Source organism: Talpa europaea (genome assembly GCF_964194135.1).
Source record: "Talpa europaea genome assembly, chromosome: 13".
Lineage (NCBI taxonomy): Eukaryota > Metazoa > Chordata > Mammalia > Eulipotyphla > Talpidae > Talpa > Talpa europaea.
The window spans coordinates 1,234,109-1,305,824 of NC_140080.1; the positions used below are offsets into that span (position 1 = coordinate 1,234,109).

Sequence of the window (71,716 nt, forward strand, 5' to 3'; positions counted from 1 at the left end):
CACCAAGAAAGGCGTTTACAGCTTACAAAGCCACGCTGTCAGCATGGCCTGAGCTCCTGCAGGCCCGCTTAGCCATCCCATCCTGGCTCTCGCTCCTCCTGGCCTCTTGGCGTCCTGCCACACCGCCTTGCTGCGTTTCCCACTCGTCCTCCCGTTCCGGGGTGGTAACTGGAGTAGCTGAGAGAGTGAGGGAGAGGCACTGAGGGATGAGACTCAGACCCTTGTGGGGACTCAGGCCCCCGCCTGCCACCGCCAGGAACGACTGGTCCTCCTTCACCTTCTCCATCATCACACATCAGAGCCACTGTCCTGAGACGAGCGCGCGCTGGAGTGGGTAAGAGACAGAAAGCATCCAGGCCCTTATATGGGCCTTGGTTTGAGAGAGAGAGACAGAGAGGGAGGAAGGGAGGAAGGGAGGAAGGCTGCCCGACCTCACCCCGGGCAGTGCACTCCCAGCTGTGCTAAACTGGAGCTGCGAGGTGTATTGGCCGCAGTCCCTCCTGGCTCCAGGAGGAAATGTATTTAATGGCTGTGTTCTTTAGAGACTTTTCATTGTAAGTAACAGAAACTCAGGTCCTCTAAGACCAAAAGGAAACAGGACTTTGGACATTTTGAATAGCCTGGGTAATTCCCAAGTGGAAGGAGCTCCAGAAAAATCAGCAGCATACTGACCCGATGCTGGCGCCTGGACGGCTGAGCCACCCCGAGTCCCACTGTGTGCCGTTCACGCCTCCTCCGGTTCAGCCTTTTCCTCCTGGACCCTGAGCCCATGGGCCAGATGGCTCTGTGGAAGGGTGAGTGTGGCAGGGCACTGGCGCACGCTATACGGGGCAGGGCTGGGCGGCTCTCTCAGAGGCCAACCTGCTCTCCCAAGGACAGGAGCACAAGCGAGGAGCAGGAGGAGGAAAGCCCTGGCCTAGTGGGCTGCACGGCCCCGACCTACTTCCTCCGGGCCCAAGGAGTGCCCTGCACATCTCAGCTGGGCACCCGGCTGCAGGGGGATGGCTCCTGTCAGTGCAGCCCCAGGCCACAGCGCGGGACGCTGCTCACGTGTACCTGCCCATGAGACACTCACACAGCTCAAGTTTAGCTTTTGCAAATTGAGAGATGTTTTCATCGAAAGACAAAAGGCAGAGGCGGAGAAAGGCATGGAAAGTACCTCCCCAACAGTTTCTAAGATTTCTAAAAATCAGTGTTCCTGGTTTGTTAACTCGTTCGTGACCACAGGCAGGCCAGAGTGCACGGAGTCTCAAGGGAGAGCCCGGCAGGCACCTCAGCCCATCGGAGGGCAGCTTGCTCACCCCTGCTCCCTATGCCAAATGCCATGAACTCACTCATCCTGGGCTCAGAAACCTTCCTGGAGACCAGCCCACAGTTCCTCACCACAGCCTCTAAGAGGAGGCAGTGCCTGGCACAGGTGGAGCTGGCCTGGTGCTTCCTGGGCTTCCTGAGGGAGACAAGAATTTCTGACTTGAAGTCTCCATTGGAGGCTTTCCCCTGGAGTTGGTAACTTTCCATCTTTGCTTCTCTCCCTTAATGTCCCTTTGGTGACCTCAGCGGGATCAGCCCTACCCAGGAGTTCCCTCACTGGGGATCTTAAAGTCTGCCCAGCTGTTTGCGTTGACACACACAATCGCCACCCTGGAAACTACACGTTTCTTTAAAGTTCAACACAAAGTCCTGGCCACCCGAAAGCGCTCACTGCCCGTGCCTATGCCTTGTGCCCTTGAGATCACTGGCGCCAGGAGCCGGCCTCATCAGCCGCAGAACTCAGACAGCAAATAGCACTTCTGACCCACCTTTTGCATGTGCTAAGTTGCTGTAGTAATAACCCAGGAGAGGGGGAGAAGTAAGTGATTATTTAAATTTATATTTGCAAAGTTCTTCTGATAGTACTTAGTCTCATGATTCTGGAGCCTAGTATGCATAATGAGCCTGGTAATCAGAAGAGTTTTAAACAGAAAGGTCACACACAGCCTCCAGAAAAGGAGTTTTGCTTTGGCTTCCTTAGAATTTAGATCTTCCTGTGAAAAACAGTACAACAGGCCGAGAGAGAGAAACTATAAAGATGGCTGTGTCTGAACACCCTGTAAGGTAAGGCTGCTGCATGATTAAAATGGTCAAGGTGACAGGAATTGGAAAGAAATGAAAAGATTCCCAAAAAGCAGCAGTTCAAACTGGCCTCAGAACCTTCTAGAATAATAATATTCCCAAGTGACCCCAATGCAAACCTGTCCTTGCCTGAGACGGCCGCAACTTACCCATCATCATGCTTTGCCTCTTCTTGGTAGCAGAACCCTCACACTTTGGGGGTAGGGAGTGTCCCAGCCCGTCTTACAAGCTGGTGTGGTCATGTCAGCAGTCCTGAGTGGGCACAGGTGGTGACGGCCCGTCACTTCTGAGAAAGATGAAGAGTGGGGTGTGCTTTTTGCTCTTGCACCCAGGCCTCCTTCCCACCACATGCGCTGTCGATGTCCTGCTGTGTCTCTAGCCACCACCTTAGAACATGATATCACAAGCATATTAGATGACATCACATATGATACTGCAAGGCAGCCGGTTCCCAAGGACCGCGGAGCCGCCTGGCCAGATAGGGGTTGCACTACCAGGCTTCTTTCAGCTGTACCTTCAGGTCCTGAGCCTGGCCAGCAGTGCCTGTGCGGAGGCGCAGCTTCACCACATCAGCAGGCACCCGGGGCCCCGCGCACAGCCTGTCCTTGGGAGGACACAGCCTGAGTGCCCTCAGCTTAGTGGAGAGGCATTTGGAGTTTTCCATGTCTCGGCTTCCTTGAGCACCCTGAGGCTGGGCCTCCAGGACAGCAAAGCAGGCGCCCACGTGAGCTAAGAAGCCCCTTCCGCAGACACAGCAGGAGCCTGTGGATGGGCCCAAAGTGAGAGAAGGCCAAGCAGGGCATGGAGGGCGGATGGGCAGCTGGTGACCTGCACAGTCACAGTGTGACTCTGCTCACACCCTGCGCTGAGCAGCTGCTCATTGCCGAGTGCCATGCAGTGCTTCTCAGGGGGCCATACCTTCATGGCATAGGCCCCGCTGAAGAAGCCCTGCAGGTGTGGCCGTGGGAAACCCCCTCCAGTGAGGCTGCCCTGGGTGCCCAGACGTCATCCTCAGCGCCGCTCACAGAACCCACACCGCACACACATCTGCCCGCTGGGGTGGGGGGCTGCAGAAGCCAGCACGGCCTCTGGACGCCCCAGCAGACACACATCCGTCCTGACCGAGGGTGCCGTCACACCACCCACTCCCCTACCCTGCGCTGTGCTGGGGGAACCATGTAAGCAGGAGAGTTAGACGCAGGCTGTTCTGGAAACATCTGATGAGCAATTATTGATATTAGACATTTGCTACTAGGTGAAGCAGCAGCCTGCAGAGACAGAGGGAGGGCGGCCCCTCCTGCTTCCCCTCCTCACCAGGATGCCACCAGAGCCCTGCTGCTGCTCTCAGAGCTGAGCCCAACCCTCAGGGGACCAGGGGTCTGCTCGGGCCTGCCTTTTGGGGTCCCCCAACAACAGATGTTGAGAGCCCTCATAACTGAACCGGTGCCTTTTGGAGGCCAGGGGGTCCCGCACACCTTCCACATGAGGACAGAGAAGGCACCATCTATGAACCAGAAAGTGGGTCCTCACTGGACACTGGCTCTGCTGACACCTCCATCCAGGCTCCGGGCAGTGCCTTTAAGCGACCCATGCCGAGATGTTTTGCTGCTGTCACGCAGCCTGAATGGATTGAGATGGGGTCTGATGGCGTGCACAAGACATGCCAGAGATTGGCAGGTGCTTTTTAAAGTTGAATAAAGCAAAAACAACAGTACGGAACGCATCATGTAGAGCACTGAGATCATCTCCGGTTTGTCACAGTAGCTTAATCGCTAAAGCCTGAAGGCGATGGACATTCAACTGGTCTCGCGGACGCCTCACTATAAACTACGATGCCCGGCAGCCTTATGCCTTCCTAACTGGTTACCCAGATAATCTGAATTTAGTCCTGGCTGTCCACATCCCACCTCCCGCCTGCAGCCAGAGCCTCTAGCACAGAGCAGCCTCCACCACACACACAGCAGCCTGCACCAAGTGGGAGTGTGTTAACCCGTCTTGTTTTAATACCACATCGTAAACAGCTTAACCCAGACATAGAATCTGTGCTTTAAATGGTAAACATTATTTCCTAAGATCAAATGCAATCCGATGAAAATTATAAAAATACATAGTTTTTACTTATTTTAATGAACAATGATTAATCTTTATAGTTTTTATTTGCTGGCTCTTAGAAATAAACATATCATCAATTTCCTGTTTCTCTCCCTCCCCCATAATGCCAGATACAAGAGTCACTCACACAGGTACATGCTAAGCGGACAGTGGACACCACCACCCATGGTTTTAAAGGTGTTTACTTTTTGGTTAAACAGTGATTGGTACTTTTGGCCAGCGAGTGAGCTACATTTGAACCCACCTGGTGAACAGCCCCAACCTGCATTGCTGCTGCAGACAGCACTTTACATTCTGCGGGAAAACGCCACTCCTGAGACCAGTGTTGGCTTCTCCCAGTCATTTTCCTGTCAAATCCTATTTCTTTAAGTGTTTTGGGAGTGTCAACTGGGTTAGGAAGCTCGATTTTAGGCCAACTTTCTCTACTTCCTAAATAAGTAAACAGGCCCTATCTTTAGGAAAGGTAGAAAAACAACACAGAGCACTAAATTGTTTTCAACATGTATCTGCCACGTAGAAAAAATGTAGGCTGCACACCCAGTCGTCCCTCAATGGCTCTCACTCCCATAAGGCATCGCGCCGCCTGCTCCTCACCCTGAACGTGGGCAGTCCGGCCTCTGCTCTCCATTTATTTAAAGCAGTCTTTGCTGAGTAATTGTTTCATCTTCGAAAGTACATGTCTTCACATTACGGTCCACCTCTGCCTAGGGGCCAAGCCGGGGGCCCCTTCTGCGAGCACACGGTGTCCCCAGCTGGCGGGGTACCCAGCACACACCTGCCCTCCACCGATGGGCCCCTGCCCCGCCAGCCACAGCAAAGCCAGCTGGCCCTTGGGGGGACCCGGTGGGGCGGACACGAAGGGACAGTGGCAGTAGGGTGGCACAACTTCCCGATTTCATGATTCCTGCTATTCTAGAATGGCTTTCAAATGAGCCTACAAGTCCCCACAGCTAAAGAGAAAAGCGGGACAGAGCCAGGACGGACGCCGAAAGCCTCCCGGTGCCCCCACACCTCCACACTTTGCTGTGCTTGCAAATTAACTGGGAGCAAATTAACTGGGCGCAAACCTCCGAAACCCTCCAGCCTCTGACCCCGCCACAGAGTGGCAGAACCTCATGGGACTGCCTGTGCCTTCCTCTGGGTCTTGGTGTCTAAGTCCCTACAGAGTGTGTGGCTCTGGCTTTGGGGTGGTTTTCTACTGTGGGGATCAGGGGAACATGGGAACTGACCAAATCTCCTTTAACCGGGCTCTTGGGACTGGAGCGGGAGACATTTTGAAGCATTTAAACAGCAAATAATGGCCTGTTGCACAGATATGAAACCAATCATCACCTTCCTTGACCTACAGCTGAACAAAATTACATTTTAACTACACGGGATCAGCTTAGAAGTCCCTCTGGAGATGTTTGATGCACCAGATGCTCCTGCCGCCCCGGCCCGTCACTCCAGCTCGATGTCGCCAGCATACAGGGTGATGAGCAGGATGGTGGCAAAGCCGGTCAGCATGCCCGCATTCTGGATCATGAAGAAGGTGAGGTCGGTCCTGCGGCCTGTCACCTTCTCCCTCAGCATGTCGTTCATCTCAGGAAACTGGGGGAGAGAGATTGTTGGGGGGCTGTTGCCACCTGGTGGTGGAACATAAAACTGCCGACCACAGATTGCTGCGGGGCTGTAGGCCACCGCACCCAGCTTGACCCGCCGGCCAGACACCAGCAGGAGTGGAGCACCAAAGCAGCGAGGACGGTGGGGGTACCCATTCCTGCTGCCCCCTCCCCATCCACCCCACCATCCTTTCTGGACCTCGGTGCTTCCAGACTCTCCATCCTCACAAGCTTCACCCTCTCCCCACCCCGCCCGCCCCAGGCCTCCAAGAGGGAATCTTCTCCCACCAGCCTTTCTTGAGCCAAATGCTTCAGTTTTCCTTTCAAGCTCCTCTTTCCCTAGAAAGATTTCCCTCAGCCTCCAAACACACTTCAGCCCATCATATATATTGTCTCTCCTCGAATTTGCTGTTACTTAGTCAGGTATGTGGCTCTCTGCAGGGTACCCCCTCTCGAGAGATAGCCAGAGGCCGGGCTGTCTCACTCACTCAGGGGTCTCAGGTGTGGGACAGAATACCCATCAGCCGTGGCTAATGAGATTAATTTGTAGAAATCAGTATGCATGTAATTCCTGTTCTCTTCAATTTGTTTCCTTTGGCTTGTTCTACCCCTCACAAAATTGTAAGATTTTTAAACGAATTAGAATTGAACACTACAACAATTTCATCACAGTGAAAGCAATTAAAACCCCAAGTTCTGGACTTCAAATCTACCCCTTCTCAGCAGATGAAAGATTCCATTAGGAGCCCTGCAAATGCCAGCTTTTCAAACTAGATGCCAAACGTTCTGCTGTGTGTGCAGTGGAGCGTTGTACCAGAGCAGGAAGCCTCGGGACCCACATCCACCCTGGGCCTGGCAGTGGAGGTGCTAACAGGATGAAAGGGTGAATGCTGCAGGGCCACCCCGAGAGAGCAAGGCTGCCTGGCACATCAGCACTGGCCCCTACACCGAGGAGCTCTAATAGGTCAGGGAAGCAGTGGTGGCCTGGAATAAATACTGTGAGGCATTACTTCTCGAGAAAAATATAAATGCAGTGATGATTCTAATTCATGACACCCTTGCTCTTACGCTGTCTGCACGGAACAGTGAACAAAGCTGGACAGTTACTTATAACTAAGGCCCAGGCAAGTGAAACTGAATGACTGGGCATGTATGCAACAGCTACTCAGTTCCAAATGCAAAGCAAACAGCCCTTGATTTACATACACTTGGCGCACTTTGGTTTTCTGAAAAGCTGGCCATTTCCCTTCCTTTAACAAGGTGCAGGACCACTGATGAGCGCACACACAGACATGGAGAATGAGAGGCAAACAGCAAACATAGCCCAGACAGACACGTGGATTGAAACAAATGCTGCCCCAAGCAGGAAATGCCCATTTTGAACTTAACCATTTTATCAGTTTTAGTTTAGTCCAAAACGCTCGCACTGTTTAGAACTTTGAAATAACAAAATGTCTTTACCCTGACACGTTATTCCACTTCCAGGTGTGACACCCTCGCGAGGGAGAGCGGGAAAAGCCCTGTGGGGACAGATGGCAGGATACGGGCCTCACCCAGGAAAGCCTCTACTCAGGCGAGACCATGCCATTGTCACCGTCTACAGGTAAGACCACACGATCACTGGGAACCATTTCCCACTTAGTGAAATGACTCAAGAAGAGGCATTTGTTCAGCCAGAAGTGTCTGAAGGGACAGCAGAAAGGCCTTGCACACTGGAAGGAGGCCACGCTTCATCATGCACAGCCCAGATGGGCCGCTGTAATGTTTAAGATAAACCAGATAAAACTGAAATGTCTTACCATGTCTGCCAGAGAAATATAAAGGAACATGCCTCCAGCGAGCGCAAATATAATGTTGGGAGCGAAATTGTTGCCCACCAGGATGCCGAAAGCCAGGCCGACGTAGCAGGAGCAGGCAGACAGGAAGTTGAAGAGCAGGGCCTGCCGGGTGCTCATGCCCGCATTGAGCAGGATCACGAAGTCCCCTGCAAGAAGAGTTGTGTCAAGTGAGCTGCTGGGCTCCCGGGGTGAGCTATGGCCTAGCCACTGTCCCTCCAGGTGCCCACGCAGGGGTTTTACAACCGTGTTGCCTGAGACATCTCTCCACTGAAGACATCTCTCCAGCCTCACTAGAGAGCAAGCCTCTCACCTAGCTCGTGAGGAAACTCCTCGCACAGGATGGCTATGGAGGTGCTGAGGCCCTGGAGGAGGGACAAGGTGCAGGAGGCCCCAATGGCCAGCCCATCGATGAAGTTGTGGAGGGCATCACTGAGCGTGATCATCCAGGCGATGGTGCCGATGTCTGACAGCTTGGGCCCATTCAGGCAGGTGCACGAGCTGGACTCCTTCTTCCCGTCCTGCAGGACAGCACAAACCAGGTGACAGGGTGACCACCATTTCCTGGAGGCTAAGACACGGGAGGGAGTGGGGAGTGCAGGAAAGGCACAGAGAGAGGACCTGCCCCTCGGGGGATGGGAGCGCGGTCTGGGAGCAGCCTGCAACCAGCAGTCTCTTGGGCACGCATCACAGAATATGAAACCATCAAAAGGGAAGCACGTCCCACAGTATTCCCAGCCGCACTGCCCACGATGGCTGGGCACAGTCGCGGCCCGTACGTGCAGCCACAGACCTGGCTGGGAGCGGAGGGCTGCACCTGCCGAGCATCTCGTGGCCGTGAGGAGGGTGACGTGCAGCGTTTTCAACACAACGAAGGGGTTTTGAGAGAAGCAGGTGCCGCAAAGGAAATCAGAATATCAGAATGATAAAAACAAATGCTAGACATTTACACAGCAGACAATTCATTGATGTGAAATACTTTCAAAAACCGGTGGACTTCAGTAAACCCCTGAGGCTGGGGGGCAGGGGCACGAAGGGATGGCAGCGGCATGGAAAGCAGTGAGTGAGCAGGGGAAAGAGCCGCTCGCAGGAAGACAAGCAGTGGGTCTGTCTGAGAGCCGGGCAGCCGCCAGAGAACAGAGAGCGGGTGAGGAACGCCTTGGGTTTCCCGGAGGAGGCGGCTGTCTACCTGGGGAGAGGAGGAGGAGGGAGGAAAGAAGAAACGGGGAGAGCAGGAGAGGGAGATCTAACAGTCTTTCCTAGTGGACAGGACCCCTAATAACACGGAAAACTCGAGGCAGGGACAGGGAAATGTACGGCTGATCCACCCTGAGGAGCACCTGAAAGACATTTCGCTTCACTTTCCCCTTAAAACAATCTGGTGATTTGTGCGAATAAATCCCCACTACAGCTTCCTGTAATGAACAGATACTAACATAAGATTTGGATTTATTCACATTCTTTAACACAAGGAGGTGTTTCAAACACTGAAGTCTTTTTTATACTGTAACTGTGAGTCCACCTTTAAAGGACTTTGAGGGGCATTTACTGTAACCCCTGCTGTACCAGGGTTGTGGTCGCAGCCCCAGTTTCCTGAGCAGGGAAATGGACTGCAGGATCCAGTAGTTTCTCTCAGCTGAAGAAACTGAGGCAGCGGCTTCCCCACAGGCCTGGGGGCGCCGGGCCCCGCTGTCTTGGATCCGGCCGGCCAGCTCTGCAGCTCTAGATTGCAGTTATGCGCCTAACGAACAGCATGAAGTATCGCTGGAACAGACCTTTCCACTAACAATTCTTTCCATTTTGAAATAATAAAAATAGAAAATCCTACAATGAATCCTTTGTAAGGAATTCATTTCCATAAAATGTACAAAGTTGTATAAAATCAAATGACAAATGCCAACCACAGCATTTCCAGAAACTGTAAAAAAGATAATAAAATGCAAATTCATTTTTAAGCAGGGAAGCAATGTGCAATTAACTGGAGAACATTTTATTCCTAATTCTCCTCCCTTCAACTCTTCCTTAGCAGCTAATCAACATATCACTTGAACATGTGCAATCCACACAGCAGCGGGCTGGGGGCTGTGCGAGAGGCATGGGGTGGGGAGCACAGCTTCTGCGGCACGAAGCACATTCAGCTTGGAGAACAGGGCGCAGCGTGACTGCTCTGTGCACGTGTGCGGGGTGTACCCGCCGAGAGGGGCTGTCCGCGGAGCAACATCCGAGAGGCTAGAGGTCTCCCCCCCATCCCTGTGCACATCGCCGCGCAAAACCCTTGCAGGACTGCTCTCTCAGAACTGACCATGGATGTCGCTGTCTCCTTAGTGGCAAAGCTACATCCTGAGCAGCTTTTGTTTGCAGACTCAGCCAGAAGTCAATTCTTAAATTCCTAAACCAGTAAATTCTTAAATTGGTATGGAAGAAGGGGGGATGTTAGCACTGGTGGAGGTGGTGGCTGTGGAGGTGGCGCTGGCGGTGGTGATGATGGGCAGTGGGGTGGCAGCAGCGGCAGTAGTCGTAACGGCAGTAGAGAGTGACCGCAGAGGCCCATAGTAATGATGATGTGTCAGGCGCTGCAGATAGTTAATTCATTTACAACAACTCGTGACTTAAGTAGTACGATTATGTTACAGTTGAGGAAACTAAAGTATAGAAACGTTGACGCACTTACCCAGAGACACAAAGGAAATAAGTGGACTTTCTTGGTAAGTGTTTCACTATTTTAAATTTATGGGGGTTGCTGGGACTTTGTCATAGGATCTGAAGGCAACTGGCAAGGAGAATCCACTCCTCTTAACGCATTCTTTTAAACGCTGAGAGCAATATTGGAATAAGTGTTTCCTCTCTCCTCATTTCAAAAGACATTCATCAGCATAAAAATAATCCCGAAACTACGGATGCGCTCGGTCCTGAAGCCGAGGCAGCTTTATGATTGGTTTCCATTTCACAAGCCTGAGGCACCTACAGGTTGAGACTGTGGGTTCTTACCAGCCCACCACAGCCTTGCAGCCCACCTGAAGTGCACAACACAGTAAACAGTAGTGACACTGCGTTTCGGACGGGTGGCAGGGTAAGGAAGGCCCTGAGAAGATGCAGGTGTGGCCAGAACCAGGTGGCCACGGGGACAGTCACGGAAGAGGTGACTTTGGCTTTGTGAGAACTCACTGCCAAGACACACTCAGACCAGCTGCTCTCGTCTCCAAAGCGGAACACTAGCCACATAGTGAGGAAGTTTCCAAGAGCGAGTCTTGACTATTAACTACAGAGTCTGGGCGCAAACTCCTTTAATTCTAAAAAAGAAATGAAATTAATACATCAAGCACGATTCTCTTACCTCTAAGTACAGACATTATTGGCTCTATTTATTATGTCTCACATTAGCTCTATAAGCTTAGGTCTCGAATGGTGCTGCTGGGGAGATTAGCAATTATGCATTTTTAATAGCTCTGGAACCAACAAAAGCAGGCAGTCATGAGGAGTTCTTTTTTAATTCACCTGGAGCTAAGTCACTGAACAGAGACCCCTAGACTCACGGCCTCTAGGTGTAAGTGCAAGCCCTGCTCCCTCTCTTCCCTTCCTTTACCCGAGGCTGCGGCCGCTCACTCTTGTGGGCACACTCCAGCATAGCTTCGTGAAGAGCAGCTCAGCACCAGCCCCCAGCTCCCGGCTGGGCTCCAGCCCTGACAGCAGCACCACGGCCTCCTCAGCAGGGCTGGTGCCACCGCTCACCTTAGTCACAACCAGGAACGTGAAAGTCAAACTACTGCGGCGTCCCCAGGGTGGGCTGGGAGGGGAGAGAGAACGGGTGGCGCAAGTTAGAAGAGGAGCAGGGAGGCCAAGCGAGAGGCCCCAGTACAGATGGTAAGTCGGGACGGGGAGGGGAAGGCGCTAGGACACCACAGTGAAGAAAGCAAGGGCTGATGAGAGAACAGTTTAAGTCCAAGCAAAGAGCAGGAAGATCCGAAGAGGAGAGACTGGGGGATGACGAGAGAGCAGGACGACACGCATGGGCGGAGGCGCGGGAAGAGCAGGCAGGCCTGGCTGCCGTTCCCTAGGGCAGGGACCCACAGAGAAACGCCGTCGGTGCAGCAGAGGCGATCGCGGGCTCTATTTTCCCACAGGTAAACATGTCCAGAACATAAAGCTGATGAAATTATGAAACATGTCTAGTGGACATCGTTTTGCAAAATACTAATTACTGTAATTCCATGATGGTCCAAGAGCAAATACATTTGGAAGGCTCCATACAAAATGCCATCATGGTTCTCCCTGAGTGACGATACTGTGCATAATCTTTGGATGTTTTTCTTTTATCTTTTATGGGTGGCAAGGACTTTTTTGGACTCAGCATGTATCAATTTTAATACCCAGGGACTGGAACACAGAAGCCATGGAGCGAGACACAGCGAGAGGAGGAGGGAACCTGTGAGGGCTCAGGGGCCTCCTCCAGTCACAAGGCCCATCGGGGGTCGGGCAGGCTCAGGGTGCACTGAGGGTGCGCTGTCCCCCTAAAGTGAACCTTTTCAGCAGGCTAGTAGCTACAAGGATGACCAGGAACACAGTCAGACCTCATCCTGCTTGGGGGAGGCAAGATGAGCCAGGATGAATAAACATGCTTTCATGGCGTGGGCCCAAATGTTTTATTGCTACAAAGGCCTAGAACCATCGCAGGGAAAGGGTAAATTCTAAATTCTAAAGAATTTTGCAGAGGGAGAGCTCTGGTGAAAAGAAAACGAAGACAAAAAGGAAAGCAGCAGCTCACCAAAAACACATGATGAAGATGGTAACTGAATATAGCCAGTGACAGAAACAGTATTGCAAAGACATACCCCTGGGACTAAGTCACTGGGCAGAGAGAACACTGAATTCAAGTGCACATAAAAGAGAAATTAATATTCTATACATAGGAATAAACTATCATTTAAAAAATTTGAGAGAGGGCCTCGTGGTGGTGCAAGGGGTTAGACACAACCTGTGAAGCAATCTACAGCCACTGCAGCATGAGTTCTATCCCCAGCTGGCCAGGGAGCAACCCACATGGAGCAGCTGACCTCGCCTGATTCACCTGCTGCTCCCCTCAGCAGTGTATTTCAGTCAATCTGCCTGTTCTGCTCCCTGCTCTGTCTCTGGTGAATCCTCTCAGCACCACTCCCCCCCACCTCTGGCCTATACCCCAGTTCTGGTATGCATAAATATTCAAAAAACAAAAAAAAAAGAAATTTGAGAGAAAGGGGGGTGAGGTGTAAGGGAAGCTGCGGTAAGTGCGACCTAGCTGGGGTCCCAGAGCCCCAGCTAGGCTCTGAGGGGCGGGGGTGTGAGGAGGTTACCCGGGTTGAGTTCATGCGATAAGACAAGAAAGGGAAATAAAAGGTATCTTCTATTGTTTGATTGCTGAGTAATACTCCATGGTGTAGATGTACCACATCTTCTTGATCCAGTCATCTATTTTTGGGCATTTGGGTTGCTTCCATAGCTTAGCTATTGTAAATAGTGCTGCTATAAACATAGGGGTGCAGGTGTTCTTTTAAATCAATGTTTTTGGGTCCCTTGGGTAGATCCCTAGGAGTGGAATTGCTGGGTCGTATGGTAGCTCCAATTATAGTAGACTGAGGAACCTTCAGAGGGCTTTCCACAGTGGTTGGACCAGTTTGCACTTCCACCAACAATGTAGTAGAGTTCCTTTTTCACCACCATGCCATTCACAGCAACGTGGATGGAGCCAGAAGGAATTATGCTCAGTGTAATAAGCCAGAAGGAAAAAGAGGAATATTGGATGGTTTCACTTATAGCAGGAAATAAGACATCAGTGTAAAAAAAACAGTAACAGTACAAACACAACAAAGCAAAAACAGTCAGTTATAAATCAGAGCCATCCTGCAGGGGAGGAGGTGGGAGAGGGGTCCGAGGGAGGGAGGGAGGAGCACAGGGGACCGAGGTGGTGGCGCACGGGTGCACTGGGGAAGGAAACTCTCTGGGGACTGCACCTGGGGGTGGGGGGAGCAAATATTGTTTAAAAATGAACAATGATGTAAAAAATTTTAAAAAAATTAATAAAAAAATAATTTAAAAAAAGATATCTTCTCACTGGGAAGGAAGAACTAAAATCATCTTTATTGGCAGAGGACAAGACTGTCTGTAGAAACCCCAACAGAATCAGTCATGAAGCTGGACTAAGAGGCAATCATCAAAGACTGCGGGACAAAGGGTTAGCACATAGAAGTCAACTGCTTTCCTCTGCACCAGCAGTGAAGGTGGCACTGAAAATTAAAATGATAATTTTATACCATTTACCATTGGCACCCCTAAAACTAAGTGCTCAGGGGAAATATAACAAAACATGTAAAAGAGCTACATAAGAAAAAGTACAAAACTGCTGAAATAAAACAAAAATCTAAACAAATGGAGAAATATTCCACGTTAGTGGACCAGAAGACTCAGTATTGTCGGATGGGGGTTCTTCACAGCTTACACTATAGATTCGGTGCATTTGACACCAAAATCCAGCAATTATTTTGTGGCTAATTTGTGATACTAAAGTTCATGCGGAGAGCAAAACAGAACTGCCAGCACATGAGTGGAAGAGAAGAGCAGGGCTGCGGACAGATGCTGTCCAACTTCAAGACCTAATGTAAAACCACAAAAATCGAGACCTGATGGGGGATCCTGACATCACCTCAATAACAGATAGATAAGTAGACAGACAGACAGACAGACACTAACCAAGACAGCATAGATATTAACTAAAGACCAGACAAATAAGTTAATGGAACGGAGTAGGGCCTTCTTCCCATAAGCAGCCTTAGGTGATCTCTGAAAATGGTTCCCTATTCCCTTGACCCAGAAAACCCTACAAAATCATGCGAATGAAGAGATTCAAATCTTCATGCTCATTTGAGGAATGCTCATCCACATGGCACTGCAGACTTTTAGGTCTATTTCAGTGGAAGTTACCAGAAGGACGGACTAGACAGGAAGGCCCCGGGAGCAGGCCCTGCACACGCTCTCCTGACCATCTGTTCATGACCTCCGTGAGCTCCACAGCGGGGCCTCCTCATTCCTTCTCGAGCTCTGAGTCCTTCCAGCTCACTGGCAGCTGCGTATGAGGAAGGGGAGACTAATTTTATCTTTAACGCACAGAAACAAATAATTCAAAGGCACTTAGTCTCTAATCATTTGGTTTCAGGAAAATCTCACGACTGTTTCCAAAATTCTCTCTGCTAATGAAAAAAGCCATTAACAGGAAAGCAATAATTTCCAGAAACCTTGAAAGCCATTTAATTTCCCTCTATCCCTTTTGTGGAATGTCAGTAAAATTGTTTGGGTCTTTGGTGAAATAACTGTCTCTTATTTTTGGTTTGGGAACAATGTCTTGGGGAAAAAATAATTTTCAGGAGAAATCTGAGGTATTTTTAAGACATGTGCTGCCATTTTGACAACAGGCTGTGAAGCCTGCACTGAGGAGGGGCTCACCGTGGCCCCAGTGGGGTTCACACCACTCCGCCGGGTGGCCCACCACCCCCCCAGGTGAGGACAGCGCCACAGCCCCATCCATCCCAGTGGCCCAATGTCATTTTTTACAGAAAACCTATTTTTTACAGAAAACCTCTGAAATGAGCAGCCTGCAAGTTTCATGTTACTCAGAAGATGCAGAGGAGAAAGGCACTAGGAAGTTGGCAAGTTTTAAAGCTGGAGAAACGCATTGCTGCATTCCTGAAAAGCGTCCCCCAAACATAGGCATCCCCACAATGCTGGGCCTCCAGGCCCCAAACAGCAGGGAGGCAGCCAGGGGCTGGGCTGTGGCAGAGGAGGAGCCCACCCTTCCACATGATAAGCTCAGCATGTGGAGGAGCCCCCAGGCCCTCAGCAATGAGCCAGCCCTGCCAAGGGATATGGTGTGGCCAGGCAGCCTGAGGACCAGACTATTCCCCGGGAGGGGATGCGAGGCAAGAGCGTAGGCAACAGGAGGAGGAAGTGCAGACCCAGGTGTCAGTGGCAGAACAGGCAGTGAGGACCTCGGGTGCTGGGAGGTAGGCAGCTGCCAGGGGAGACAAGTGATTTGGAAATAAGCCGGGTCTCCAGGAGGGGCCGTGTGCCAGCAGTTCTGAATGCAGAGCCACCTAACCGCACAGGACGCAAGGGACCCGGACCCCCTGGCGACCCTGAGGATTTGCTGGCCAGACAGAAAAATGGCTTCATGTGGGGAGCTAAGCATCAAAGACAGAGGTGCAGGCGCGGGGCCCAGATGAGCAGTGGGAAGCGCACGCCCTTGTGGAGTGCATTTCCCGAAACCATTTCATCCTTACGACCCACCCCATGGTTATCATCCCCACTCCACAGACGAGGAGACTGAGGACAGAGAGGCCATGACTATTTTACTATAAAAGTTGCATGACTGAAAATTTGATCAGTCACAAAAACTACCAAGAATCCAGGGAAAACTCAGCCAATTTCCGCAATAGGGAGACCTTTTCAGTAAAGGCTTTTGCAATATTACTTTCCAAATATAAAACAATCTCTAGATTCAGTTATTTGCTTTGCAGGCTAGAAAAGCATACGTGATGATCCCTTGCCCAGTTTTTCCAACATGTACTTAAGAGCCTAATAATAAAAGAATGAACTAGGACCTCCCTGGTGGCGCAAGGGGTTAAGATGCAACCTATGAAGCAATCCGCAGCACGAGTTCGATCCCAGCCCAGGGAGCTACCCACATGGCGCAGCAGACTTCTCCTGACTCGCCTGCTGCTCCCCTCAGCAGTGGATTTCGTCAGTCTGCCTGTTCTGCTCCCCACTCTGTCTCTGGTGAATCCTCTCACCCCCTCCTCACCACACCTCTGGCCTGTACCCCAGTTCTTGTATGCATAAATAAATAAATCTTTTAAAAAAAGAAATAATACCAGTAATATCCCAAGCTCTTTAAAAATCACTGAGCACACACACTGAGTGCTCTCCTTCCTACCAATAAGGACTCAAAACTTAGGGCACATCTGAGTAAACCGAGCCACTGAACACGGCGAACAGAGTGGAAAGGCAGAGAAAGTCGCCTCTTAACTGAGAGAAACAAGGAGTCGCTGACTTAACTGGAAGGAGACCCTCAGAAAGGGGCTCAGAAAGGGTTCCCTCCCTAAAAGCAGGCATGTGGTGAGACCCAATCTCACTCCCCTCACGCTAACCCAGGGGCACATTTACTAGCAGTGAACACTTCACTTAGTCTTCCAACACCAATGACTGTTTTATTCACTGGGATTATCTGTGAGGCACTAACAATTGTGAAAATGTTCTTTGTGGTTAGCCATTTGCCTCAGACATAAAACTGGATGGATAGGAACAGAGAGAAAGATGGCTGTGTGCAGGTGGGCGGGGGACAAGGGAGGGAGAGGTGGGGAGGAGGCAGGGCGGGCCAGGCTGCTAACACCCACCACACACCGCAGGTGTCAGACTAATAAAGCACTCTGGAAAGACCACACTTCGCTGTGTCTTTATCGGCTTCGAGATTCTGGATCCTTTTTTTGAAATATGCAGAATGAATATAACATGGAACAACAGAATGTGGAATAAATTTTGCAGCCCAAATGCTTCTCCCCGGACATGGATATCATTTGTTACCCCAGAATCGGCCCCATCATGCAACCCGCTCAGTGACAACTACTCACCGGGCCTTGATCCAGGACCCCCAAGCTGCAGGGCGGAGCATGTAAGGAACAAAGCACCACATAACGTGACCAAACGAGCAGGTACAGAGGCCAGACGACAAAAAGAGGCCCAACATCCCAACCCCCACGACAGGGACCCCGTCATCATGCAGCCTTGGAGAGTCACCATCACATAGAGAGCGAATGTGTATTGAACTGTTTGCTTTGCTTATCCTAGTTTGCAACTTGGGTTTCTACTCTACATAACAGATTTAAGCAACTCATTCTAATGCTCAGAATAATTTATTTGAAACTCTTGATCTTTTTTCCTCATTTTTCAAAAGAAAAATGTGTCGGCATTCTTTCTCATTTTTTTACCCGTCAGCGTGCGTGGTAGAGCAACACAGCAATTCTTCATTACTCTAATGGGGGAGAAACTAACTTGACATCAAGCCTAATTGAGTAAAACCTCCCTAACTCTTCTAGATAGGGATAAGTCCTGCTTGATTAGTGAAAGCAATTTAGTGTAGAACGTATTGAGATAAACACACTTCCCAGGCTCACGGCGCGTGCCGGTGTGGCAGAGCAGACGAACCTGCCACACTCAGGCTGAGAGTGATGCAGCGTCTCAGCTGCACATAGCGACCTGGGTGGGGTCTCTCTAGATAACGATGGAACAGTGGGTGCCATCTTGCCTACAAAGTTTCAAAGCCAGTCTTTGTATACAGACGCTGCCGAGACCCTCTCCAGCCCTCTCTAGAGGCAAAACGTCAGAGCGATGCATCAGCGATGACAGCCATGGTCACAACTAACAGATGCCACCTTGTGGGTGGCCCTCAACTCACGGCAGTTTATACCCAGACTTCACTTGTGCCAGCTGTCAGGATCCGGCCCAACTGGAGCCATGTTGTCCTGTGCGTGGCCTGGGAGAGGAGCTTGTCAAATTTGCTATCTGTGACCCCGCTGGTCACTGAACAGTCTCGGCTCATCCCTAAGTGACGTTTCTACATCTCACAGGAATCGAGCGTGGTGACAGCACCGGGCACCAGCCATCGTGCTTCCCACTGGGGCACCTGTTTTCTCTGAGGATCTCTATATAGCAGAGACAACTATTCATGAAATCTGGCAGGTCGGTAAGTTCTTCTGTTGCAGAAATTAATGGGCCTTATCAAACAAACAGCTTCCTGGGGGATAATTAAGAACTACTGCATCCTGGGACACTTCATTTTCCAGAATTAGAATGGACAACTGCTTAAAAAGAGTAATTAGAAGTACCCTCTGTTACTAGGTTAGTGTTTCGCCCAGTCTTATTAACCCAGTGAGCCCCCATGCGTCAGGGTGGGTTCCGTGCCATCTTCTCAGAAAGCCTGGCTGGCCTGTCACCTGCACACCCCAACCCTAGCCCCCGTTCGGGCCACGCCCTTCCCGGCCAGCGCCCCTGGCCTCTACCACACCCCATCTGCTTCTGCCGCATCTGTGCCTGCCCCAAAGGTGTCCCGTGTGCCCCCTGCACCGGGCAGGAGGGGTACACCCTACCTCCAGGCAAGGATGGAGGAACCCCAGCCACCCACTAGAAAGGACCAAGGCCATGCTGAGCACTGGCCGAGTGCCCCGCCAGAGCTCCAGGAGGGAAGGGAGAGCGGGTGCTGCGAGCACCTGGGAAGTGCCGTCTGTACATCACCCTGGGAACTGGGACCTGCCACCTGCCATCTTACAGCGTCTAACTTACCAGTTACTGACAAGTAGGTCTCACTAACATCACCACTTTGCAGGCGAACTGTACTTCACTGGGCCCGTTGAAACATGAAATTCACAATAGTGAACTTCTAAAATTGGCTGGGTGGAGCTTTTCTTTTGCAGGACGGCGAGTGGGGCGCATCCCCTAGGTCCCAAGGCACACAGGGGGCTCTAGCCACCGGGAGGCGCGGGGAGCGCCCGCGCGTCCTCTAGTGGCTGCGCGGGGCACAGCACGCAGAGCCCGGCGGTGCAAACAGCCAGGCGGGGCTGGGCGCTGCAGGGTAGTGGAAGGACGTCCCACGTGGCCCACCAGGCCAGAGAGAAGCCAGCCTGGCGCGTGCGAGGGAGGAGAGGACGGGACCTAGTGGCAGCAGCAGAACAGGTGCAGAAATGGAGCCTGTGCCTCCCTTGTCACTGCCTGCCTGTCCTCCCTCCATCACCCCACGGCCCCCCAGACACCTGGGGTGCCCTCACAGGACTGCAAAGCCTGACCTTTGCTGGTTCTGGGGCAAGGAGGTCTAAATTTTTAAAAGATCCAATATCAAGCTAACAAACTGTTAAATAAATTATCTTCACTCCTGTCATAAGTGTGCTTCCATGGCAACACAATTATTAGAAAATTTCGTAAAGCCATGGTCTCTATATGAGTGAGCACAGACAAAACACCACAAAGGCAACAGCACGTGAACATTACTGTACATCTAAGGGGTCTGTGATGAGCCACTGCTGCCAGGGGTGAAGACACCCCAAGGCTTGCTCTTTGTGCGAAGGCTGTTTCTTTTGCTCTTCCTGCATCCACTCCAGGGAAATCAAGAACCACACAGCTATGGCCTAGGTGGTGCCATGCCTGTGTCCTGCGGATAGTGATGGCCACCTAGACTGCTTTTCTTAACTGGCGCTTACGTATGTCCATTACTGTCCATGTGGGAAGACTTCACCATGTTGAAGCAGCACCAACAGGCAGCCTCAACGTTTTTAAGCCCATCCTTGGGACTCAGAAATGAACCAGAAATCTTACATGCCACGTTCAATCACTGTAGTGGGGTCACTGAGGTTAGGTTGCTTTTCATCACATCAAAATTAGAAAATATTTTAATGTTATCATTAAAATCACTATCACGTTCTACGTCCCTACTGTCTCTGAAAGCAGCATCTGGGCCTGTCTAGCAGTTGTTAAATTCTACTGTTTTCAATGTCTTGATAATATATAGAGAAGACAGAAAAAAATCAACCCATGTATTACTAAATTCATTCAAGTCTTTCTTCATTGGAGACAACATCTTCAACCAAAATCACCAGAAAATAATACCCATAAGAAATCAGCACTAGGGGGCCTCCCCTGGTGGCGCAGGCAGTTGAGCGCAGTGCTGTAAAGCTGTCCGCAGACTCTGCAGCACCGGTTCAATCCCGGCCGGCCAGCAAGGGTCCCACATGGCACAGAAGACCTCTCCTGTCTCGCCCACTGCTCCCCTCAGCAGTGTATTTCGTCAGTCTGCCTGTTCTGTTCCCCACTCCATCTCTGGTGAATCCTCTCACCCTCCCGCGCATCTGGCCTGTACCCCGGTTCTTCTATAATAAATCTTAAAAAAAAAATCAGCACTAGGCTTTCTCTATTGGATCCTTGCTTCCAAGATCACCAAGAAAAGAAGGAGTAATGGTCATGCCAAAAGGGAAGTGGCCACATGTATCCCACATCAACCACGTGTACCCCATAACTTGACATTAATAGCTGACAGCTCCTTCTTTCTTGTTGCAGTTTCAGGACTACTCAGTACATTTGGGTCTTGGAAGTGTTGCAAAATAAAAAAAATGCTTTCTTATTTGGCTCCAGATTATTGTGTAATCTAAGTGACTCATAGAGTTAAACAATCTCAGAGAAGAGTGAAGCCTCAGATCTAGTGGCCAGTTACCTGACTGGCTCCCTAGTTTGGAGCAGACACGAGGCAGCAGGTGGAAAGAGCCGAGACTTCTCTCCCACTCACTCCACACAGAAAAGAGGCTGACACCCTGAAATGCGCAGCCTGACTGGGTCCCCAGGCCTGGTGTGGAGCGCGCGGCGCGGCCTGTACCTGGAGAGACACCACGCTGATGTTATCAAAGTGGATGTGTCCGTTGGGCTCCGTGACAGCGGGGTTGGCGTAGCACGTCACTCCGTTGATGGCCGGCAATGCTTTGGGCTGATGAGGTTTTTCTTGGGGAGGACCAAAGTCATTGTTTCCAAAGTGGGAATGATCATTCTACATGGAAAACGATAGAAGGCAGAGGTGAGGAGGAGAACGAAGGCCTCCCACAGAGAGGTCAGTATTTCTCATTCATCAGATAAAAATGTTCTGTCCATCCTGCATACACTGTCCTCTTTTTACATTTGGAAAATGTCTCTCCATTTAAGTACATGCTCATCAGTTATAGTCCGTTAATTCTGTTTTTCTTTTGTTTTTCGTCTTGGGGTATGTAGACCCTCTCCTTTTGATGAGTATGAATGGAATGCAAATTTCCCACATCTGTTATTCAGCATTAAATTGTCAGTACTTACTCCCAATTCTGTAATATGAATCAATTTCTCATGTTTTTATCACTATGGCGAGTCCTTTCTTTCCCCACACTCACAAGTTTAATAACTTGGCTGCTCACAGAACCCAAAGTCCCCTCCTTTACTTTCCTGTGAAGAGAACATTCCAAACAAGACGTCAGACTTCCTAAATAAAGTCCACTTACCTGACCATAGGTCTTTAGCAACATCTTAAGAATTCTTTCAACAAAGAAAAGTACGTAAAATCCACCAAACACAGCCACGGCCTTCTCTACATAGTTGTCGACTTTGGGATTGAATCCAAATGCCTGAGGTGGGGGGGAGAGGGGAGAAAGCAATGCATGTAAAATAAAGTCCTTTAACTTGATTTCTAGAAAATAAGACCAAATTCTTCAGTATGTAATCTTCACCAAAGGTCAGTGCCAACCATCATATCCAGGTGATATTGAGAATTTACCTGCCAATATCACAAAACAAAAACCCTGAGATTTGAGTCACCCTGAGAGGTGGCATGAGAGGCCCTGTAGCCACAGGAAATAAAGTCCCCAAATGCCTTACAGCTTCTCCGCTTACAGCTGTCAGCCATACTGGCCTGAAGGGGTAAATTTTGGAAGCAGCCCTGACCCCCACAGGTAGAAGATCATATCAGATTCAGGCAACAAAGAGAAACGAGATATCCACTTCCTCTAAAAGTGAGCTGTTTGTCCATCACAGCCAGAGTCAAATTTTTAAAGCTGATATGCAGACCACCTGGACAACTGTGTTCATGAGTTGGGGCCTCTTGAGCCAGCAGCTCCCGATAAGGCCTGAGAAGATGAGCAAGCCGAGGGCTGGGCCCTGGACAAAGAAGACAAGACTTAAGATGTCAGACACGCACGGTGGTGAGCAGGAAACAAGAGCTGGAGCTTAAACTACAGAGAGTCAAGGTCTTCTTAGCAGACAGCAGGCACCAGCCTAAGGAGACGAGAGGAGTGAGGAGCCAGGGAGCCGTGTGCCCGCCGTGTGCGAGCCCTGTAGGAGGGTGCCGGGTTCTCGCATGAGGTCTCCCAGCCATGTGGTCACTCGTGCCTTCTCTGAGCCCACCTGTGCCAGAGCAAAGGGCACCCACACCTACTGCACGTGCCCGACAGCCTATGCAAACAATCCTCAGTAACTAAAGGGAAAGAGTTTTGAAAATGTCTATGGCAACTCGAGGTTCAATCACAAGACAGGTTCTTCAGCGCTCACGTAATCTTCTGACCACATCCATATCCTTTAATTATCACAGAAAGGTAAAGGAACATCCGAAACCCTACGGAGGACATTTCTTATTTCCCTGAGAGGTATTTGCTGTATATTACTACAGCTTCAAAAAAAAGTAGGAAGCTGCGAATTCATAAATGTGGGAACTCCAGTCTATACATAATACTATTTTTATTTCATTTGATCCATTAAGTCCAATGAGCTGATATACACATATAGAAGTATTTCATATTGATTGCTTATTACATGTTCAATATCACAAACGGGATTTTTAAACTGGCCCCTGACATCTGTGGTGCGAGGGGGAGGAAATATGGCCCGTGCATGGACAAGTTTCTCGGGCCCCCTCCGAGCCCCCCTCCTGCCTCCTGCCTCCTTGTCCCTCACCTTCCTTTCCCCTCACTATTCTCCTTCCTTCCGCAGCACAGACGTGAAACCAGCCACACACTGGCTAGTAGTACGCTGCAGTCAATGTCAGCTCAATTTTACATTTTATCAAAGGGAAGAACAAGCTGCTACTTATTGGCCCTCAATTGATTTTTTCCATGATGAAATAAAAAAATAATCAGTTTGTTGACCAAGCCCTCCTTTCTCCTCTTCTGTAACTGCTGCAAATAGACCAGGGACTTTAGAGTCTATCCTCAGTCGATTTGACACCTCATGCACTTGGTGGGAAAAAATGAATATATAAAAAGTGTGCAAAAAAATTAAAATGCCAAATGCAGGACTGAAGTTTTAAAGCCCACGGCATCAAAGGACTGATTTTCTTGATGTCGACAGCCCCCCCACCCCCCCGCAAGACAAGCTCAGCTTGCAGGGCTTCAGCGTCTTTATCAAAAACACTAGGTTGGGCTCCCTGGTGGCACAGTGGGTTGAGTGACGCACTGTGAAGCTGTCCGCAGCCTCTGCAGCACCGGTTCCATTCCCGGCCAGCCAGGGTGATTCCCACATGGCGCAGCAGACCTCTCCTGTCTCATCTGCTGCTCCCCTCAGCAGTGTATTTCAGTCAGTCTGCCTGTTCTGTTCCCTGCTCTGTCTCTGGTGAATCCTCTCACCGTCCCGCGCCTCTAGCCTGTACCCCAGTGCTTGTAAAAATAAATACATCTTAAAAAAAAAAAAAAAACACCACTAGGGACCTGACCATAAACTCTAGGACACGGTGGAGACTCCCAATGCACAGGTGCTAAGGCACTTCCAACAATTGTTTGCAGAAACAAGAAGCCAACATCCTTACCTCTGGAATCAGCTGGAAAATAGCATTTGAAAACAGCGTCCCGATAGCCAGCCCGACAAAATAGGTCAAAATCTTAGGGAAATAAGACTTCTTTATCAGCGGAGTCAAAAGCAAGCCGAGGAGAGACGCCAGATTAATAACTGTCACTGACAGGAATCCATATCCCCAAACTGTGGGTCAGAGAAGAGTGGAAATTAGTTAGCAAAAGGCGCCAAATGAAGCCTGTATGTTACACTGGAAACAAATTTATCTTTAAACTTAAATGCTTGAAACAGGCATCTATTAAAATCAACCAGTTCTTCTCAATGAAAATGATATGAAAAACTGAGACCAGAGATGGAGCACATTGACGGTGACACCACCCCCATTTCCAGCAGTCTTGAATCACCACCGGGCTGGGAGGGAGATTTCACTGCTTGCAGGGAGCTTGGAAACTTCTAGAATGGCGATAACAATCTGAGGCCAGAGGCTCCAAGCCATCTCTTTCCCTGACAGTGCATGGCGAGCTCAACAGCAGCCTTTCCAAGGAATCAGGGGGCGTGAGTTTCAAGGAAGAGGTATGGGCGCCGGGCTGGGGAGGGTGGAGTGGGTAGCCCCAAGGTGACCTCAGGGCCAGTCATAATCAGTCCACTGCAGGCGGCTCCAGGGCAGCACCTCGGCCCGCTCCCACCCTAGGGCCCCTGGGACAAGAGCTGGGCCCCTTGCAGCGAGCACTGAGTGGGTGATCCAAGGGGAGGAGCCCCACACAGCACAGCCCCGACCAGGGAGGCAGCCTCACAGTGGGGGCCCTGGGGCCAGAGGCCTGGGTGTCACCCACCTCTGTGCCCCAACAGGGGCTTCAGAGAAGGAATGAACACACATGTCCTGAGCACCGCAGCTAATGGCTTATCCCGGGGCCTGACTGTCCCAGAGGAACTGCTTTAAAAACAACAGAACGGGAGCCTCCCTGGTGGTGCAAGGGGTTAAGAACAGCACTATGAAGCAATCCCCAGCCTCTGGAGCAGGAGTTTGATCCCCGGCCGGCCAGGGAGCAATCTACATGACGCAGCAGACCTCCCCTGACTCGCCCACTGCTCCCCTCAGCAGTGTACCTCGGTTGATCTGCCTGTTCTGTTCCCCACTCTGTCTCTGGTAAATCCTCTTAGCCCCCTGCACCTCTGGCCTGTACCCCCCAGCTCTTGTATACATAAATAAATAAACCTTTAAAAAAAATTTAAAAATTTTAAATTTTTTTAAAAAATAAGGGGCCTCCCCGGTGGCGCAGTGGGTTGAGTGCAGTGCTGGGAAGCTGTCCACAGCCTCTGCAGGCCGGCCAGGGAGAATCCCACATGGGGCAGCAGACCTCTCCTGTCTCGCCCGCTGCGCCGTTCAGCAGTGCTTTGGGTCTGTCTGCCTGTTCTGCTCCCTGCTCTGTCTCAGGTGAATCCTCTCACCCTCTCTCAACCATGGCCTGTACCCCGGTTCTTGTATAAATAAAAATAAATCTTTTAAAAAATAAATAAAAACAACAGAACAGTGCAAGGGAAACACATGTGGGGTCAGGAAGGTCGGGTCCAGTGAGGGGAGATTGCAGACTGGCCTGGGTGGGTACCTGTGGCTGTGCCATGGGCCCTACACAGAGCCAGAAGGACAGAGTGGAGGAGGGGGCCTCTGACTGCCACTCCTCAAATGCCCAGAGGACACGTGCATATTGGTCACATTCCCAGGGGCACTGGCACCAAACACCTGACGCTGGTTGAGCGCCGCATGCCAGGCGCCCCTAAGAGACTGGCCTGATTCGCCCAACCCCAGTAGACCCTGCTTCACGTCACATGCAGGAGCACCTACGGGACTGCACGTGTGAGAACCGTGGGGTGTGTAATGGGCACTCGTGTGAGCACATCTAAGAGTGCATGCCACATGTGCATGCACTGAGTGCCTAGACACGCAGTGTGAGTGCAGGCCTGTGCACATGAGCAAGCAGTTGTGTGTGAGTGTTGCCACTGAAGGTGTGAGCACCCAGATGCACGTGTGCCTGGGGAGCGGGCACACATGTGAAGGCATGTGGCATGTGTGTGGGTGCATGTTTGGTGCCCTGGGGCACACGGCTGCAGGCCTGGGAGCACGCTGGGAGCATAGAGCGCACACGCTTTTCCGCCATGGCCTCCAGAACCGATGGGAACCGGAGCATGTGCAGCCCCAGGACCAGAGCAGGGTTCACCTCCCCCCCCCACAGTTTGGCTCAGGACCCACTTTTTCAGCCCCAGGCCGCACTGCTCCAGCAGAAGTGATGGAGGGCAGACCAAGGCTGGGCTCAGCACCCTCAAGGACACCAGCCCTCACCACACAGGTGCACACACCTCTCCAGCGCAAGACATGCAACCGACAAACCAACAACCCGGCGAGTGCTTACAGAGCCAGGTGAGGCTGAAACTGCAGCTGCAGCCATCAGGGGCCGGGAAGCCTGCTGGGCACCCACATGGGCAGGCAGGGAGGGCAGGAACAAGAGCTGCTGCTGACAGGAAATGGTCAGCTGCACTGACCACGGCCTTAACGTCTGCAGACCCCTGACCATTCCCACAAAGTCACCTCAGGGACCCGTTCCCACCTTATATCCAAAACACCCACCCCAGATGTCCACGGCACCCACGGGGCGTCTCCTGGCACGGCCTTTTAGCCTGCCCCGACCTGCGGGCATCCCCATGTCCACCACATGCTCACCCTCCGAGGGCCAGCAGCAGCAAAGTGGACGTGTGCAGAAGCATGCTGTGCTGTGTGGGCTGCATCACCAGACTCCACACTCATGTCAGCCCAGCTCACTCAGACCAGAAGCTTCACACGCCACCATGGGCCGGCAGATCCGGCCTGGGTCTTCGCCCTGGGTCTTGCCCTGTGCTCTGGATGTGTGTCTGCGGCTGCCTGAGGGGTAGTCCACGTCTACCTTTGTCCAAATCCCCATCATCATGAGCCCCAAGCCCTGGCAGGTAAGCCCCATCCAACCACAAATGGAAACAAATCCACAGACCCCTCCTGTGGTCCCACAGCGCCTGTCCTCACACTGGGACCTGCGCCGAGCACCTCCAGGCCTCTCCACCTCCGCCTCACAGCAGGCTCTGCTACTCCCCACAAATGCTCACTCCTTCCCAGACGCTGCTCTTCCTCCAGATGCTGCTCTTCCTCCACCGGTAAGATTCTGCCCAGATCTCAGCAGGCTCCCCTTCCCCACTGTTCAAAGGCCATCTCATCTGAAAGGCCGCTGGCCCCTCCCCCAAAATCACAGCACTTAACTTTCTTCACAGCGTGTCTCACCCTGAAGGCCTGCTCCTTGCTCGTGTGAGTGTTTGTTCTCTCCTCCCCACGATATCGATATATCGCAAGCCCAGAGAGGGCAGGGATCTTCCTGTTCTCACTGAATTCCCAGAGCACGGGACAGCGCTTGGTGTGTCACTCAAGAAACATACATTGAGTGAATAAACATATTAAAAGAGAGAATAAAAACACCCATGTGGACAGGTTAACGATGAGGGTTAGGCGAGGTCAGCCAAGGAAATGCACGTTGCTGGCCGGAGGACCCCAGCCAATCGGGTCATCTCTTGAAGAAAGTTTTCCACACGAGTAAGTGTACAAACTGCACAACAAACACGTTCTTGCTGTCTCATATTCAAGAATTTCTTTACAGTAAACTATTCCTTGAAAATGCAGTCTCTATGGCAGCACTTAAAACAGTCCCCAGCTCTTCCATGTACACAAACGGAAGCAGTGCTAACTCAGTCCCTTCAGATTTAATCTAGAAGCATATCAGTTCTCTCATCTTTCTACTGGCAATTACAGACAAACCTGTACCTTATTTTAAAATAGTTGATATTGTATTTATTAAATAAAATTTGTAACAACATGACAAGCACAAGGTAATGGAAATCAACAGACTAACTATGTGCCAAATAGTTCATGTGGAACGTATGAGGCACAGCCTGAAACAATATTGCTGAAAATCAAGAGCTGAGTTTTATAAAGTTTTGAAGCAGTAGCAAGAGTATTTTTGACTCCACAGATAGAAAAACTAAACTTAGGAGGCTTACCTGAATTCTAAGTATGCTTTTTCTAAATGCTTGCGGAATAGAACTATTTTTCCGAAAGGGATTAAATGTAGATCAAGGAGGAAAGCAGGCCAGCCTCCTTTTAGACGAGCCCACAGGTTTTTCAGACAAAGGGGAGGAAAAGCTCCCAGCATACCTTCTGAGACGCTTGGTTTTGTTTTGTATGTGGGTCGGTCCTGGCAAGGGTGGAAGTTCAGCTGCTGTAAGACGGCTGGACAGATGGCAGGGAAGTCAGAGCTGGTGATCTCGGTGTCGTTGGGGAAGCCGTGGAGGGAAAAGATCTCTTCAGCAGATAAACACTGGAATGGAAGAAGGCAAGTAATTGCATGTGTGTTTGCAGAGAACAGCAGGCCAGCAAAGAAACCATAAAGAAACACAGCACTTCATCTGGACACCAAGCACCAACTCTTTGTACAAGGCCACTTCAGAAATAGAGGAAGCCCCAGGACTGTGAAACAGTTCTCACACCTCTAATCCTGCAAAGCTGAAAAATCATAAAAAGTCTTTCTTCACCAGCAATCTGGCCACAGCAGCCAGAAAGCTGACCCGGTTTAGCAATTTTCCAAAGATTTTAATTACTGAAGGTAGACCGATAGCATCCAAACAGAAGGCTTTAAGATGATTCTACAATATAATCTCAAGTCCCTTTCTGTCTTTCTTTGGTTTGAATGACTATTTTGTGTGGACTATTTGAGTGGGTCTCTGTAGCATTTTTTGTAGATAAACACCTGTAAGGTTCCTTTACCCTTTCATGGTTAATGGGTTCATCCATCCTTCTAGAGAGGAATAATATTTCAACATATTGCAATAATACATAAGTGTTGTTTTAAGACCTGTCTTTAGCCCGAATGGTTATGTGCTAAAGTAAGTATTGTTTTCAATGAATTTTCCATATTATTTAAAGTTTCGTAAATAGTGCTGAGCTCTTTAGAAACTCATTAACTACTAATGAGGACTAGCGTCTACAAAAAAATCTTTTCAAAAATAACTTCAAAGGTAGCATTTTGTGGGCCTCCCTGGTGGCCCCCAAGGGGTTAAACACCGCACTATGAAGCAATCCTTAACCTCTGCCGCATGAGTTTGATCCCCAGCTGAGGCCAGGAAGCAAGCAACCCACAGGGCGCAGCAGACCTCTCCTGACTCACCCGCTGCTCCCCTCCGCGGTGTTTTCAGTCAATCTGCCTGTTCTGCTCCCCACTCAGTCCCTGGTGAATCCTCTCATACCCCACATCTCTCTGGCCTATACCCCAGCTCTTGTATGCATAAATAAATCTTTAAAAAAAAAAAAAAAGGTAGCATTTTGCTCTTGGGTACATTTTACCTGTAAACTACCTTCCACATCCTTGCAGTCTAAAGAAGAGTGTAAAGGAAATTAAATGGACTGCTAGTATTAACACATGTGGTAACAGTTGCAAAATGTGAACAGGACCCACCCACACAAACATTACCAGGAGGGCCTGTCTTGAAGAAGGACAAGAGAGAAGAGGCCTCGGCTACTTCTGTCAATGTTTAAACCTCACCAAGGTCTCAGCTCTGAGCTAAGGACTGAACTGTGTGATCTCTAAGTCAACGCCTGACCCCCAGTGTGATGGCATTTGGAGATGTGGCTTTGGGGGGATGGAGCTAGACTGGGTCAAGGAGGCGGGCCTGCTTGCTCCCCCTCTCCCAGCTCTATCCCCTCCCTGCTGTGGAGAGGGGGTGGTGCTAACTGCCCTCTGCAATTTCAGAAGAAAGCCCTCACCAGACACCACCAGCTGCCAATGGACCCGCCTCCTGCCTCCAGAGGAGTGAGCAGGCCCCAGCAGCCCTCTCTGGGTGGCCCCGACTTCCGATGCCTGTGAAGTGCGCTGAGGCCCTAAGGCTGACATTGGGATTGCCCACAGCTAGGGGCTGTGATTCCCTTCACAGAAACAGGGAAACCTGAAAGGGAAGATTCTGTTAGGAGGAGACCCCACAGATGGTAGAGATGAGACAGCATCATCCATGACCGTGCAGGTGTCAAGAACTAAGACAGGGATTCCCTTACAGCAGACGGATGTCTTGACCTGTTTTTTTCCCACAACTCCATGTGCCTAAAGCTGCTCCTCACTCGACCTGTGCTGTATTTGGGTTCCTGACCATCCCCTGCACCCCCTCCTCTCCAGAAGGGCGCAGCACTTGGTGCAGGCCAGTGGCCTGCCTGTGGCCCCCAAGAAGGGAAATGAACTCGTGGAGGGGGAAACAGCTTAAGAGGCGAGGGGGAAGGGGGTGTGGTGACCTTCTGGGGAGCAGGGCTGCCCCTGCTGGGCCACAGGGCTGACTGGGGGGGGGGGGGCAGCAGCAGGAACACAGGGAGCCATTTCCCTGCTGGGAAGTCTCCGCCCACTTGCACTTCACATTCCTCCACATACCAGACGGAGGAAAGGGGGAGCTGCTGAGAGATAACTTCCAAAGTCTTCCCAGAATTAGCATCCTGCAACCTGGTGATTATTAAGCAGTTCTTTGGGACTCAAGTTGCAGGCCACGGGGTCAGGAAACACACTGGCCATGCTGCGGTCAGCAGTCTGTGCGGAAGAGGGGACAGCGCGGTCCACGCATGAGGCCGGCACGTTGCAGGGTCAGGCCCGCCTGTGAAGCCTGCCTCGCCCCGCTGGTCCCCATGTCACACACCTCTGCTGGGTCACCGCCTAACACCCACTTTCACTGTGAACCGCACTCCAGGGCTGGGAAGTAGCTGCCCTTAAGGAGGCCCAAGCTGCGCTGCCCTCAATGTGCTGGACATCAGGGTCAGCGACAGAGCAGCGGGCGAGGGGCAGGGACTGCAGTGGCAGGAGGTGCGGGGCCTAGGGTGTGTGTGGCCCTGGGGTCGGAGCTCCAGGAGGCTCACGGCTGAGGACACTCTGCCAGGGCCAGTGCCGGTCTCCCAAAAGCATGAGGCGGAGGCCAGGGGGCAGAGCCCCAGCTGGCCTGCGACAGGAGGAAGCGGAGAGAAGGCTGGCGGCAGGACACAGCGGACCCGGCAGGCTCGGCCCACTGAGAGCTGCAAACAGTCGCACTGGGCAGCCCGGGCTGCTTTCCGCAGTTTCCATCTTATTACACTTTGAATTTTAAAAGCTGAGCCCGAAACAAAGAGCCGAGGTGGAGGGAGGTGGCGGGTATCCTGAGCAGAGCAAACAGGATGAGCTGCCGGCTGGACAGTGAGGGGAGAACAGGCCTGGAGGAAGGCCCCACGTCCTCCACACACCCCTCCGCCTCCAAAACAAACATCGCAGCCCTGGCCGCAGCGCTGGGTCCAGCAAGGGCCCCTCTGAAAACAGCGGGTGCTGAGATGAATGGAGCGTCCAGATAAAGGCCGGGGCGTTTCCGCCGGCAGCTGTGTGTTCTGACCGCCGGCCTTCCGCGCCGTCCTCAGGTTTGCTGTGGCCTCAAGTGGGGTGGGGGAGGCGACTTCCCAGCGGGGGTTTTCTAGACTTTGACTTAAATCCTACTTGCCAGCTGGGACGGTGAGCCCATTCAGGGTGACCTTACGGGTCTGATGACTACTTCCTAAAGCGCAGGAGGGGCTGAGACGCGGACCATCAGGAGACGGGGGTACACCCAGACAGGGGTACACCCAGAATCCTCGCAGCCACAGCCCCTGCCTCCTTCCTGCCCGCTCCCTCGCCAGCGCCCCGCTGACCCCAGGGCTTTTGTGCTTCTTTCCCAGCCTCTCTTTGTTGGAATGCTGAGGCTGGTGCAAGGAGGGCCAAAGGGAAGGAGGTTCCTCCTTCTGTGTGTGGCACAGCTGAGGTGTGCGCCCCTGCCAGGGGTTAGGCAACATGTGAGGCCGCACAACCTGGGCAAGGATGCAGACTCTGCTGAGTGGATGCCAGTTGGCCCTGCCTGGGTCCTGCAGGGCCAGCACAGCCCCGTTTCCACCAGAACCCCGCGAGGCCCACTAGTAGGAATCCCGTCCCCTCAGCAGCCAGCAGCTCTCGAGTGGTCCTCGTCCCAGGCAGGCACCGGATGGCCTGGGCTGCCGCAGCCAGAGCCCGGCGAGGCCTGGGTCGCCGAAGGCCCTCGGCCCCCAGCCTGCTCCTTGCTCACAGCCGCATCCCCCACGCGGAGGTTTCCTCATCCACAGTCCCCCCGCTGGGGCCTTGGTTCCACCATCGAGGGCAGTCCCACCCCGGGCAACAGGATGTGGCGAGGGCGAGGAGTGCACACCGCACTGCTGCAGCGCGCTGGCATGGCGGCTCTAGCTCAGGCTGAGTCACCGCTGTGACTCCCTGATTGTGCTCGCTTTACAAATTAACCTTCAACGTGGGTGTGTGCGGAGCAACCAGGCTGTGGTTTCCGGCAATCTCTCGGGGTCCCGGGGTACCCTCCCCCAAAGGGGGACCACTGTGTTCAGAATTCATACTGAGGCCCCCGCGTAATCACCCCTGAATGCAGTCTGTCCGCCTCACTCTCAGCTGCGGTCAGGCTCTTGTTGCCTTTGGCAACATCAAGCATCATTGCCCGGCAAAGGCCTTTTCTTCATTCCACAAATTCTTCTGAGCCATAAAGGTCTGGGTGTGACGGGGAGGACGGAGGACGGCAGCGAGGAAGGGAGAGCAGTGGGAGCAAGCGCGGCGCCTCCCCTAAATGGCTGTGATGCCAGAGGTGGAGCGTGACAACATGGCTTTCCCGGGAGGGACGATGACACGCGGGCAGCCAGGCGAGGACCCAGCGGAAGCTGGGAGGGGACCGCTGGTGGGGCCGGGGCACCGGGACAAGACACACTTGGGAGGGTGGTGGCAAGCTTGGGCTTGGACATTTGAAGTGGCAGAGCCAGGGGAGGCCAGATGAGAAAGGTAAAAGTGGGGTAAGGAACGGGAGGGAGGAGCCCCCACAGCAAGGCGAGGGGGTCTCTGGGGGTTCATGTGCAATTGGTGCAAGAGCTGGAGAGGAGCCAGCAAGCAAGAGGAAGCAAGACAAGCCCAGCCCCCGGGAATCACCCACCCAGGACGGCGGCCACAGGGCCTGTTCCTCCCATGACCGGGGCCCTTCCCCACGTGCAAGAACCCAGGAAGTCGGCTTGGCCCCCTCCGGGACGCTGATAGGCACCCCAGAGATCGTGTGACCCACACCTGTCCGCTCTCTTTTATAGCTGGAGAAGCCTTTTTCTTTCTTTTTCAAATTTTTACTGAATTAACTTCGTTCTATGACATTATATGCATTTCAGGTGTACAGCGTCACGAATCAGCACGCGGATACACAACATCAGGATCCAACCGGAGACTGGGTCCATCCACCACCAGCCACTGACCCCTTCGCCTGCTTCACCCCCACAGCTCCCTTCTCCCCAGCCCGCACCAATCTGTTCTCGCAATCTGAGTTTTGCTTTCCTGTTCCTTTGCCTTGCTTTTCTATAGTCTGCAGATGAGGGCTGCCATCAGTATTCATCTTTCTCCTTCCGACTTACTTCCCTCAGCACCACCTCCTCCAGTTCCATCCATGTCGTTGCAAATGTGAGACTTCCTCTTTTTTAAGACTACATAGAATTCCACAGAGAGCATACATCACAACTTCATCCACTCTGGGGATACTGCTGCGAGGAGCGTGGGGTACAGACCTCCTGAAGAGGCCTTGCCTCGCTAGGACAGAGGGTCTTGGCTCAGTGGAAGAAGGGCGTGGTAAGCGGAGAAAGGCAGATGGTGGCACCATCACAGATCCCCATGCAGCCAGCTCTGCCCCTGGCACCTCAGGTACTGAGCCAATGGGTTCCCTTCAGACTCAAGGTAATTAAAGCTACGTTACTATGACTTAGAAATGAACCCTGTGATGTGTCAAGTAATTAAAGACATCCATAAAGCTAGTGAAGGATGTTGCCTCCGCAGCCCAGAGCGGAAGAGGTGAGCTTTCCCTCTCCCGTCCTCCTCAACACGGTCTCTTCCTCCCCTTGGTTCCTGCCAAATGGCCCCCATTAAACACTACAGAGCAATGGGACCCCCTGGCCTGCACCCACTCGCCCAGCCTCCCACCACATCAGGGGCAAATGTGGCGCGTTCACGTGCCGCCCAGTGTGGCAGAGCCGGCCCGGCCAAGGGCTGGGGCTCCGAGGAAGTGGAGCTGCTACGCTTCCGCGCAGGTGAAGGCAGGCTCGCACCTCACAAAGTGTTTAGACCCCGCCACAGTCAAGATCAGAACCACACGTCGAGTCCAGTCAGCCGTCTGGGCTGTCAAGTAATTGGGCTGCCCACAGAGCCCTAGGGGAGGGCCGGGGTGGGTGCGGGGCTGGGAAGGCCCCACCGAATGCCCTCTAACACCGCAGCTGCTTTTCAGCAACAAGTGCAGCTACCTTCTGGGGTTTTCCATTGTGTGCAGCTAAGCTGAAAGCTGTGAAACCCTTACCAGGCCCCCCAAGTAATCCGACCCCCTCCATTTTGCAACCAAAAACCTGGGACTAAGTGGAATTAAAACCTACCCACCCTCTGTCCCCTCTCCCCACTGTCCTGCCCTTGTGATCAGCCCTAACTGGCTTCCCCTGCATCCTGGAACTAGCAAAACTGTCACATCTCTAATAAAATTCTGTGGCCCCCTGGGTTGATTCTGCCATCAGAAACAAACATCTGCGGATGGGTCATCAGGCATGGAGGTCTGGGTGCCGCCTCCAGCACTCTCAGTAAACAGCTCAGAGAAGCCATTTGCCAACCACCCACCAAACTGCTATCACGGAACCACACCGGGAGACTGGCGGAAAGTGTGTTAGGAGTGCATGAAAAGGAGGAAGTGGTGGAGACCCCAAAGGGTTATTTAACGGCAAAGAACCCCTGGAATCCTTGAGCTTCTATCTGCCTCAGCACTAATTACTAAAGACGCCAATGATTCTGTGTGCCTGGCACAGAGGAGGGCTTCGTAAATACCTGTGGGATGAATGAATGGAACCCTCATCTGTCTACACGGTATTTTCCAAAACTAACTGCAAGACCTGGTTAAGTAGTGGCTGCAACAAAACTGTGAAAGAGCAAAAGCAGTTAAGAGAAAGCAACACAGACATAAACATGTTTCAAATCTGAAACCAGGCCAAAGATCCCAAGGGAGCAGTATAGACATTTAAATATTTGAGAGGCTGCGTGGCAACTGGGAAGCCATTGCTGACTCTCTGATGCCTGCAGGGCTGACTGCGCTGGGGGTGTGAGTGCTGCAGCCCGGGGTGTAAGGACACCTCCAGGCTTGGCACACATGCAACCGCCCGATGGTTACAGGGATCTTGGCTCCACCTCCACTTCCCAGCGCCTCAAAGTTGCCCAACACACGTCCTGGCTGAATCACCCTCTACCACGCTTCTTTGAATGCTTTCCCTCTGATTTCCTCTCCAGAATTTACTCATTATTGTTTGAGTAACACCAGAACGCACCAAGGTGTGAGCAAAGAACATTCTAGAAAGACAATCTCTAGGTTTCAAAGGTGTTAGGTCGTTAACTAAGAAATCCCAGTTCTGCTTCCCCAAGATTCATTTTCCCATCTTTCCCTTTGGTCTGCTCACACGTCCAACTGAAGCATCTTGGTGTTGGGGCGTCCGCCCATGAAGCACACACGCACACATGCACATGGATCCACACTCACATTCACTCTCAAACCCGTACGAGGACAAAGCTCCTTCCTTAATACATTATTTATTTTTTTTTTTAAATAGAGGCATTTTTTTTTATTTTATTTATTTTTTTTTAAGATTTTTTTTTTAATAGAGGCATGTTTTTCTTTATTTGTTTGCTTGTTTGTTTTTGTTTTGTTTATACATGCACTGGGTACAGTCAGAGGCGTGGGAGGGTGAGAGAATTCACCAGAGCTGGGAGCAGAGCAGGCAGAAGGACCGAAGGACACTGCTGAGGGGAGCAGCGGGCGGCAGGAGAGGTCTGCGCGCCATGTGGGACCCTCCTCCGGTGGCCGGGGAGCAGCCGGGGATTGAACCGGCGCCGCAGAGGTCGCCGGCAGCTTCGCAACCCAGCGCTCAACAGCTGCGCCACCGGGGAGGCCCCCCTTAATACATTATTTAAAGGAGAGAGATGCCTTGTTTTATGATATGTTGTTAAGGAAGAAAAGATTGTTACAAAACAATATAGAAAACCACACTGCTATAAAGGATGTTAAATAAAATCTGGAGATAAAGGCACCAAATGTTAGCAGTGTTTATTTGCCTCTAGGGAATCAGAATCATTTTAATTTTTTCCATTCTGTTTCTGTTTGTTACCAATGTTTTAAACAATGTACATGTATTCCTGTATGAATCAGGAAAAAAAAAAGTTGAATTATTTTTAAATAATTAAAAAAAAAAAACTTTTTCTAGGTTCCTCCAAAGACACTGAAGACAGCCTGGAACTTTAAATCTGAGCAGCTACAATGCACTTTCAAAGTCTTGACCACAGCTCCAGACCAGGCTCTGAACCCTGCCCCATCTCACTGTCCGTTCCCACAGGCCCGCAGGCCCTGGAAGCTGAGTTGGTGTCTGCGGAGAGGCTCGCTCTGGACTCCCGGCCCCTGACCTGCCTCCAGGAGGTGGCCCCAGGTCCCATGGCAGGAGGCAACCCTCCCTGAGGAGAACAGCAGCCCCCTTGGCCTTGCTGAGAAGCAAGGGTCTCCCACTCCGCCCCGGGCGTGGGGCTGGGCAGGCCGCCGCTCCACCACAGGGCTGGGGCAGCCGCCACAGGACAGAGGTCATCCTGCAGAGTCAGCCCCGCTCTGCGTGCAGGATGGCCTGCCCCCACGGTCTGACTGATGCCAGACCTTCTGCACAGTGGTTCTCAAAGTGCGGTCCAGGGACCCCTGGGACTTACCAAGGTCAAAATTATGTTTGCTATGACACCAAGATCGCATTTTCCTTTCTCAAGTCATTGTTTTATGGACGTGGATGTTGCAGAGGCTACAGGGCCTACATCACCACAGGCCGAAGCAGAAGCACAGAAGAGAACCTGTCTTCTGTGACACCGGGCAGCAAAGAAACCTGCAGAAAGGTCAATACCATTCTCCTCTCTAGCTCCATGGGAAACAAAGCTATTTCTCATTCAATAAATTAACTGCTTTGGGTTTATTACTGTTCTCTTTAAGACATTAGGTATTTCTAATTCTCTCAACATTAGTTTCTGTGATGGCAAATATCCAATGACCGCAAAACAGGATTACCAGAAGGTTTCACTGGCGAAAGGATGGACTTGATGAGTCCTTTTGGGACAGCTGGGGCCTGCTAAGAAGGGGAGGAGAGTTAGACATGAATAGCATCAGTGCAGGCCAGACCTCTAGCGAGAAATCCGAACCAAGCCAGCCCATCCAGAAATGCCTGCTGGCAAGTGCCAGCTGCAGAAGCATGTGACTGTGCACAGAGAGCACAAACGCAGAAGACGGAGGACTTGAGACAGAACCCTGGGGACCCCCGGTATCTAAGGGCAAGCAAAGAAACCAAAATTGCAAAGCAGCAGCCAGAGAGCAAGAAAAGCGAGGCCGCTGCAGACGAGGAGCGGACATGTCCAGAGGAGCCAGAGCTGAGGCAGGCCAGGCAGGGGAAGGCCCACTGCATCTGGTGACAGGGTGATGTCATGTCATTTCAGGGACAAGATGGGGACAAAGCCAGCCCACTGTGGAGGGAGACGGAAGGAGGCGGGAGGAGAGTCCATAATTCCACCAAAGACCACGGTCCCTAGGGCCTAGGGCCCAGAGCCAGCACAGCGGACAGGAACCTGGACCCAAACCTGGCGTGCCCGCTGTGCCTGGCAAAGTTGGCAACTTCTGCCAAGTGACTTCTTTGTGCCTCAGTTTCTGCAGAAACGGATCTGTCCTGATCCTCTTACAAAACTACTTTATCAAATGTCAAGAGTCAGGAAATAACTTTGAAAGGTTGAAAACAGCTTGTGCGGAAATTCAGATTGAGTTTTGGAGCCAGCCCCATGGACACTGAGACACCCTGGGGGAGAGGTAGAAGTGATGGGCATGTCTCCTTCCACCCACAGGACAGCACGACCCGCGGCTTCCCTCTGGAAGTGAGTGCCGTTCCCAACAGCTTCATAGGCTGGCCCGAGCCCCGCCTGGACGCGCGGGCCCTGGGCACAGGAGCACGAGGCTGCTGGGAAACTGCCTGCCACCCCATGGGATGGTGCCAGGGGGGCGATACCCGTGGGGGAGGGCCCTCAGCCAGAGAAGCCAGGGTAGGAGAGCCAAGGTGTGCGCTCCAGTCAGCAGGGAGCTTCACTCTGCCCCCCGAGCCATAGGACTCAAATGGGTGCAGCCTAATGAGGGGTCTTCTGCCCCGTGGGTTTGGAGGGGCCAGGTGGGGTACAGAGAACCCCAGCACAGCATGGGCACAGCCCAAGGATGTGCTGCAAGGCATTCACCCTAAGCTTAGGGTCCGAGACAGCTGTCCACATTCATGGGTGCAGGTGAAGCAGCCCAAGACCACCCCCTCAGTTGTGAGGCCCCTGCTCCCAGAGAATCCATGTGGTCAGCACGTGTGAGCAGCAGCAGCATCAGCCACCCAGCTCGGTTCAGCAGCTCACCACCACTCCCTTCCACCTGAGCTGGGGCTCCCCTACCCTCTGCCGTGCCCCAAGAGACACGCCCCCCATGTCTAATCCCACAGGGACCAAAGAGGCTCCCATCCCCCTCCTGCATCCCCACTAACACCCAGATCCTGCCCGAGAAGGCCTGAGGGAATCTGAGTTTCAAGCCAGCCAGCTGTGGGCATGCAATCACTCCTGCCTCAGTAGCGGGGTGACTTACAGATAAAAGTAAGGAAACAGAGTCAGGTATGTTGGAGCCTCCAGAGTCCTTCCAAGGGGAGGGCATGTCCACACCTCAGGGGACAGACACACATCTGTCTACAGCTCATCTACACCTCAGGCTGATGGCTTAGGAGTCACTCCCCTTGCTGGATGCAGGGCAGAGGCGGGCAGATGCATGCCTTTCAAAGACAGTCACCCCAGAAGCCACACGAAGGCAAGGCCCCGCTCCACTGCTTCCCACGGAGGCCTGAGCCTGCTGAGTGCTGCCGTGTTTGTGCAGCTGTGAGCCTGCCCTCCGGCCCCGGGTGGCGAGGCTGGCCGCAGGGCCATCCCAGGGTGGAAAGCAGCCAGGAGATAAGGACACGCTGGCAGGTGGTGCAGCCAGGCGGGACACTAAGAACTCCCCATGCACCATCTTACTGCGAGTTGTTCTTTGAAGTAATACGGGTAATTAGAATATCCTGTCTGAATGACACGTGACATGCACTAAGGACTAAGGGGCAGGAATATGGAAGTGCTCAGTGAGCGTTGTGCTGTGCTTACACCATCCCACGAGGGAGGCTCGTTACCAGGGACTGAGGAGCTTCCGTGGCTGTGCCTCCCCAGCTCGTGGGGGCAGGACCAGAGCCTAGAGCATTTGTTTGACGGCAGAGGCTGACCTGTCCACCTCCGGCCATGTCCTACTGTAAGATCTATGGAGCTCACAGGTGAATCCAAGAGGACTCAGGTGTGTGTTAACCAGGTTCATGGCAGGAAAAACCTCAGGACGCTTACCAGTGCTCACTGGTTTTCCTCTCTCTACTATTCTGTCAGTTGTAGAAAAACAAAAAGGCAGGGTATTAAGTATATTTGCACTTGGAAAGTATACTACTACTTTCCAGGTTAACACCTTTGATCTAGATTCACAGATTTTTCTTTTGTTCTCCTTAAGTTTCAGGCCAAGAAAAACAACAAAGGATCTTTGGAGGGAGACAGAAACCAAGTCAAACAAGGCTCCATCCTGCAGGTCTACTCAGGGCCCAGACCACGTCATCCCAACAGTGATGCCGTGAGAGCTGCACTTGGTTATAAGGAACTCTCAAGACTCGGCCGACCCCATTTGGCTACTGAAACAAACAATTTGGAATAGCTTGAGACTAAATTAATTCGTTTCAATCACAAACCGGAATCTATTGCTACATATACTTGGGAATAGGAAAACTCTCTAAAAACTAGTGTCTTAGCTTGTCCAAATTAGAACATTCTTTTTTTTTTTTTTAAGATTTATTTGTTTATACAAGCACTGGGTACAGTCAGAAGCACGGGAGGGTGAGAGAATTCACCAGAGACAGAGCGGGGAACAGAACAGGCAGACTGACTGAAATACACTGCTGAGGGGAGCAGTGGGCGTGGGCAGGAGAGGTCTGAGCACCATGTGGGACCCTCGCCTGTGGCTGGGGATTGAACCTGCGCCGCAGAGGCTGCGGGCAGTTTCGCAGCCCAATGCTCAACCGCTGCTCCACCAGGGAAGGCCCCCCCACCTTTTCTTTTTTAATAAATAAGTAGCAGGCCTCCTATGGTGGCACAGCAGTTGAGCGCTGGGTTGCGAGGCTGCTGCCCACAGCCTCTGCAGCACCAGTTTGATCCCCGGCCACTGGCGAGGGTCCCACAAAAATAAATAAATAAATAAATAAATAAATAAATAAATAAATAAATAAATAAGTAGCACTGGGGCCTCCCTGTTGTCCTAGGGGTTAAGTCTCAGCACTATCACCACTGCGGTCTCAGTTCGATGCCCAGCCAGGGAGCTGACCCACATGGCACAGCAGACCTCTCTTGTCTCCCTGTTGCTCCCCTCAGTTGTGTATTTCAGTTGATCTGCCTGTTCTGCTCCCCACTCTGTCTCTCACGAATCCTCTTGTAACAGGGAGGTCCCCAGGAAAGGGGGAGGTTCCAGGTTTCCTGCCCCCCACCTGAAAGGAGGGTGGAGCTGTGCAGGGAGAGAAGAAGCTACAGAGGAAACTGAGGAAGGAAGGAAGCAGGATGGAGCCAGAAGGAGACCTGCAGGAGGCACATGGAGCCGAGAGACGCGTGAAGAAACTGCACTTGCCTTTTGGTCGTGGACGGGGTGACACAGATGTGGGTGAGAGCCCTGTGGGGAGGGGACAATGGGGGTTTTTGTCTTGATTTCGATTTGCTCTTTTCCTTCCAGACCTGTCTGGTTGTTTCTGACCCTTTTCTGTGGGTCCCCACTGGAAGATGCTTTAGACTGTGGCAGGCTTTGGGGCCTTGCTCTGGGCCAATCCTGCTTGGATGGACTTTTACCCACGAGGGGACGGGGAACTTTGGGTGCTTGATTTAGAAACCTGATTCTTTGCCTTTCCTGTATTGTTTCCTAACTGTATTAAAGTTCCTTCCCATTAAAGTCTCAGATGTTTTGTGTTGATGCAGCGGATGGCAGAACCTATTTAGAGCAGGCAGGTTTGCAGGGTCTGGGGTGCCCCTCTCCCTGCCCTGCAACACTCTCACCCCTGCACCTCTGGTCTACACCTAAGTTCTATGAAAAATAAATAAATAAATAAATAAATAAATAAATAAATAAATAAATAAATGGCACTGTAAATGACCCTAATAGTAACTGCATGTGGTACTATGTGTGGCCCCTTGAGAAAATGCCACTCAGACCAGAGAGAACTGGCAAACCCTGATTCCCAAGCAAGACGGCCGTCTGCACTGAGGCATGGCCTCCCTCTTCCCCGGGGTGGGGGCAGGGGAGCGGGGCGGCAGGGAGGGAGTCAGGCCTTCTCAGGTCAGGCCTTGGGTTCCCACTTTTACTCCTGCTGTTCTCACCGTCCCTGCTGCCGCTAAAAGAGATTGGTGACACAGAGGATTCAAACATACATTACATGTAAAGAAAAGCCCTTAAACTTGAAAAGCAATGAGTTTTATGATGGAAATTGCTTGCCAACATGTCCCAAGACCCACCCTCAGGAAACAGGGAGAGGCACCAACCAAGCAGACCCAGCCCCTCCAGCCCTGCCCCTGCCTGAGCAGCCCCAGAAAACCCAGGCTGTCCCGTAAGGGGCAAGGCGGACCACAGCAGGTTGGGGTTCCCTCAGAGGCTCTGCTGGCCCAGCCACCAACATTCCTTACACCTACACAACCTATCTCCAGGGCCCCCAGGCAGCCTGCTCCTGCTTCAAGGGCACCCACAAGGAGGCCACGCCTGCATGGTGCTGGCGACTGGCAGACTCTGCACACGGGCAGGTGGTTCCCACAGCAGGCAGAGCCCCGGCCATACTGAGTCCCTCTACCTGGGACAGCAAAAAGGGCAGCATGCCCACCCCCCACCCCCCAAAGCTGCGAAGCCCAGACCGGGGAATACAAGGGCCGCCCAGAAGGCTGTCTTTGCGAAAAAGATTCCTCAAATACACTGTTAATCACAGTAAAAATGACATGCTGTTTTAAAAGTAAAGAAATACCTGTGAAAAATGCCCAGCTAGCAGAAATATTGCCTTGCATGCCAAGAGATAAAACACTGGAGAAAGAAATACAGGTTCAGATCTTAAGAGCAGAGAACACTGAAAAGAGGCACTCGGCCTTTCTTAAGGGAAAAAGAAAGGTGGAACAATTCAAGTGTGTTTTGGAAAGGGAGCGTTTTCTTAATGACTCATCGTTAAGTAAGCCACGTTTTTTCTGAATGTTTTCATCACTGTGGTTTTATCACCATTCATTCAGTTCTTATTTTATGAAAATGTTTAAATGTCACTTATTTAAAGGAAATTTAATTCTATTTAATTTAATTCTAAATTTACAGTTTAAGAAAATTTAATTTAATTCTAATTCAGAGAATTCATATAACCTACAGGTTATGAATCAGACAGACACACCTGGTTCAATCAGTTAAGTATTTTAAAAACCAAAGGCGAGCAGCCGAGCTCTCCACGGTGGTCCCAGGAGCCTGCACCCCGCAGCAGCCCACTCGATGGCGCAATCCTGGGGCCTGGGGCCACCTCAATGCGCGTGCGTCCCCCTCACAGGCGCCCGCCTTCCTGCGGACTAGAATGAGCTCTGAGGGCCCGGGTCCCTCTCAGCACAGGGCTAAGCAGGAGACCTGGACACGTGATTGACGGCGACACTCCCCGCACTCCAAAGCCTGAGCTCAGAGTTGCCCTAGACATTTTCTAGAGCCCAGTTTAAGAAACCTGCTATAGCACCTGCCGAGCACGGCCTGGGCCCACGACTTACTGAGCAGCGCTGGTCAAGTTCCTTCACCTTCCGGACCACATTCTGAAGCTGATAATGAGGCCTTTACCACAGGGCTGCTGTGGGCATGGAAGGTGCTAGCCCACTTAGAGTGCTTACGAGTCGTGTCCAATAGCGCTAGACGGACATGGCTGGGTGCCTCCCGCGGCAGGGGCCGGGAAGCAAGCTGGGGAGCTGGGGATGGGGAGGAAGAGGGCGCCTTCCCACGCAAATCCCGCGACGCTGGGCATGCAGGCCAACTGAGCTCTTGATGTCCTAGGCAGATGAATGCCGAGCGTGCTTCATTTCCCCCAAAACCTCTTGGAAACAAAACTCACAGTGTCCACTGATTAGAGAGCGGGCCCCTTGTCTGGAGGGGCATGTGATGCGCCGGAGTCTGTCCCGCCCTCCTGGCCACCCTCTGGTTTCTCCCCTGGGCAGGCAGGCTGTCAGGTGCTCTGATTCACCCCAACGTTTCTCGGAATGTAACAGCCAAAACGCAGAAAGCAGAAGCTTTCTCTCTCCATTCAATCCACACCCATGGTCAGTTAAGTATTTTAAAAACCAAACCCGAGAAGCAGAGCTCTCCAAGGTGGTTCAGAGCTTCCCAGAGACTCCCTCTGCTCACCCACCACTGCCTCCACCCTAGGAAAAGCACGAAGGATGACAGCAGGCTATGCACACCCACGCGAGTGATGACCACGCACACACACGTGCACGCACATGCACACACTGCACGCGTATGCACACACAGGGGCACACACACCCCTTATGCTTACACTGCAGCCCCAGCCCCGCCACACTCAGGAGCAGGAGTGGCTCTCTCGGGAATCCCAGGGCCAGAAGCTTGTGAGGGAGAATATCTGACGGGGAAATGGCTGCTGCAGCAAGAGGCTGATACAGGGAGTGCATCTGGGCCCCCCCCGCAGCCTCCGGAGCCCTGCCTGCTGCTCCAGAAGGCAGCGCATCTCCGTGCCCTGGGCACATCCCCAGGTGGCCACTATCTCCCAAAACCACTGCAGCCCACAGAGCAGCTGTCCTCCTCCAGCGAACTCCACACCCCCGCACAGTGAACGGGGGAAGCAGTCCACTCCTGCCAGTGAGTCTTCTGCTAAATGAAACACCCCGGTTGCATTACAGTTCATGCAGGTGCCAGATCTCCCCCAGAAAAAAGGCCAAGTTGCGTGAGGCCCCAGTTACCTTCCACCTCTTCAACACCTTCACACCTTGTTCCCCAACGTTCCAGGTGAATACACGATGCAACGGGCTCTACAGGAGCCCTGGACGGGATGCAATGCTCACTCCCTTCACACTGTTTAGAATCTAGACAGAAAATAGAATCGTTGGGGGGCAAAGGGGGGCGGGACAGAGCCATCACGCAAGCAGAAGCTGTGAGCATGTGAGATGACCGATAGAGGGGGGCTGGAGAGCTCCTACCCGCCTCCAGGGGAGGACAGGCTGCCAGAGGGACGCCTGCGCGGACACCTGCAGGGGGAGCAGCAGCAGAGCCAGCTGACCAGCCACATCTGAGGCCGGCACAGGCACCAGGTCACAGGAGGGCTCTGGAGCCACAGGGAAATGCTTGAAGTTGACCTGAAGGCATTTTGTAGTTTAGTAGGAGGAGTGATGTGATGAGAGGTGAGCTTTCAGATGACAGCTTTGATTAAAGGAGAGTCAACATTCGAAGTATTCACTGAACACACAGTCAGGGGTCGCTATTTTAAAAATCATTTCAGGAATTAAAAATGGGGGCCAATCAGTAAGCCCACCCTGGCTGAGATGGCCAGGACGGCTTTCTGGAGCATAGTGGGTCTCCAAGCCTGCGGGCTGTGGCAGGGCCGTGCAAGGGAAAGGACAGAAGGGGAGGGAAGAGCAGGGCTAACCCAGCTGCAGGGGGCTCACAGGGAGTGCCAGGTGCGGGGAGGAGGTGGACCTCTGGTCAGCATTGCAGGGCAGGGCCTGAGAGCCAGCGTCCAGACTAGATGGCACCCCCAGACCTTCATGGAGAGACTCCAAGCGCCTCTTTAGAAAGACTGAGCAGGAACTGAAAAGGTTTAAAACAAGGCCAAGGCCACCAGGTGATAGGAAAGATGCAGGTAGCAGGATAGAAACACCGTGAGAAAGTCAGAGGAGAGACAGACCTGTAAGGATGGTCGGAAACAAAGTCTCCTGCCACCCCACCCCTGAGCCTCACACCCCCAGCATCCCGCAGCGCTCCCTGGGAGACCATTCATCTGAGTGGAGACATTTCCAGAAGCTAGTGCAATAATTTGGAGAAAAAGGATCATCCTCTTTATCAAGCTGTTTAGCGGTGACCACACAGAAGCACTTGGAGGTGAAACGCATTTAAAAAGGAAGAGAAAAGAACATGGGTGCCAACGAGAGGTGGCCCACAGCTGGCCTTCCAGAGGTAGGTCAGACTGCACCCAGGCCCAGGTGGCTAAAAGACTTTATTGTTCCGTTCCCTTGGTAACCACAAGAAATAAAACGAAACTCAATTGTTCTATTGTCACCAGCTGAACACAGGACACTGTGGTCTCCCAAAATGACTACTTTAATAGCACTTAAGGAAATAATATCAGAAAACTTCCCAAAGTTACCCAACACGCTCTAGAGTGCAGCAGGCCGAGGAAAAGCTGCAGCCCTTATCTGAAGGGACAGTCCCATTTCTCAGCAGGCTTGCTGAAGAATCCGTAAATCCCTGGTCCATAGAAACAAATTCTAGGTTTCTCGGCCTCTTTCAAGCTTCTCATAAAAGGCCTGTATTTCATTTATTACACTTTTTTTGCAGGTGAGGAAACTGAAATTGCACTCTTTAAGGTATGAAGACATTTATGACCTAAATATTACTCCTAGTTGATCATTTCCTGCAGAAGCAGATATAAATGCTAGCAAATTAATAGACCCTTCTGGAAGGGTAATTCATTTGTCATCATTTAAGCGATGATTGCTGCTTTCATGAGGACTTTTTAGATCATCAAATAGATGTTTGTTAGGCCTGATTAAGAGAGAAATTTTCCTTGGCATCCTTTTGTTTCAAAGTAATTATGGGCTTCTTCCTGTCTCTTTTAGATGCCCACAGAGACATAATGAGCGCAGTTAAGTATGCGAACCTGAGCAGCAGCAGCAGGTACCTACATACCTGTAATTTGCCCATTGAGGCGTCCTGCACACTCATAAACCGGGAAGCACATCACTAATAAACTTAACCAACCTTTCTTTCTACATAATTTAGGCATGTTTTCTAGTGTCTTTGCTAAGGAGTGACTTGGGGGGGTCCTTTCTCCCTGTGTCTTTCATCAACACCTCCAGATACTGCAAGATAAGGAGATAATTTGAGGCTGAACATTGTGTGGGCTAGAGATACAAGCCACCCTTAGCTGCTTTGCAATCACATGACACCCCCCAGAAACACCTGAGTCGGCTCAGCTGTTTCCCCTCCTTGAAAAGCAGAGGCTGCAACTAGACAGAAAATATTGCAGAAGTGTTTGCTTTTAGTTTCTAAAATACTAACATAACGTGGGCCTTTCAGTTTTTGCAATACGTCATCGCTCAGACATTAAGCCAAGGGTAATACCATGCCAGAACTGAGCGACAGCGTCCCAGGAGCATGCAAAGGCAGAGCACAGAGCCCTCCAGACAAACAGAGCCCCCCTGTGACCCACCATGGCATCAGAGAGCAAGGCTTCTTCAGAATTGTATATTGCAATTAAGCTTCATTATTAATATTCACAATTAATTATTAATATTCACAATTAATATTCACAACAGAGGATACCAACTTATCTAATGTTGTCGGCAAGGAATTTATCTGATTAAAGCTTCCCAAACTGTAATCTAAAGTCAGCTGCATTTAGTAAGTGCTAAATTTCCAAAAGTGGACTATTGTATGCAGCATTTCCCAAATACCTTGGAACAGAAAAACTTTCTGTGACACGAACTAACATGGCCCAGAAGTGTGGGAAAGATGGAAAATGCCACAGGCTGCTTGCTATTCACCCTGGGTTATCACAGGGGCCAGGAGAGGGAAAAGCCAAGGGCCTGCTTAACCGAGTTTTAGATTAACAAGATGCGGAGGGGACACGATGCCCGCTTCACGTGTGCTTTAACATTTTTAAAGGACAGGGTTATTAGGAAAAGGAAAGGAGAAAATGATGCCTGCAACAGACTCAAGTGGGCAGGAACAGCTCTCCTACTTCACAATTTTAAGAAATCACAACCACGCAGTACCCACTGAGGAAGTAAGTAGGAATCTGTCCTACCCACCTGTTTGAAATTTACCAGCAGGTATGGTGGTACTGCTGTCTCGGCACTTCCCTGCTGTCTTTCAATCCTAGGCGTTACCAGATGCCTAAATAATGCTGTGTGCACACTTTCATTTTGAGGGAATATTGGAATCAAGCCCCTGACCTGACAGATGACTAAAAACTAAGTCGGCCACCCAGCGAATATATGCAGTTGAACACTTTCCCACTGTGCACCGGCTCTTCATGGAGCCCAGGGCAGGCAGCCCAGCTTTTATTTCCAAGACAGTGGCCCAGGAGGGGCCTGCGAGGTGCGGCTTTCTCAGGAGGTGCAGGCACCCGTTTCTCTTGCCAGCATCTCTTAGAGCCACTTCTGCCCTCACCTGCTTCATAAACTTTTCCATCAAGTTTATTGTGTCTGACCTCTCAGCTCCTGAATCCGAAACTGCGAATCCTGGCTGCCAGTCCCTCCAGCGCCCCAACGCTTTCCCGGCTGCTGGGAAGCTGGAGCTGGGGGGCAGGTGGCACCATCCGTGGGTGGGCACCTCCCCTTGGAAAGACTCCAGGGTCTCTCGGACACTCCCCCACCCCACGCTGGCGCCTCACACGTGGGCGCGGAGCCCCTGGCTCCTGCTGGGTGCGCGGGGAGCTTACCTGGTTGAAGTGCAGCTGTCCAGGCTGCGGGAAGCCCAGCGCCGGGGCGCGTCCCAGGTGCTCCAGCAGGCGCTCCAGCTGCGCCGCCGACAGACTGCTGTTGGCGCCGAACACGCTCAGCACGTCCTCGCTGAAGGCCAGCTCGGGTCCCGCCGCGCCTGCACGGCCGGCCGCCTCCAGCAGCAGCAGGAGCGGCAGCAGCAGCAGCCCGGCCGGTGCACCGCCCCGAGCCATCCCACCGGCGCCGCCTCTGGGCCCGCAGCGGGCGGAGCGCGCAGGGACGCGGGGCGCAAGGCGCCGAAGGACGCGCGGTCAGCGGGTCGACGTGGGGCTCCCCTGGCCCTAGGCTGCCTGGCAGAGCAGCCCCGGGGACCCGCCCGGCATAGAAGTGGCGGTGCAGTCGGGCCGCGGCACGCACGACAGGCAGAGCGGCCCGGCCTCCTGGAGCGCCTGAGATAAACAGGACAAAGGGGAACAGAGATAAGAGCCACCGGCCACCCGTCGGCCGCCCCGGAACACAGCCGGCCGGAGCCCTCGAGCCCCGCCGGGCGTGGGGCCCGCTGCCAGGAGCGCTCTGCGGGCGCCAGGATTTGGCGCAGGGGGTGACACGCGCTCCTCCCGGATGTGAAGCGCCGTGCCAGGGCAAGGCCGCGGGGCCGCCTCCGGGCCGGGAGGGTGAGCAGACCTCGGTCCCGGGGCTCCGCGTCTGCACTACCCTCCCTCTCCCCGGGGGCGCTGCTCTGGGCTGGGGGCCCAGCAGAAAGGGCTCCCTAGTCCCCCACCTCTCACCTCGCCTGGCTGTGTCTTTGCCCCTGTGTCCACGTGAGATCCTCCCTCCCTCCCTCCCTCTCTCTCTCTCTCAACACTATCTCTGGCAAGCTCACGGTAGGACTCAGGGATGGCCCTGCACCCTTCGCAGATAAGAAGAGGCCCTGTCCCCGCCTCTGGCACGTGGTGACACTCCCTCTACAGCCGCGCGCCCCCACCCTCGCTGGGTACCTGAGCACCACCTCCGTGCTCCGGAGGTCTCCTGGCTGCCTGAGGACACCGCCCTGAAGAGCCTGCTGCCTCCCCATGGTCCAGGAGCTCCAGACCTGCTTCCTGTCCAGTTCTCCAGCTCAGAGCTGATGAGGATTCGGGATCTGCGAGCGGCTGGCCAGCCAGAGAGTGAAGCCCGGCGCTCGCTCCCAGGAGGGGTCAGGAAGACCAGCTGGGGGTGAGGTCAGCAGAGAGTGCACAGGAATGAATGTCGAGTTTGCAGGCAAAGGTCGTATCTTGGGGGTGTCACCATTCAAACAAAGTGAAGCCCTGCCTTACTGCCTTACTGCGAAGCGCTCTTCCTGCCTTTCATGGGAGGGTGAGCAGCCTGTAACGCGGTCCATTTTATTTATTCATTTATTTTTAATGGGACCCTCGCTGGCAGCCGGGGAACGAACCGGCGCTGCAGAGGCTGCGGGCAGCCCCGCAGCCCAGCTCTCAACCGCTGCGCCACCAGGGGAGGCCCAACGCGGCCCATTTTAAAAGAGACACTAAGTTCAGACAAAAGACTGGGGGGGGCAGGAATCACCATCCCAGGAGGAAATCAAACTTTGCAAGTGGAGAGAACACTCGGGGAGGGGGAGGGGGGAGAGGAGGGTCTAGCTGTCCGCAGGGCTGTCTTATGGGGAGGCCCCAGTGACTCAGAGGGCGGGAGGCAGGCTAGGGAGGGGAAGGGGAGGTGCCTGCAAAATAAAAGGCACAGCCCCTGTGAGAGGTGGTGCCCCCAGGTAAGCCATAGGCCTCCAGCCTTGGGGGAGGCAAAGGAAACAATCTCAATGGTGTGTCCCTTCCCATTATAAAAGCTGCTTAACTGTTGACATTATTTACAGAATTCATTGGTGCTCAAAGGGCAAATATTTTACCCAAGGGCCAGAAGTAAGTTCCTGTCATAGCTGAGATCTTCCTTTACACAACCCATAGGCCTGGGCAAGACTTTTCCGGAGGCTGAAATGCACTTTGTTGGCTATTTTTCCTCTGGACCTTAGTGAGGCAAGGTGACTACTGGGAATTAAGGAATCCCCTGGTGGGTTGCCTGTGCCCAGCCAGCCTCCTCTCCCGCTTGCTCTGCGACACTGATAAGATGCTGCTTTAAGATACTGCCTTCTCCACAAGGGTAGCTGGATTTAAAATAATACAATGTTTATGTTGCGGATTCTTTAGTATCTGCAGTCTGCATTATCACTCATTCATGGCTACATACACACACTTTGCAATGCCACCAACTCCACGAGACAACAAACAGTAAAATAAGTAATGATCAGCCTGCCTGGCTTCGCTACCAAGTGCAGTTAACACAAAGTGAGCTTGCAATTAAGAGAAAGTATCCAGAAAATTACAAGCTACTAACAACCAATTGGTGGGGCTAATTTCTACATCTTCTACTCTAGTGAAATATCACCAAAGGACTAGTCTGAAAATGCTTTGAGGCCCAAAAAATGGAATTTTATTACATCAGCCACATTATCACTGAAGAGAAGGGCTTCCTAAGCAAATGGAAGGTGTAAAATAAATAGTTTTTCTCAGAAATTTGTCTTCATGCTAACTAATTTTTTTAGGGATTTATTTATTTATGCATTCAAGCCAGAGGTGCGGGTGTGGGGGTGTGAGAGGATTCACAAGAGACAGTGGGGAGCAGAACAGGCAAACTGACTGAAATACACTGCTGAGGGGAGCAGCAGGGAGACAGGAGAGGTCTGCGGAGCTATGTGGGCTGCTCCCTGGCAGGCCGGGGATCGAACTTGAGCTGCAGTGGCTGGCGATAGCTTGATAGCACTGTCTTTATGCCCTGCGCCACCAGGGAGGTCCATGCCAACTAATTTTAAATGATAACAATGGCAGCATTGCCGCCGAAACTCTAGCCCGGATGCAGAAAGGTGTCCTGCTACTCCTGACTCAGTCCCTTGGAAACTTGAGAAGTTCATGTGTGCTACCCAGTGTCATCCCAGGCTTATTTCTAAATATTGAACTTAGAAGTCATCTTTCAGGGCCTCCCTGGTGATGCAAGGGGTTATGCACTATGAAGCAGTCCACAGCCTCTGCAGCCCGAGTTCAGTCCCCAGCCTGCCAGGGAGCAACCCACATGGTGCAGCAGACCTCTCCAGACTCGCCCACTGCTCCCCTCAGCAGTGTATTTCAGTCTGTCTGCCTGTTCTGTTCCGCACTCTGTCTCTGGTGTATCCTCTCACCTACCCTCCCTCCCCCCGCATCTCTGGCCTGTACCCCAGCTCTTGTATGCATAAATGCATAAATCTTAAAAAAAATTTCAGTTCTCCAGCAGTTATCCAGAGGCTAGATAACATCAACAGTTCTTTTCCTAACAGCTTCAGATTTTTCAGTCCAAGTTGTTTATTAGTGTTGCAAATAAGGAGCAAATTGGCCTCTTTTAAACGTCATCTTGCATCAGAGGCTGCTGAGATGCCCCTCCTCTGCCTGGGATTCAGAGCCAGCAGGTGGAGCACAGCAATGGCAACCACCTGCAGGGAGTCCAGCGGCCCACAGAGCAGTGTTGGATACTGACCAGGAGAAGGGGAGTTTCCCACTAGGCAGGGAACATAGTGTGGACAGTGAGAGCCCAGGCCAGGGGACAAAGGTGGATGGACGGGAGGGTGGAAAATCTGAGGATATGTTCCTAATGGGGTGAACTGCCAGCACCCCAGTAGGAATGCAGCATCCCCAAGCACAGAGTCAGAGCCCCACGGGCAGAGATGGGTGCACTCCTAAAGCAGCAGGCTGTGTGGAGTGTCAGAGCTGAGCAGGGACTGGAAGGCAGCAGGGGTCAGCTGAGGAGACAGACTGAGCCAGCAGGAGCACTAGAGCATTCGGGCAGAGGAGGTGTCTTGCAATGGGGTCTGCTCAGAGGGCCTGTGGGAGCAAGAAGGAGGGGGAGAGCGGCCAGAAGAATCAGTCTGTGCCCCTGGGGGGCCAGCGTGTGTGCTGTTGATTTACATAACAAAGGCATATGTGGTCCTGTTTCTGGCTGACAGCTCCTAAAAACTCTTGGGACATCCTAAGTGAGGAGAACCTTAAAGCTGTCTCTCTTTCTAAGAATAGGAGTCTTAGGCATCCCCTGGGAGGGTGCTGCTTGCCAGGGTAACCCATGTCTGCTGTGAGGGGTGGATCTTCTGTCCCACCCCAGTCCTGGGAGAGGGAGGGGCTTGCGGAGGAGAGAGAGGGCATTGATGTCATCATTCATGGCTTTGTCATGAAGCCGCCATCAAAATCCAACAGGACCAGTCTGGAGGGCTTCCAGGTTGGTGAAGACGTGGGGATTTGGAGAGCAGGGAGCCGGGAAAGGGCGGGGAAGGTCCAGCCTCCCTCACCCCTGGCCTAGTGCACCCCTGCCACCTGGCTGCTCCAGGCACTTCCTTTCACCGTTGCAGAGGGCTGCCTGGGAAGCGTTGTCCCAGCTCTCCGATCTGCTCCAGCATGTCCCCGCAGCCTGAGGAGGGTGGCGGGGGCCCGCTGCCTGCGGCCGGTCAGTGGGAAGCACAAGTGCTGACTGGACTTTCTTACTGCTTTTGAAGGGGAGGTGGGGGTGTGCGGTTTTGTGGGACTGAGCCCCTAACTTGTATGACCTGATACTTTCTCCAGGACATGACTGGGGTGTGAGACCCGCTTGGGTGGGTGGGGAACCCCCCCTCCCCCGTATACAGGGTGTCAGAAGCTAAGGAACAGGAGGAGGGAATCAGGAGGGGCAGATGATGGCAGACAGGTTTGTTCTGCACGAAAGGGTTCATCTGGTATGGAAATCCACTGCGGACCACAGAGCTAGTTTTCTCAGTCAGAGAAGGGGGTTACGGATGTGAAGAGGGAGGGAAGCGGTGAGTTCTGTGGTGGTGAGCTGGAGCTGCAGACACCACGCAAATGCGCACTTTCAGCAGATGCAGAGACAGACACAGTGTGAAGTCCCCAGCCCAGTCGGGGAAGGCACTGGACAGGGAGGCCAGAACAGCTAGAGCACTGTGGGCCTTGCAGTTGGAGTCTGAAGAGACCGTCCTTAGGAAAAGGACTGGGCCTTAGACGGGGTTCTTAGGAAAAGGGCTGGGCCAGGACTGGGTGGGCAAAGAACACGATGAACCCAGACTATCTTGTGCCTGAGAGCAAGCAAGGAAATGGCCCAAGAAGGTAGGAAATGCATTCGAAAGTCCCCAAGATAATGGAGGCCTGGCTCAGCAACTCCTCTCAGACAGATCCAGGGATCGGCCTTTGCCCCACGCCTCCCGCTCTTCTGTAAGTTGGTGATTGCTTCCAAGTTTAAAAAATAGAACACTGAGTATTAATACAGAAAGGAGAAAGTTCCTGCATCAAATTACAAAGAAATTAAAACTTAAAATTGCTTACTTGCTCATAGTGAGGTCAGTTTGCTCATGCAGATCCCATTTTTAAAACCTGCATCACAGGGTCTCCCCTGGTGGCGCAGGTGGTTGAGCGCAGCACTGTGAAGCTGTCCACAGCCTCTGCAGCACAGGTTCCATCCCAGCTGGCCACGGAGATACCCACAAGGTGCAGCAGACCTCCCCTGTCTCGCCCACTGCTCCCCTCAGCAGTGTATTTCAGTGGATCTGCTTGTTCTGTTCCCTGCTCTGTCTCTGGTGAATCCTCTCACTCTCCTGCACATCTGGCCTGTACCCCGGTTCTTGTATAAATAACTAAGTCTTTTAAAATAAAAATAAAAAAAACCCCTGCATCACAGTCTATGCTGTCTGGGAATTCAAGAGTCAAAAGATGCATCCAGTCGTACCCTGCAGCAGCCTGGCATCAAGGTGAGACAGGAGTGAGCTGGGCGCCACAAAGGAAGTGTTCAGGGTTGGGCTGTGGTGTGGGCAGGTGCAGGTATGCAGAGGATGCTGCACTAATAACCCCACAGCAGGTGTGCCTGGAGCTTGAAGGATGTGATGTTTGACAGAAAGTGAGGGGGGAGACACAACTTCCAGGGTGAAGAGATACAGAAGGGGGGCCTGGAGCCTAAGAGACAGCTAGAGGGTCTCTGAGGCTGGGGTCTGGGGCAGAAAGGCAGGATCTGACAGGATCCAGAGAAGTCTCAAAGTACCCCTGGCTAACTCCAACTGTGATGCCCAAAAGACTCTGTATCTTTCTCCTGACTCCAAGTAGTCAAATAAGTCATTCCTTATTATTACGAACACGCCACACATACAACTCAGAAAGAACAAGCTGATGACTTGTCCAGATGGTGCACGTCTATGCAGCCACCTGGCTGCAGACGGTGCAGGTAGGAATCCTATTTCCACGAGTCCTCACTGATCCCACTTCCTGACCTGTGAGACGGGGATTTAGACAGTATCTGCTCCATCTACGTCACTGAGTAACTGAAACTCCAACGTGATAAGGTGTGTGAAGACTGTAAGTCGCAAAGCAGAATGAAGGTGTTGTTGTGAGTTGCGATGCAGGTAATGTGACCTGTGTAATCTGCTTCGGACACTGCAGGCGGGGAGGGATGAGAAGCACCAAGAACACCCAGGAACAAAGGCCGCTTTACACCTAACACATTCTTGAGGGTTTTTTCCCCAGGAAACAAAAGCACTAATCAGAAGCGGAAAGAACCTAATCTGGCAGATTTTCAGTAAGGAAAGGAAGCTTGGGGGAGTCAGTGACCTGGGAAGGGCACATCCTCACTGAGGCAGACGCCCTCAGCCCGCCACTCTCCCCACAGAAAACCCCAGGTAGCGTCCTGATTATCTCACAGATCACTTCAACTTGGTGGTGACCATGAAAACTGGAAACCACACCCCTGTGTTCTTCCTAGTGTTATAGGGCAGGGAAAGGGGCAGCCCAAACCCCGCAAACCTGCCTATTTTAAATGGGTTCTGCCATCCGCCGCATCAACACAAAACATAGGAGACTTTAATGGGAAGGAACTTTAATAAAACTAGGAAACAATACAGGTAAGTCAAAGAGTCTAGTTTCTAAATGAAGCACCCAGAGTTACCCATCCCCTCGTGGGTAAAAGTCCATCCAAATGGGATTGGCCCAGAGCAAGGTCCCAAAGCCTGCCACAAGTCTAAGGCATCTTCCAGTGGGGACCCACAGCAAAGGGTCAGAAACAACCAGACAAGCCCAAAAGGAAAAGAGCAAAATCAACATCAAGATAAAAGCCGCCATGGTCACCTCCCCACGGGTCTCACCCACATCTGTGTCACCCAGTCCACAACCAAAAGACAAGCTCAGTTTCTTCACGTGTCTCTAGGCTCCATGCGCCTCCTCCAGGTCTCCTGGCTCCATCCTGCTTCCTTCCTCAGTCTCTTCTGCAGCTTCTCCTCTTCTTACTCAGCTCCACCCTCCCTTGGGTGGGGCAGGGAACCTCCCCCTTTCCTGGGGACCACCCTGTTGCAATCCCCCCTTTTAATTTTTATTCCACCATATCTATGGTGGCACAGATCTCATGGTGTAATCTTAGGAGACAGTCTTTTTTCAGGGTTACAATGTGTGTAAGAGAAGCAACAATTAGTCAGCAGCATTGTCCATGAATGTCCAGTATGACAGTTTCATTACTTAAAAATAGTCCATTATCCAAGCCAAAAGAAAAAAATTTGGAGCATTGGCTAAAACAAGATAGCAAATATATCAAAATCACAGGGAAAAAATGTTAAAATGGTTCAACATGCAAAAATGAATTCTCTCAACCTTGATCCCAAACTTTTTAACAGCATAGCAAGAGTTTCCAAATTAAATCTACTTTTAAACCATTTTTCCTATTTTTGCATAAAATCACAGGGCAGAAAATAACTAACAGCAATTTTTAGCTGGCTTTGTTGAAATACTCCACACAGGATCAGAGCGAACCAGTGGCATCCAGTCGATGTAGGCTTCAGGTATAAAGTTGGTCTCATCAGACTCCACCTGGGCTTTTCTCTTTTCGAGGGTACCAGGGCATTTTCGTTGGCCGGGTTGTCCAGTCCTGCCCATGGAGGCAAGCTTCCTCACCTTCTTTGGAGGTCTCTGGAACCCTACAAACAAGGCAAACAGGTTCTCCTCTTCTTGGTTCAGCTCTTTTTCAACTTTTTGGAAGAACTCCACACAAAGCCACACAATCAAACTCACGTCCAATTTTTTCTTAAAACAGACCAAATCCCTATGGAAGTTATGCAAAAACAGACTTTAAGATAAGTAGCAAAAATTTACTACCACTATTTGTATGCCGTGTTGGTATCAAGGGGGAGAGAAAATGTGACAAGTTAGCTTTGCTGGAAAAAAAATTGCAACCTTTCTGCAGATCCTGGTTACTCAAAACAAAACAAAACAAAAACTACGTGGATTCAGGACAGAATGCATAAAAAAATTTCCAGTATTATGTCAAAGAAACCTTAGTAAATGTCAGGTGTATTTCCAGGTCTATTCAGTCCTTTGTAGGAAAGTTTTTTACTCTCAACAGTTCCATCAATAGGAATCTGTTGAGACCTTTTCTCCCTATATTTCCAGAAACAATTTCTGTAGATGTGAAACAATTGAATTATACAATATGACAAAGTGACAATCACCATTGACAATTTACATACATACCAGATACTGAGAGGTTTTTTTCATACACATTTTAGAAAACTACTGTTAACATTTTGTACATACCAAAGTTTTACCATTTTCCCAAGTGACAATGCTTCCCTTTCAGTTTTACTTCATTAGGTAAAAGCCAAATAGAACAAATTCATGTAATGCCTTCCCAGGAGGAAAAGGAGAAACTTCGTGGAGTGTCTCAGGAGCTCTACTGAGGTTCCACAAAATTTCCTTGCATCAGTCAAATGACAGGCTACCAAATTTGTACTTGAATTTAGATTTCTGGGAAGCTTTGCCATAAATATCAGAAAATTAACAGAAACAACAATATCCAATCTCTATGAAGGCACCAGCTTAGTTCAGTAGCACAATGTTGACAATCAAACCATAACTTTTTGTTTTTCTCATAACTGGAGACTTTTTTTTTTTTTCTAACATCTATGGGCACCATGTATACCAATTTGTCGATCACTGGAGGTCAAGACAGTTAGACACAAGGACATACAGACAGACAACATATAGACACAAAGAACTCTTTAGTTACCATTCATCATGTGTGGGATATCCCATACAACTGCAGTTTGTCTGATAGGCCAAAGTAACAATAAAAAAAACAAGCAGAAAAAAAAACTTCAAAGTAAAAAAAAAGCAAAAGTTGATATTTCTGCCCTGTGATTTTATGCAAAAATAGGAAAAATGGTTTAAAAGTAGATTTAGTTTGCAAACTTTTGCTTTGCTGTTAAAAGTTTGGGATCAAGGTTGAGAAAATTTGTGTTTTACATCAGTTGAACCATTTTAAGATTTTTTTCCCCTGTGATTTTAATATATTTGCTGTCTTGTTTTAGCTAACGCTCCAATTTTTTTTTTCTTTTGGCTTGTATAATGGACTGTTTTTCAAAATGAAAAACTGTCATACTGGACATTCATAGACAATGCTGCTGACTAATTGTTGCTTCTCTTACACACATTGTAACCCTAAAAAAGACTGTCTCCTAAGACTACACCCTAAGATTGTGCCACCATAGATATGGCGGAATAAAAATTAAAAGGGGGGATTGCAACAGGGTGGTCCCCAGGAAAGGGGGAGGTTCCCTGCCCCACCCAAGGGAGGGTGGAGCTGAGCAGGAAGAGGAGAAGCTGCAGAAGAGACTGAGGAAGGAAGCAGGATGGAGCCAGGAGACCTGGAGGAGGCGCATGGAGCCTAGAGACATGTGAAGAAACTGCGCTTGTCTTTTGGTCGTGGACTGGGTGACACAGATGTGGGTGAGACCCGTGGGGAGGTGACCATGGCAGCTTTTATCTTGATGTTGATTTTGCTCTTTTCCTTTTGGGCTTGTCTGGTTGTTTCTGACCCTTTTCTGTGGGTCCCCACTGGAAGATGCCTTAGACTTGTGGCAGGCTTTGGGACCTTGCTCTGGGCCAATCCCATTTGGATGGACTTTTACCCACGAGGGGACGGGTAACTTTGGGTGCTTCATTTAGAAACTGGACTCTGCCTTACCTGTATTGTTTCCTAGTTTTATTAAAGTTCCTTCCCCTTAAAGTCTCCTATGTTTTCTGTTGATGCGGCGGATGGCAGAACCCATTTAGAATAGGCAGGTTTGCAGGGCTTGGGCTGCCCCTCTCCCTGTCCTATAACACTAGTTCTCCTTGGACTTTTATTTATGTCTCCGAAGGACCCCTGCTCCCATCCCTCATGCCATTTAACTCAGCTCCCTCCCTCTTCCCCACTATGGCTTCAGAGTTCCATATATTTTTGCAAGAGAATCTGATAATTCTTGGAAAATGTGTATGTGTTAACATGGAAAAACGTTGAATAAATTAATGAAAAAGTAGGAGCACAATATGCTGTAAAACAATATAAACAACAGTATGTATGTATGCGTGTGAGCTTGTGTACACTTACACTGACAAAGGTTTACAAAATGCAGCAAGCATCTACAATATTTCCCCCCATGGTGCAATACAGGAAAATAGTACTCTTCAAAGAATAAAACCTTTTTCTGAGAGAATAAAAAGGAAATGTACCTTCTCTACAGGGTGTCTGAATGCTTGTAAAGGTGTGCCTTACTCTCGTGATTACAGGGGAAAGTATCAAACCTGGATATGGAAGTACCTGTGGGCCTCTGAATAGGGCCTGGGGGCTTAATGAGGGCAGAGTGTCCCTGCCCGGTCCAGAGGAGGCACCTGAGAACAGACTGGCTGGCGCGTGCTTCTTTATTTCAGAAAGGGACAGCAATAGCACTGTTGATGACACCCGCTCGAGGCACCCAACTCCTCTCCAGAATGGCCCCAGGCCTTTGGTGGAGAGTGGGGTGAGCTGAGCCTGGGCCTGCGCAGTTCTGCATGGAAGGGTGTCTGGCCATAGCTCGGCTCCCCTGTGCTGGCATGGGAGAGTCCTAAAATGTGGTAGAGATGCAGCTGCTGGGAAATACAACCATGTGAGAAAATTCAAGAAGTCTGTTTTAAAGATGACAGCTTTGCCAAAGCCTGGCCTTGGGTAAACATGAGGAGTTCTTTCCCCCTCTGGACTCCGGGACCCCCTACTATCTTCATTGCCGCCCTTCCCCCAAACCTTCTAATCCCAGCATCACCACTCACACTAAAATATTAAAGATTAAAAACTGAAAGAGCTAGATTTTTCTTTTTTTGCCAATGGTATCCCTGCCTTATCTAGCTGGAAAGTATTTTTAACCAAAGAAATTTACATGAGACAGTTGGAAGTTAAAACGCACACAGGGAGCAAATGTTCTTGCCTCAATGTTGCTCTCCTGGGAGCATGATCTGCACAAGCTCCCCTGGCCAGCTTCCCTTCTAGTCCTTTTTGGAGACTCAGCACTCCAGGCTCTTGCTGCAGAAGCGCCCTCACAGTTATCAAAGGTTGCTCCAGTAAGCAGGGCAGCCCGTGTGCCCAGCTGTGTGCTCTGGAGGGAATGTGGGAGGCGGACTCCTGCAGCCTCTCCCAGTGGCACCACACTGAGGACAAAACACAGAAAGAACCAGGAGGCAGAGCTGCTGTCACTGAACCCGTGAACAGTTTGAGTCTCTCTGCGCCTCTGTGTGTCCCTTGGGGATGCCATGAGAAGTCACAGAGATGACACAAGGTAAAGCACTTCATACACGACAAAGGCAAGGAAAAGCAGAGTTTCCAACAGTCACACCAGACTGGCCGACTCCCTGAGCGTGGCTCTCAGCGGCCAGAGGCAGGCGGCCCACGCAGAGGCAGCCGATTCTGCCCCTCTAGGAAGCCAGGTGTGCGGAAGCATCGCTGTACAGGGCACTGCTCCTTCCTCTCCTTTGTTTTTAAGTTGGATGGCATTTGTCATTTTTAGTTCTATTTCTTGTCCTGATGCTTCTGTTTGATCTATTTTGTTTAAAAACAAAATTCATGTTTCCTGCCTACCTGTGACTGTGCAGGTGCCTCTTTTTCTTTTCCCTTTTCCTAATAAACCTGGTCCTTTTAAAATATGAAAAGTAATAATAATAAATAAATAAAATAAATTCACAAATATAGAGATCTAATTGGGCAGCATCCTCTAGCTACTGCCAGGGCTTACACAGAATGGAGAGTTTTTATAGAAAAGGATGAGAGGGGGTTAGTATTTCAAAAGATTATTTCAGGGGGCCTCCCTGGTGGCCTAGTCACTAGGCCTAAGTAGCCTAGTCACTTAGTCTCAGCTCTACCACCTAGAGGGCCTGAGTTCAATCCCCAGCTGGGGAGCTGAGCCACACAGCACAGCAGACCTCTCCTGCCTTGCCCACTGCTCCCCTCAGCAGTGTATTTCAGAGGATACACCTGTTCTGCTCCCCACACCTCTGGCCTGCATCCCAGTTCTTGTAAGCATAAACAAATAAATAACTCTTTAAAAAAAATAAAGATTATGTCAGGTAACACCTTCTCCCCTCAGGGGTGGGCGGGGGTCTTACCGTGCAGATGGCCCACTGACACTGAGCTGGAAACTCCAAATCACTGGTTTAGGGGTACTGTTGGGAGGGGTTGAAACTGCAAGGCAGGGTATTAAGTCTGGGTGGGGGTCCAGCGCAGGGACTCCAATTTGGACCTGCTCTTTCTATTTTTAACAGTTCCAGGGGGAGGAAAATTATTATTCCAGGGCACACACAAATGAAAAAACAAGCTTTGGTACCTGTGGCTTTACATGGAAATATGATCCCTTCTTAAGTGAAAATCTTGATGTGAATAAACTATGATTTACACAAAACCAAAAAAAAAAAAAAAGCAGTATATATATTATAGGGAAAGATAATGGTTTGAATACAGAGGAAATTAGCTGTCAAGAAATAATATCCTAAAAGCTATAGGGGAGGGATTAACTTACATTTGTGATTAAAAAAAAAAAAAGATATTCCAGAGTCTGATACCACCAGAAAAAATGAATTCACTAAATTTAAAATATTCCAGCACAATCTCTAGAAACGTGTTATCTGGCTGTGTGTTTTCCCAAGTCTGGCCCCTCAAGCTGCTCAGGATCATCTCTGAAGCCCACGGCCTAGTTCTTCATTCAGGTACCCCTAGTATGTTTGTTCTTTCTTGCAAGTGAAAAATAGATTTTCCACTGCAGTTTGGGAACTAAATTAGGCATGGAAAAATTAAAATTAAAAGAGGCCTAAATATTTACTTAGACAAAACAGCCATGTCTTCTTAAGGTTTGCCCAACCAGAAATGAGTGGCTGCTTTCCTCTAACCTCCCGGGCTGTTGTAAAAGCTTCTCTCAGCTGAACATGGAAAAACTGCTATGATGAAGTAAATTCCAGAAAGAGAGTTCTGATGGATTCCTTTTCAACCACTGATTATCTATCATTTGTGGATTTGCAGGGAGGAGAAGGGAAAGAGGGAAAGAGGTGTAGAGAGATGTTCTCTATATAATGGCAGGCCTGGATGGCTCTCTCACTGAATGAGGTCCTCATTTCCCAGTTACTTTTATTCTCCAAACAGAAGAGAACCACTCAGCTTTGTCCACACTCACCTAAGGGATAGTTACACATTTGAGCTCTCATATTACTATGCTAGTTATTTCTAACTAGTTTTCATTTATTTATTTTTTAAAGATTTATTTATGCATACAAGAACTGGGTTACAGGACAGAGGTGTGGGGGGTAAGATGATTCACCAGAGACAAAGTGAGGTTCAGAACACAGACTGACTGAAATACACTGCTAGGGGAGCAGCGGGCAAATCAGGAGAGGTCTGCTGCACCATGTGGGTTGTTCTCTGGCCAGGGATCAAACTCAACTCATGCTGTAGTGGCTGTGGATAGCTTCATAGGTTGCGTCTTAACCCCTTATGCCACCAGGGAGGCCCCAGTTTCCATTTATTTTAATGCCATGGGGAAATGTTGATGAGATAGTCCTGATATTTCAAAAGGAGTCTGGATCCATATTTGTAAAAAACAAAGTAACAGATGTGCCCAGAGCAAAGTATGTACAAAACCATCACCACTGAGCATCTCTGACCGGTGGGGCTCTGAACTTTTTCTTTACGATTTTTTAAAATTTTCTGTCTTCTAAAAAATTATTTCACAATTAAGGTTTTACTATTAATTTTTTTTATAGAGGCATGTTTTATTTTATTTATTTGTTTGTTTGTTTTGTTTATACATGCACTGGGTACATTCAGAAGTGCGGGAGGGTGAGAGAATTCACCAGAGCCAGAGCGGGGAGCAGAGCAGGCAGAAGGACCGAAGCACACTGCTGAGGGGAGCAGCGGGCGGCAGGAGAGGTCTGCGCGCCATGTGGGACCCTCCTCTGGTGGCCGGGGAGCAGCCAGGGATCGAACCGGCGCCGCAGAGGCTGCGGGCAGCTTCGCAACCCAGCGCTCAACCGCTGCGCCACCTGGGAGGCCCTTTACTATTAATTTTAAAACAGCAACAAGACAAAAAGCTAGAGGGTTAAGCAAAATAAGGCTATAAACCACTCTTCACTGAAAAGACAATGTTAGGGCTGGTGAAGCTTCCCTAGCCTCAATTTCTTGCCTGTGGGCTTTCCTTTAATTTGAGGGGGAAACCCTGCTTTGTCCTTACCCAAAGGGTTAATTACAGACTCCCATTAAGAATAAGAACTGAGTCAAATACAACCCTATATTTAGCACGGAAAAAAAATTCCCCAAGGCCAGAATTTTTATGGTCCATAAAATTGTCCAACTGCACTGCACCCTCCACAGGTGAAGGGAAATGTGGACTAAAGGCCTGAATTCCAGGTGATGAAGATACAATAAACGGTCCGGTAAACTCTGGGTCGATACCACCCCTGCCACTTTTCATCTGAACTAACGCTTAGAAAGAACAAAAGCAAACCAAAATAGCCAGGAATGATGATGACCTCAGCAAGTGTGACTCTAAAACATGACTAAATGTCTAAATGCTGACATATGCAAATAAAACAACATTTAATCTAAAATGAAATATCCAATCTGAAATTGAAAGGGGACTGCTAAGCAAATAAAATCTTTCCTGTTTTCTACTAAAGGGTCTTAGGCGTGGTGCAGTAAATAATCCAATGCAATTGTAAGGAAGTGACATTCTAACAAGGTTGGACCACCAGCCAGGCTGATTGATCTCCCAGACCATTCTCGATATCTGCAATTTTCCCTCTTTTGTCAAGAACTTTTGTGATCACTGACCAATGTTATCAATGGAAGATGGTTACCTATAAAAGAGACCCTTTGTCTCTAGACAGGTGCTCAGACCTTACAGGCTTACCCAGGTCTGGGACCTCATGCATGAGTAATGAAGCTTCTCCTGACCTCACCATTCCTGAAGTACTGCTTGCTCTTCCCTTGCCTGGGTAAAAGGCTAGAATTTATTTCTGCAACAAAATATCTAAAGTTGGAAAAAGTATTACTTCTCCAAGTTGTTCCTCCCAACTTAATCCACTGAAAGTTAATGCAAAGCAAGTTACTGCCAACATTGTGTTCAAACTCTTAGTCTTCATAACACAAAATCATTCCAATTAGGTCACTGTCTATTTTACTGGCCCTCATCTTGTGCTTTAGGGTTGAATTTTATTTTTATTATTTTTTAATAAACCTTTTAGTTAATTAATTAATTAATTTTGTGCACAGGCACTGGAGTGCAGGCCAGAGGTAGGAGGGTGAGAGGACTCACCAGCGACAGAGTGGGGAGCAGAACAGGCAGATCCACTGAAATGCGCTGCTGAGCAGTGGGGAGACAGGAGAGGTCTGCCGCGCTCTGTGGGTCAGGGATCTAACTGGCCAGGATCGAACTCAGGCTGTAGGGTGATAGCTCTGAGACTTAACCCTAGGCCACCAGGTAGATCCAGACTGAATTTGAACAAAGACAGAAATAGCTTGGAACAAACTTGGGGCCAAACTAAGCGAGTCACCCAGAGTTCAGATAGAAAGTTGACACTGCTCTTCCCAAGGGCCTTTCTGCCCTTTTATCTTGAGCCAGGCCAGGGATGCTCCCCTAGGCGCAGGCTGGAGAGTGAGATTAGAGGGACGACCTGGGTCAGAATAGGAAGTGGGTGGGCTGTGTGGTGGGCAGGCGCTGGGCCTGGGCTCCCGCAGACGAGGAACAGAGGGGGCTGGCGCACACAGAGAAGATCCTATCACAACGTTCTGCTGGAAGGCGGGGACGCCCTGGCCTCCAGATAATAAGTCAGGACATTTCTATCGGAGTGTGTTTGCGCATCGGGACCCTGCTGACTCTATGGGACTCGGTGTTTACAGCAGGAGCTCAATGCCGTCAACACAAATAAGATCTGCAATTATGTGCCCTAATCCATAGCTGGTGTGAACATATAATCACTCTGGGGAAATCTGGCCTACAGGCAGGCCTGGTCAAAGCCTCCAGCAACAATAACAGCTCTCTAGCCACAGCTTCCAGGCCACAGTGGGCTGGCTCAAAGCCTCATCTTCTCACACGGAGAACCTATGCTTAACACTCTGGCCTCTCCGCTCTAGAGTGTGAATGTTTGGGAATTAAGTCATCTCCTTAACAGGCCAAGAATGCTTCCCAAGGAGTTTTAGAATCTTACATGTGATGAGTAAGTTTAAATCAAAGGCTAAATGCAGGGTACATAGAAAACCGAGGCCAACATTCAAATCATCACCAAGTAAGATACATTCTGTATTTGTAATATTTTAATATAAATATTGATAAAGATGGTGAAGACCACTACCTACTAACAAATTGAGCTACATTCGAGAAACAAAACCAAAAAGCCTGACTGGGCTTCCTTCCAAGAAGCCAGGTTAAAGTACAGGAGACCAAGGTGTTCAATCCCTAGGATTTCCACACCAAGCTGGCTACAACTGTAAAAATGGGTTTAAGTTTTGGTTTCTGAGTTGTTGTTTTGGGTTTGGTTTTTGTGTGTGGGGGGCATTCTTTTCTCTGCCTAGAACCTCCTACCAACTCACTATTGCCCAAAATGCATTACAAAGAATATGTAGCATTCTCTGAAATGCTTTGCTTTGTGTTAATCCTCTTTATTCTGTCATTTATAGACTATGTACTAATAATGAGGATATTAAGATATGATTTCTTCATTGGTAAAGATTCACTAATTGATCCTTAATCTGTATCTTAAATATTTCTTTTAAAAAAAATTACCTCTGTTCTTCTCAGTTTTGTATTGCCTAAGATTTAGCCTTCACAGGACCAGAAGCATGATTGTGTGCTCTTGTGTGTGCTCTTAGTTACTATGTGAACACACTTCATACTTAGCTCAAACCTTTGTGGTATGTCGAAAAAGAGATTCTTTTGCAAAAAAAAATCTTTGTCAAATGTTGTGAGGATTAAATGAGACAGTGTATACGACCCTCGCATCAAGGTATAGGTGTGGGGGATGTGTATGTGTGATGGTTGTGGTGTGTATGTGGTGTGGTGTGTGTATGTGGTGTGTGTGGTATGTGTGTGGTGTGTGTGTGGCATGGGTGTGGGGTGTGTGTGGTGTCTGTGGTGTGTGTGGTGTGTGTGTGGCATAGATGTGGTGTGTATGTGGTGTGGTGTGTGTGTGTGGTGTATGTGGTATGTGTGTGGTGTGTGTGGCATGGGTGTGATGTGTGTGTGTGGTATGGGGGAGTGTGGTATGTGTGGTGTGTATGTGGTATGTGTGTGTGTGGTTTGGGTGTGATGTGTGTGTGGTAGTATGGTATGACGTGTGTGGAGTGTGGAGTGTGGGTTCAAGCACTTGCTCTGCTTCGACACGTTTCTCTTTCCTATGTGTACCACAGTTCTCCACGGAGAACAATACTAATTGCTAGTATAACACTGATCTGAAAAAAAAATGTTTCTTCTTTTTTCACCGAGAAAACATAAAACACTCAGAAGACAAATTTCTCTTCCCACCAAATTCACAATCCACACTCATCTGAACTCTTGAGCTTTCCCCACTTCATCCCTAGCCAGCTGTTCCCACCTCCCCTGCTCACAAGCACATCTCTCTCCTGCTGCATCTTCACCACTTCACTTCAGAACTAGCTCCCTCCCAGGAGCACAAAACATTCTTGCATTTCTCAGAAGTCCCCTTCACCCTACCCACCTCTCTCTTAAATTATCACCTATCAAAAGTGACAGGCTGCGGCGTTGCTTGGAAAAGAATTGTTGTCTGTCTTCCAAAAAGAGATAGAGAATGGATACTAGACCCTCCCTGGCACTCAGTAGGTCCTTTATGAAATGAATTCAGTAGGTCCTTTATGAGAAGCAAATGCTGCCACACATGTGCTTCCAGATGATTACTTACATCTACCTACTTACATGAAATTTCCATCTGGATTTCAACAACTCTTATGGATGCTACCAATTTTACCAAAATCTTGCTAGAATTTTTCAAGAATTTGCAGATTACTAATGAAAGGGTCTTTGTCCTTTGCAAGCAGATAGTCTCACCAAGTATTACCCTAAGACAGACTGTGATGTCATTACTTTACATTACACCTTCCAAAGCTATTAGCTGATACGAATCTTTGTACTCACCCATGTACCGGGGAAATGGAGGTGTTCACTTTCAACACACAGATTTGGAAAGAAGGGACTTAAGACCCACAGGGCCTTCAGGTGACATCTAAGTAGTAAAAGATAAAATGCAAACTGGGAGAAATGCTTTTGACTGTTAAATCTGTTTAACTTCCACTAAAATTCCCCATCACCAACCCCACCTTATAATTTCGTTGACATTTAAGATTTTTATCTTAATTATATTAAATGAGAGAAAAGCTTCCTCCTAGATATGAAGAAAATCTGCAGATGAGGAGTAGGAAATGAAAGATAGCACGCAGGAGCATGCAATAAACAAACAAGTGTGGAGATCTCTCGCATGGCATGCTGCTCCGAGGAACAGCAAAAATTAACACAACCACCTCAGTGACAAGAGAAAAGGAAGGAGCACTGTTTAATGAATCAAAGTGTGTTATCTACAATGCGGTAGGACTGTGATCATGTTACCTGTGACATGACAGCTCACGGTCATCAGCCATCTGCAGATGTAAAGGTGCCTTCCCCTGCTCCCAAGCCCCCTTATCAGCAGCAAGCAGCAGATAAGGCAGCATATTGGAGATATGGAAATGCTGCAACTGAAATGTCAGGACACCGGAGCACAGAAGGCCCTGCCGACCCCAGGTGGCCTTTGGGGAACGTGGTGACAAAACCGGAGCTCTGCACCCGTCCACATACACACGCAGGCACAAGGGCCTTGGAGCGCTGCGTTCATATATATTTGGGTCATTTCAGGACAAAAGGGATACCAGGTTTAGCAACTTCCAAATTGTCTATAAATATTCACATGGTATTGGGTGTAATCTTTTTTTGTATTACTGTTGTCTACCTCTTATTATTTTCGTGTTTTTATTTTAATTGGGGTAACACTGGTTGACCACATTGTGCACAAATCAGATGCACAGGGTCACCTCTGCAGATGTGAACACACCACACCCACCACCAAGGCTCCCACAGTACCCCCACCCCAGAGTCCCTCACAGAGTCCCCCCAAGAGTCCACTGGGCTCCCTCTTGTTGCTCTGCTTCCATAACCACCCTTCCTCCCTCAAGGCATTTTCCCCACTTTCTCCTCCACCTGGCTGTCTCCACTCTGACCGGGTACCTGAGCTCTGACGCCCTTCCTCTCCCTGCACCTCAGCCTTCCTCTCCTGTGCCTCCTCTCCCTGCACCTCAGCCTTCCTCTCCTGTGCCTCCTTCCCGGCAGCTCTCCCCCGCCTCCTGCCCCCACCCCCCACCCCAGCAGCCACTGCACTAGCTCTGCCCTCCTCTCAAACAGTCTGCACCTTCCTCCCAGGCATCTCCCAAGGCTCCACAGTCTCAGAGTTGCTTCCCCACAAGGTCCCTCCCAGCACAGGGGTCTGCTGCCCCGTGCTCTCCTCCAACCACCCTGCAGTCTCTCTGCCAGTCCCACTTCCTGACTGCCTCTCCTCCCTCCCCATCAGCCTGCTTCTTCCTGGTGTGTGTGAGGTGCTAGTGCCCTTGCGAGGCCTCTTCTAGGAGCTGGGGTGCTGCACCTGAGTCTTCTGTGCCCCACGCCGCCCACTTGTTCACCTCACGAGGTTCTCTCCGATTTCCTGCCTCAGGGTTTTCTCCTAAGTTCCAAGAACTTGCCCAGCAACAATCAGGTGATGGTGTCCACTGCCCAGAGGCCACCCAGACCAATGGGGAGTGGGAGGCAGTGAAGAAGGCCCAGCCTCCGCTCCCACCCCTTGTCTGTGCCCGTAGGCTGCAGTAACGAGCAGCTCAGTGATGACCTCGGTGGCTTCTCCTCACTGTCTCCAGGCCCTCACTCATGTCTCCCCTCTAAAGCAGGCCTCCTGAACGCCCCCCAAGAGTCAATGGTGTCCACGCTTGTCTGTCTTCATTATCCCCAGTATCTGGCAGTCAAGGACCCAAGATTGGGGCTACCATGGCTTTCCAAGTAGCCTCCCCCTCCAGCCCACCGCCTTTATCCTGGGTGCAGGCCACCGTCAGCTCTCAACTGGACACTGCTACCATCCTCGAACTATCTCCTGGCCTTGGGCCTTGGGAACTGCCTGCTGCCAGCCTGTTCTCCACAGCGAGTTCGGTACACAGCGAGTTCGACCCCGACTACTCCCCACTGTCTTTAGTGTGATGTCCTTCACTTGATTTGCCGGGTTTCAGGCTCAGCCACCCTCCCCAATTCTTGCCTGGCACACTCATCACATCCAGCGCCTCTCAGGCCCCTGACCAGTCCAAGCTCCCTCACCTCAGGGCTTTGCACACACTGATGCTCCCCTCATGAGCTCCCCCACCACTCCTCATTACCACCCCACCACCGTCACCACTCCAGTTTAGATGCACTTGCTCTCAAAAGTTTTCCTGATGTTAATTTTCTGGTTAGTTGACTCACCTATTAAACACTGTACTATATACTAATGGCCAGTTTGTCTACGTCATTCTCTACATTATATTGATATTTTTGTCTATTTCTTACCAAGCCTCAAGTTTTTCACGTATTTTAGATATTCAATAAATATGGGCAGAATAAATGAATTCACTGCATTCAAGAAAAGTTGTTAAATAATGTTACTAAAAAAGTTTAACACTCCCTGGTGGCACAGGCGGTTGAGCGTAGTGCTGTGAAGCTATCCGCAGCCTCTGCAGTACAGTTCGATCCCCGCTGGCCACGAAGATATCCACACGGCGAGCAGTCCTCTACTGTCTCGCCCGCTGCTCCTGTCAGCAGTGTTATCTCGTCAGTCTGCCTGTTTTGTTCCCCACTCTGTCTCTGGTGAATCCTCTCACCCTCCCGTACATCTGGCCTATACCCCGGCTCTTGTATAAATAAAATAAATCTTAAAAAAAATAGCTTATAAAAGAAAAGTTTAACAACAGAGACTGGCAAACAGGCTTTCAAATCACATTTTAAAAGTTTAAGCAACACAGAAGGAAAATTAATAAATAGAAACTACAAAAATCTAGGACAAAAATGCTATTTTCAGAAATCTTTGCAACCATTACTGGTGTAACCATGGATATAATCCTACTCACTCTTTATATCCATTCCTTGGAAAGCAATTTTGAAAGTTTATCATGTAAAGCTGATGTTTTCAAATGGAAAAATTAAGTCAATGCCACAAATTAGTGACTTTTAAGTGACTTTTAAAATGAGATGGTTTTAACTTCCAACCTCCCTCAATGGATTGAGGTGCTGGCCAGGATGAGCCTTTGAGTGAGGCCGAGAAGAAAGCAGCTTCCACCATGTCCTCGCTCTGCATCCAAAGCCTTGTGTGTGGACCCACTGCCTGGCCACGTGGTAAAGCTACAGTTCTTACTGGCCTGGCCTGCTGAACTGCCCTTTCCAGACATCAGCCATCTAAAGGGTGTATATCATGGCCAGTGTGGCCCATCCACTTTGTGGGGTGCAAACAAACACCAGAATATGTGTGAATGAGGGGAATGAGAGAGGATTTTAGGTCAGCCCTGGTGGAGAGGTGAGTTTCCCAGGCAAGTCGCAGGCACTACATGGAGGCAAAGACTTTAAGAACCTCACCAGCCACCCTGGTTAAGTGGATCCCATGCAGAAACACATCCTAGCTGGGAGCCCCTGGCCCAGCACCACTGTGCCCAGCGGGGCAGCTGCCAGCAAGCCAGGGTACATGGTGGTGCTCAAGACAAAGCTCTCATCCTCACCCTCCTCGCAACAGCAAGAGACAGGCAGGAGTCACCTGTCCATTACCCAGAGCCCTCGAGGTGTGCAATATCCACGTGGCTGGCATACAAGGAAGCCACTGCGGCAACAGCTCCTTACCATGCTGTCCTTTAGACGTCACTGCTACTACTATCAACGTATCAGGCGTGGCTTTTGCCATAGAGGTAAGTTCTGGGTTGATTTTAAGAAATAAGAATTCTAAGAAATAAGTTCATATCATTGAGATCATGCGAACTTCAAAAATGTATTTGTCTCATTTAGCCAGCAAATGCCTTTGGAGGCCACAGAGGGCAAAACAAACAGCACCCCCCATGTGAGTGATGGGCTACACTCCAGCAGCAAAGGAGCACTAGTTAGAATGTGAGCATGTAAAGCAGCATAATTTTCAAATATGAAAATTTCCTTTATTTTTTAAATATTTTATTTTATATAATTCTTACATCATTTTTCATTTTTGCACAATGTATGCATTTTCATTTTGGTTATTTTCCCCATACAATAGCCCCCCCCCCTTATTTTGACCCTAATCCTTCCTCTCCCAGACGCCCAACCTCCCCTCCCATAGTGTGTCTCTGGTTCATAGTTACTTGTTGATTTTGATTTTTACTTTGTATTGATTATTCTTTTTCCTGCTCTCTTATTTAGGTTTTCTAGATTCCTGCTATGAGTGAGACCATCCAGTATTTTTCTTTTTCTTTCTGGCTTATTTCGCTGAGCATGATCCCTTCCAGCTTCATCCATGTTGCTGCAAACTGCATGTGTTTATTTTTTTTATTATTGAAAATTTCCTTTAAATGTGATAACATTGGCCTTACAAGAAAAGACTCTGCATTTTGAGGCTTTTCTCACTTCAGTCCTTGAAAACACCTGCACCTCATGGCCCGGGGATCACAGGTGGGCAGCCCAGGGGGAGGGGAGCCCAGAGAACGGGGGACACCTGAAGTCTCGAGCTGTAGCTGGGGGCGTGCTCCTCACCATTCTTCCTCTTCAGCACGACTGTGAAATCACACAGAATTCTATGCTGTTGCTGTGTAGACAGTCACTGTCTACACAGTGAGCTCATGACATTAGTTTACGTCCGGGAGGTTCTCACACCTGTTGCCGTGAGCAAGAACTAGGAGTGTCAGCACGGCTCAGACCCCGTACGTCCTGCAGAACATGGTTCACTGCAGAGTCATTGAGGTGAAGACAGAGCATGGCCAGCAGCGGCGGCACCTCCCAGAGATCTTGGATCAGCACTGCCTGCTCCTCCCTGAGGACAGGCTCAGAACCTGGATCCAAACCTGGGGGCCCGGACTCCTCCTGGGCTCCCTCTCTGACCAACATCAGCAAAGACAGAAGCGCCTGTTGCCCTCGGACGGAATAGAGAGCGACGGACATGAGTGTGGAGGGGTCACGCTCGTCTGCTAGTTGCAGGTTATTTTACATGATTACAGAAAAGACAGAGCTGTCCTCTGGACACAGCATTCAGGAAACTCCTAAACCCACCATGGCCCTGAATTCTCTCCACCCGAGCAGGGCCAGCGGGGACCTGGGATAGTACAACCTCAAACACAGTCTCTGGGGCTGGGTGGGGTC

General features: G+C 50.5%; 1 protein-coding gene across 1 annotated transcript; it reads right to left on the bottom strand.

Annotated features, from left to right (window-relative positions):
* Nucleotides 1–5,664: 5,664 nt before the first annotated feature.
* Nucleotides 5,665–48,176, bottom strand: SLC39A8 (solute carrier family 39 member 8; the record flags this gene model as incomplete). The annotated part of the gene is made up of 8 exons (XM_084251979.1): nt 5,665–5,814; nt 7,625–7,809; nt 7,974–8,181; nt 21,096–21,263; nt 21,742–21,864; nt 24,033–24,202; nt 28,245–28,407; nt 47,943–48,176. 8 exons carry the CDS (start codon nt 48,174–48,176, stop codon nt 5,665–5,667), a joined length of 1,401 nt encoding a protein of 466 aa, XP_084108105.1.
* Between the last annotated feature and the right edge of the window lie 23,540 nt (nt 48,177–71,716).